Source organism: Orussus abietinus, unplaced genomic scaffold (genome assembly GCF_000612105.2).
Source record: "Orussus abietinus isolate OABI.00-Male unplaced genomic scaffold, Oabi_2.0 scaffold401, whole genome shotgun sequence".
NCBI lineage: Eukaryota > Metazoa > Arthropoda > Insecta > Hymenoptera > Orussidae > Orussus > Orussus abietinus.
This window is the reverse complement of record NW_019394547.1, coordinates 1-72,089: the sequence shown is the minus strand read 5'-3', so window position 1 is coordinate 72,089 and position 72,089 is coordinate 1. Positions and strand designations below refer to the sequence as shown.

At 42.8% G+C, this 72,089-nt stretch overlaps 2 protein-coding genes across 3 annotated transcripts; both read right to left on the bottom strand.

The window, feature by feature from the left end:
- Positions 1-28,185: 28,185 nt before the first annotated feature.
- Positions 28,186-31,625, bottom strand: LOC105697093. The gene is given in 4 exon segments (XM_023432673.1): positions 28,186-28,392; positions 29,347-29,512; positions 29,874-30,208; positions 31,575-31,625. Coding segments are annotated over 4 exon segments (759 nt in total).
- Positions 31,626-32,608: 983 nt separating this feature from the next.
- On the bottom strand, positions 32,609-57,687 carry LOC105697143 (neprilysin-1). Of its 2 annotated transcripts, none has more exons than XR_002762219.1 (13): positions 57,598-57,687; positions 46,640-46,771; positions 46,296-46,394; positions 45,539-45,711; positions 36,455-36,641; positions 35,872-36,048; positions 35,698-35,798; positions 35,501-35,556; positions 34,911-35,197; positions 34,672-34,830; positions 34,515-34,591; positions 33,710-33,871; positions 32,609-33,426 (listed from the first exon to the last, which is right to left on the bottom strand). XR_002762219.1 is itself a non-coding variant. In XM_023432672.1 (13 exons), the coding sequence occupies exons 1-12, from the start codon at positions 57,625-57,627 to the stop codon at positions 33,772-33,774; spliced, it is 1,578 nt and encodes a 525-aa protein (XP_023288440.1). In that variant the 5' UTR covers positions 57,628-57,687; the 3' UTR covers positions 32,609-33,426; positions 33,765-33,771. The 2 variants fall into 2 exon arrangements, 1 of the variants encoding a protein (XP_023288440.1); XM_023432672.1 differs by having other exon boundaries at positions 33,765-33,871.
- Between the last annotated feature and the right edge of the window lie 14,402 nt (positions 57,688-72,089).

The following is a 72,089-nucleotide window of genomic DNA, read 5'->3' as shown; positions in this document are numbered from 1 at the left end:
AACCCTCGTATACCTCATCTAATAGATAACTAGGACTGAGTAAACCGCCTCGGAATTTCAGTGCACTTTGCGGTTTGGCACGCTTTTCCCCAAAGATGGAAACCACGTGGACCGCTAAGAGTTTCCACAGATCCGATAATGTCCACACACGCGGTGTAGATCTATATGCTCGCTTATGAAAGTTCTGGACAGCTTTTGCAGGCAGCTGGAAGAATGCCGTGCCTCCAGGATGTCGGAAAACTGGCTTGAGAGAACTGCGACGGACTGCAGGTCCCTGTAAATCCCGTACTTGGTTTGGCCACGACCTTAAGGTGAAGTGAAACCCCCTTCAAATCAGTCGATTCGAATACAACACTTTTTTTTTAGGGTATTAAACCAAACTGTTTGAAACTTTGATCCTCTAAAAATTGTCCTGACACATTCAACATTTGGATTTTTGGAACAATTTTTTAACTCAACCCAGACCAGAGCGAAAATGGCGTCGAGCTCTCATATTTCGATCAATATACAATTATCGAAGGCTCTGATATGAGAAACTATCGGGTCAGGACAATTGTACGACAATTTAGAACACTCTGGTAATCGATAAACTCGCATTTGAACGGGATAAAGTCAAAAAAAGTGTTGTACGCGCTTCTATGCCAAAACGATGGTAATACGAGGTCTCGGAGTGAAGATTTAATTGACCTGGAAATCACAGATGGCGCAGGGGGTCCCTCTGCAGTCAATTAGGGCCTCAGAAATCATGAATCCAGAGGATTTCTGGAGTTTTACTTCGATTTCTTGATATTTCTTGTACGAAAACGACAGGTGGAGTATGCCATTTGGTACAATATCCAATATAATTCGACCCAGCTGTCAATATAAAAACCAACGTCGCCAACGTAGGCATTTAGAAAAATCTTTTTTATCGACGTCGATCAAGTTCCTCGACGTGTTTCACTTCACCTTAATAAGTCGGAGAGAAATCTTCCCTCTCGTGCCCCCCATTGTCTCTTTGCGTGGCGTCTTCCGCCGGCACCAAGTACGTCCTCCAGGTTTCAGACCCCGTAGAGATGTTTCTTTCTCTCCTCTTCATCCAGAATTTTCTCCGTCTTTTCCCTATTTCTCTCCCCCAGCTACCCCGACGTACCTCGCACGCGATCCGCATGCTCTTCGACATTTATCATGAGAACGTGACTTACTCCGCTCCAGACTCGAAGGAAGATTCCAAGGTTCCGAGTTTCAGGGAACCTTCCTAACGTTATTGGTTGGTTTTGACGTTAACTGACGTAATTCCAGGGCCGACCTTCTGCTCCCCTCTTCTTTCGGGTAGACGTCCACGAGACGTAATTCGGAGAGGATTGTGTTTCCCTCGGAAATCCTTACATGTTACCGCGAACATCTTACCGCGGCGGTACTTACTTCACCCGAAGTACTCGTGTAATTGTCAGCGTAAAACACCGTGTCACGTAATTGGCAGCGTTGTAGCCGCGCGGATTACGCGGGGCCATGTAAAGAAGACCAGTTCTCTCTTCTTCGAGAATTTCGAGACGAAACCAGTACACGAGACGCGTACACTGAAAATGAAATCCATGGAAATTTACATGTACATTTTTACACCCTAACTGAAGTTTTACATTAAAAAAAGAAAAATGTAAAATGGACAAAAATTAGATGTCAGAAAATGTGTAAATGCACGTGACATTGTATATTTATTGCATCGCCGCGTTTTTACTTGAATTAAGTGTTACGTTATATTGTCATTTTTGCCGGGGGGATGTAAGACCTTTACCATGTATGTCAGTCTATGGGTTACTTAGTAAATTTGCATATTGATGCGAATGATTACACGCTGCTGCGTAAATGTAGATATTAGGATGTAAACTTAGCCAAGTAAAGCGTCTAAATTCAACCACGTGATCCCTACATGTCTCTTGTTTGACAACGATGCCAAATGCATGGCATGTAAGAGTTTTACCATGTACGTCAATCTGCGGGGCACCTAGTAAATTTACATATTGATGCGGATGATTGACAATAATGCCAAACGCGTGGCATGTAAGACATTTACCATGCATGTCAATCTACGGGTTACCAAGTAAATTTACATATTGATCTGGATGATTGACAACAATGCCAAACGCGTGGCATGTAGACCTTTAACATGTACGTCATTCTACGGTAACCTAGTAAATTTACATATTGATACTGATGAACATACGTTACTGCGTAAAAGTACATACTAGGATGTAAACTTAGCCAAGCAAAAGTATCTAGGGTGTAAATTTACATGGGGAATTTTTTTCAGTGTATATTTTCGTACAGAGATACAGACCGTGTATATATATATTGTATACATAGGAGTGTAGATATTTAGTAAAACATATACTCTATTAAATGGCGGACTCTGCGAGGCCTACCCGTTGCGTGGATTCCGTTCGCGAGGGACGGCGTCGCGACGTCTCCGTCGTTTTTGCGGTCCTTCCTGGAGGGAAGCGAGAGCTGGTGCATTCCTCGGGTCTGTCCGACTGGCGGGTTCCTTTCCTTTTTAAAGAGCGTAATAAACATACAAAAGCGAACGTCGGAATTGGTCCTCGAGATCCCTCGACTCTCCGCCGCGACCTACCAAGTCGCGGGTCCCTTTGCCATTTTTTTTTCGGGCATTATTCCCGCTATCTATTGTCTAGGTACTGCGAATTAACGCAGATTCCCCTAGGCTCTAGGGAAAGCTCGTTGCTGTCGTATACTTCGCGAGCCGTGGCGTAGGTGCGCATGAAGAGGTTGCTGGAGTATGTCTGTGGCGGCTTCATCGGCTTCTTTGTTCCGTTTTCAATAAGCCAGTGCTAAAAAAAAAAGTATTGTAAAATGACAATCGTTTAACCCTTACAAACATGTGTAAGTGAAGCTCTTTGATATTGTCCATTCAATGCCACGGAAGTCCCTGATAACGCACTGATATTTTCGTTTATGCCATTACGGTAACCAGTAACTGACTAGAAATATCTTAAGATCTGAAAATGATAATGAAAATGTTCCTGGTAGCATGGAATATTTTCTATGTATATATTTTTTTTTTTTTTCTAATCTTCGCTAAATTTCTGATGCGACAGATCTTTTAAGATGTCATGTAGATTGCATTTGAAGATATCAATGACATATTTAGTAATATTAGTTATAATATTAAAAAAAAGATACTTATATTAAAACGAAGGTCCTGAAACTCATGAAATTTCAATTTCAAAAAGAAAATGTTCATAAGTATTTTTAATATTTTGCATAATAAATGAAATTTTAGGAGTGTTGGGACCTTCTGTGTAGACTCTATATCCACATTGCAAAATTTGAATCGATTCGGTACACCCAGTTCAGCGAAAAATTTCATGAACAAACGGCCCCTCAGATGCCACTTTCACACCCCCTTAACCCCTTGACATACAATGACGTCCTTAATTTCATGTGCGATTGTAAACTTTGACGTCTCCGAGACGTCAATAACTGTTTCCGGGCAAATGAAATAATATTTTTCGGACGCATGAAATTCCGTTTTATTTGCATGTCAAGGGGTTAATATAATATAATCTAAGTAGCTTAAACGGAAAGTCCATTAAAACATTCATAACGTTGAATGTGTTAACAGAAGAGTTGCATTGACCTTCTTCCCCACGTAGTCCTAGGGTGGGTCTTAAAACGCAAGAGATTAAAAAATGAAATAGAAAAGTAACTTCGTCCTTTCCACAGGTTGGCTCGGAGTTGCAAGTCTGTCGATTAAAATGGAGGGGAAAAAAAAAGAAGAGAGAAAAAAACGTTTCAAGTGGAAGTCAAAGTTACCGGCGTCCGCGTTACGGATCGACTCACCTGCTTGAAGGGACACGGAGCAATGAACCTGAACCCTCCGTTCTCGGAGTTCATGAAGAAGCCCCTGAGGCTGTAGAGGGTGCCCGGCTGGACGTTCAGACCTCCGATGGGCTCGGTGAGGTTCCGGAAGACGATTCTTTCCCTGAGGAGGTCGCAGACGAACCTGGTGGCCGCCTCTCCCTGCATCCTTGGGTCCACCATCTCCTGGATCCTCTTGCAGTCTTCCTTCCGATCGGCCTCTGCTCGTTATCGGTCAGCTAGATTTCACCTGACCATTCTCTCTCTGTTCCCACGGAGGGTCGCATTGGATCGCATTTCGTATATGGGAAGGAACCCAGGTACTTACTCTTGTGAGAGGGCTTCCTGGAGGCGCTTCTACTGCGATGGGGCTTTTGTCCTTCCTTCTTCTGGAAGTCAAGACAGGCAAACAGGGAAGAAGAGGCGACGGGCTCTCGAGGAAGCGTTCAGCCGACCGGGCGATACGCACGTCTCGAAACTCCGAAAGGAGGCGGGAACTGCTCCGGAATTTCGGCTAACTTTCCCGGACATTTTCCTCCAGGTATTTCTGGGAGACGGACCCGACCTGGAAGAACCCGACACCGTCCCGGCGAGTCTCCGGGACGAATTTCGATGGAGGGAATTCATTTCGGATTCTTCCAGTGCCCTTTGGTGAGCTTGAGATGATATGAAAGGCACTGAGATATTTAATCCACCTCGATAAATTAAAGTACATCTGTACCCTTTTTGGTGGTAATGTCATTTTGAATACTCTAGCGGAAACATTAGCCGTCCCTTCACCGACATTTATATTTATGCTGAAGTCTTTTACCCCCTAAGATGAGAATTGTACGAATTGAAGCGTTCCATGTGTCAATTCGGTAAAGTAATGACGAAGAGATCGACGTAAAACTGTCGAAATATCGGGTATATTAAATAAATTCATTATTCTAACGACTGTTTAGGACCAACGTCGCCATCTGTGACGTTTAGCTGCAACTAAATTTATGCTCTAAAGACCCGCGTTAGCCCCGAGACAAGACCAGCATTCTCTTGCAAGCGTTGGTGAAATTATTTTCCATATTTCCCCATATGACTTTGTTATATTCCATTTCTACTGCATTCTAAATTCTTGGAGTTAGGTCCTGAAACTCTTGATTTTCGATTCTAAGCCTCCAAGAAGCGTAAAACCCCGAAAACGTGCCCGGACCACGCCATGTTGGTTCTTGGTCCATGATAAATAAATACATTTTGAGTGAAAAATGAAATTTCAGGAGTTTCAGGACCTACTTTAGGACCTCCATGTTCCCGTGGGAAAATTTGAAATAAATCGGTACACCCAATTCGGAGAATACTTTCCCTAACGATTTGACTTCTCAGATATATATCAGCTGACTCTTTCATATCACCTTAAGGGGACTCCCGTCCCTCGAATTTTTTAATGCCGAAATTAAAATAAATTAGAGGGCTCCTTCGAAAGTCGATATGTTTCTAGAAGGAGCAAGGATGTTCTCCATCCAACTCCTGTTTCGGAGTTTCGAGTCGCAAACTCTTTCGCTTTTGTCGACTGTCAGTGATAGGCTGATTATGATGTCTGATAGGCCGGTTACCCCAACCGTTATTAATCTGATATTTCTTAAGGTGAAGTAAAACCCATCGAGAAATTTCATCTACGTCGGTAAAAAAGATTGTTCTAAATACTACGTCACTGCGGTTCATATAGATGTATTGAAAGCTGTGTCGAAATATCGGTATTGTATTAAATGGCACACTCCACCTGTCGTTTTCCTACAATAATTGTAAAAAAAAATCGAAATTAAACTCCAGAAATCCCCTGGATTCATGGTTTCTGAGGCCCTAATTGACTGCAGAGTGACGCCCTGCGCCATCTGTGATTTCAGTGTCGAGGAAATTTTCTCTTGGAGACCCCTTATCATCTTCGTTTTACGACTTCAATAGTTCAATACTTCAATACTTCAATAGTTGTATATTGAGCGAAATACGAGCCGCAATTTTAATTCTGGCGAAGGTTAAAAAAATTTCTTCTCTAAAATTCAAATTTTCATAGTGCCAAGATAATTGGTGCTCTCGAGTCATGCGATAAACTTCTCTAAATTTAAATTTAAACTGTCCAACGCTCTTTAAAAAAAAAAGTGCCTTATTCAAATCGACTGATTTGAAGGGGGTTTAACTTCACCTTAACCAATTAGAAAAATTCGCGTTGCACCGAGAAAAATGACGCCAACTGAAGGTTAAACCTCGGCGTCGGATAACCAGCCGGTAATCTGCGGTTAACTGTAACCGCGCGTTAAGTAATCCTTGATTATGGATTTTTAACTCGAGTGTTGGTGCAACCGGCCCTATATAGCTCATACGTGCCGCAGACGAAATAAGAAGGCATATTCTGTCTGCATATGTACGTACATATATTTATTGCGTGACAATCGATCCAATCTTTCACAATTTCTGAACGATTTAAAGGACTCCTAAATAGAGATTAGCCGACGCGAGCCCGAGGCCGTCGAGGCCGTTTCTGGCGAGGGACTTCTTCTTTACGAACGGGGTAGGCAAAACGCTTCTATCCCCGTCTATCTACCTCTCGCATTGTCTGAAAACGGGGAATAAAGAGAAAAATGGGGCCTTTCTCTCGTTCCGCGCTTTCCTCGCCGGTGCACTCGAGATACACACAGACAAAATATCCCTTTTGACCTCGATCCACGGATCCGTACTGCGCTTCTCTTCGAGAGTCAGCTCTCCTCACTTGCGATTCCGAAGGCCTACCTTGCATCTCTTCGGCTCCTGCAGGGAGTCCTGGGACTTCTTCGACTCGTTAATCCCGTACTTCGCCTCTTCCGGGTCCAGCTTTGCGTTTCTGTTCTCTCCGTACGTGTTCACGCAGATCAACTTCGGGCAGCTTCCCTTCCCGTTTATCAAGCACACCTGAAATTCACCAGATTCTTCTTTACTCTCTTATCTTTATTCCTTAGAGCTAGAATTAATATTTTATTGAAAACAATCCCATAGAAACGATTCCACTCTCTTATCTTTATTCCTTATAGCTAGAATTAATATTTTATTGAAAACAATCCCATAGAAACGATTCCACTCTCTTATCTTTATTCCTTATAGCTAGAATTAATATTTTATTGAAAACAATCCCATAGAAACGATTCCACTCTCTTATCTTTATTCCTTATAGCTAGAATTAATATTTTATTGAAAATTATCCCATGGAAAAAGAACTCATCATATCTTCCCTTCCCGTTTATTAAGCACACCTGAAATTGACCAGAGTCTCTTTTACTCTCTTATCTTTATTCCTTAGCGCTAGAATTAATATTTTATTGAAAACAATCCCATGGAAAAGGAACTCATCATGTGGATTATGCAAACTTCCCTTCCCGTTTATCAAACACACCTGAAATTCACCAGAGTCTCCTTTACTCTCTTATCTTTACTCCTTAGAGCTAGAATTAATGTTTTATTGAAAACAATCCCATAGAAACGATTCCACTCTCTTATCTTTATTTCTTGCAAAGCTATGATTAAAATTGTATTGAAAACAATCCCATGAAAAAGGAACTCATCATGTGGATTATGCACGCAAACTTTCGATGTCACTTTTAGGCATCCGAATTTACTGATTCATTGACTCATCAAGTTACATTAACTTGTCTTTCCCGTTTACGGACTTGCATATAGATCGTCGAATAATTAGGAACTTTAACACATGATTATGGAAACCCTAAAGAAGAACGCGATGCTCGTGAAATTTCATTTTTCACGAAAAAAAAAAATGTGATCTTGGTTCTAGTCTAGGCTGAACGAAAAGAAATTTTTGTTTAAAAAATGAAATTTCACGAGCATCACGTTCTTCCTTAGGGTATCCATAATTACATGTTAAAGTTTCAAATGACGGTGCGCCCAATTTGGAGAAAAGTTTAATCAATATTTTTACGTATTGATATATATATAATGACCCTTTCATATCACTATCGGATTGTGCGGATAAATGGCGGTTACGGGTAATGCGAAACGGATTGATGGATTTGCGGTGGATGCGTTAAATAAATTTCATTCTCGAAATTAATATTTATGGGTTATACCTTGGATTCGTCAGGACAACAAGATTCCTGGCCCGGTGCGAGGCTCTTTTTTGCGTAGTTACAGCACAATGCAATGGGGAAGGTCAGGAAGAAAATCAGGTTGAGGAGGAACTCGACTTTTCTGGAAGTTAAGGTGCACAAAGTGGCTTCCTCGGTGACACTTAGAGATCATTAGACGGTCGTGACTTTACCTGCTGCAAATCCTCACGGTTCTTTCACCTGTGTCGGGGTGAACCGGTGAACCTTCCTCGTCGGTTACCAAACAGCGGCACTTCAACTCCGGCTCGAAGTACTCGTCGATTCTGCTACCCTCCAGGAGGTTGTCCAAACCCCATCGACCAACGGCCGGAACAAACATACCGATAACCCACTTTAATATTCCTAAAAATTGTTCAACATTTGTTAACCCTCGAACCGTGATCAAAGGCTCTACAGATGTGATTACAGTGGTTAGAGGAAAATTCCACTAGGTATATAACCCACTTTAATATTCCTTAAAATTGTTCAACATTTGTTAACCCTCGAACCGTTATCAAAGGCTCTTCAGATGTGATTACAGTGGCTCGAGGGAAATTCCAGAAAAATGTTAAACAAATCATTGTCACGAGGGAATGCAAAAATAACGGACCAATTACATGGGATGAAACGTGTAAACGTACGCATCCGGTAATTGCGAAAGTTCTGACGCTCTTTATTTATTCATTTTTGTTAATAAACTTGTAATGATGAAAACTGCGGAGCTTTCGCAGTTATTGTAATGGGGGAAAATGGTATCAATTTTTGGAGAGCCTAATTGTAGATGGGTATAACGATGTAGAATGCTGTTTGACTGTAAAGGGGGATATTTGTGCGCATAATTATGAAAGTGGTCTATCAAAATTTAAAAAAAATGAGTTTATCAGTTATTTCACGCCATATTATTTCAAACGAAATTAATTCAATGTAATTTCGAAACAAAAAATATATGACTAGACCACTTTCATAATTATGGGCACATTTAATTAAAGTATGTATCAGTTCGATGGATTTAAATCTATGGGAGGATGAATTTGAATGTTTGGAAGCACCCATGAAAAGCGCTCTTATTTACATATTTTTGTTGATAAGCTTCTAAAATTGTAGATGGGTATAACGATGTAGAATGCTCTTTAGCTGTAAAGGGGGATATTTAATTAAAGCGTGTATCAGTTCGATGGATTTAAATCTATGGAAGGATGAATTTGAATGACGATTGGAAGCACCCATGAAAAGCGCTCTTATTTATTTATTTTATTAATAAACTTCAAATGATGAAAACTGCGGAACTTTCGCAGTTATCGAACGGGGAAAAACGGTATCAATTTTTTGGGACCCAAATTGTAGATGGGTATAACGATGCAGAATACTCTTTGACTGTGAAGGGGGATATTTAATTAAAGCGTGTATCAGTTTGGTGGATTTAAATCTATGGGAGGATGAATTTGAATGACGATTGGACGCACCCATGAAAAGCAGAAAGAGGACGAGTAGGGCGCTGAAGATCAGGACATCTCTGATAGCGTTCATCAGCATCGACGGTTCGGTGGTGGCCATTGGGGGTCCCTGGAAACCAGCGGCATGATAGTGTTCTGGTGACATCGGCTGACATCCCAATCCACTGACACTTCCTACACACGCGCAGAGACAATGCCACACACAAAAGCACCGATCCATCTTCTGCACCCGAATCCTTCTCATGGCAACCAGCTCTCCACGATGGTTCACCACCTCGACTGAAACCATGTACCGATAGTGAACAATTTAATTCCACCGTTATCATTGCTATCTAATTGCCTCCTCATTAGGTGACAATAATCATACTCGAAGATAACGGAAATTTTATATTTTTTTACATATTGAAAGTACATTACGTTTTCTAGCGGCTCAAATATGCAAACCGGATAATCGATGAGGCTTGACAAATATTTCTTTTTTATTTTTAAGATTTATTTTGTTTTAAATTTAACATACTATATGTGTTTGGCAAGAGCGATTCATTACTGCTGTACGCTCAATTATTACTTTATGGGCATATTTTCATAAAATTTTGTTTGCATATAACATCCGATGCACATATCTGTCAAAAGTAAAGTTCATTGCTTTTGTACGATTAATCGCCACTATATTGATATGACTTTTTGCAAAATATGCTTTCCCAATTGGATGCATTTGGTACAAGTTTTCTTACACCGACGGTGTTTTTGTGGTGAACCGTCTATATCCGTATATTATCCGTGAAATGATAATTGCTAACTTCCTGTCAGTACTCGTGGAGAATCGACGTTGGTTCAAAATGTTTCCTGTTTAAGAAGCTAACACCTCGATCGGCATTGTAGCAATAATTTCCAACCCCATAGAAGAGGAAAGAAGAGAAAAAGTCAATTGTCCCAAGGCACGTTCCCTGATTTGCGGCCACATAAAACTCGGAAAGTTCTTGCTCCTTCGAGCATGTCGGAGACTGCAGGTGCGCGAAGCATAAGAAAATGGCGTTATAAAGTAGCTTTTACAGTCTTCTCTTTAAAGTCGGTTATCGAGTCGATAATCCATTTGCTAATATCTCCGCGAAGACGGCGACATTACCTTGAGAGAGTCCTGGATTCCGCGAATGTATTTGATTTCTCTTTTTTTTTTTATGCACTTTAATGTATTTAATTTATTCCTCATTTCGTGGACAGTTATAAGGAAAAGTAATTCCCATTATTGTCCCGCCAGGCCGCTTAATTGCAGTAAAAAAAAAGAAACCTCCAAGGATGGACACCTGTCCTTGAAAAACGGTGAACATGACATAACGCACACTTTCAACACGTGTAACAATTAATTACATATTATTTTCATAAATTATGAAAAAAATTAATATGTATGGTGTTATGAAACTGACATAGTTTATCAGGCATTTCTCTGAACGGGATGTACCGTATTGTTTATAATTTTATTACGTGAATGCGCAGGCTCTAATGAAGGTTCTGACACCTACGAAATTACATTCTTTTTGATAAATAAAAAAAATACGTGTATATATAAATTAAATTTTTTGAGTGTGAGGATCTTTTTTAGGACCTCCATATTCATGTGGTAAAATATCAAACGATTCGGTATACCCAGTCCCATAAAGACGCCTTCAGACGCCACTTTCATATCACCTTTAGATGATTATACCTACCAATATGATTGTAAGATGATGATACCAACATTTTTCTAAGAACGAAGATGAACTCACCGGAACAATGAAACCCATTGAGAAACAATTGGCCGTAGAGGTCTAATGTTACTCTTTGATCATGCTGAGGTGGGATCACTTGCATCGTTCCCTTAGCCTTGGTCCATGAAACCGGAAGTCCGGTGGGACAATCACTGATCCTTGGTTGATAGGGAGATGAGGCCAACCCCATATTGCTGATAACCATTGTTACCACTGTGTGTTCAACAGCGGTACTGTCTATGTACACCTCTGTCACGCGGCCGGAAGATCTGAAATGCAACCAACAATTAACACATAATACACATTGTTTATAGGGAATTATATATATATATATATATGCTAGATATAATTGTATAATAAATATATGTAGCTTTATAATTCCTACCCCACTCGAACAATTGCATTGTAGTCAGCCCTAACTTCGATGTCAATGGCTGACACGTGGGGTGAGTGGTACTCCAGGCTGAGATATTCTTCAGTCTCACTTCCTGTTATATTATATTTAATCGGATTCGTCGGCACAGTCGCAAAATTACTCAAGAAGTAACAACCTGGCCTGCCAGCCTCCCGAGCTTCCTGTCAAAAAGCGAAACTTCTTCGGTCGTGCGTCTTTTCCCTCCTCGAAAACTTGTCTAATTAAAGTGACGTGAAAGAGTCTCGTTTATGAAATTCATATCTTCATTAATTTCTCTCCGAAGAGACAAATTAATGAACATCCATCAATAATTTCTCTCCGAAGAGACAGATTAATGAACATTCATCAATAATTTCTCTCTGAAGAGACAGATTAATGAACATTCATGAATAATTTCTCTCCGAAGAGACAATTTAATGAACATTCATCATTAATTTCTCTCCGAAGAGACAAATTAACGAACATTCATCAATAATTTCTCTCCGAAGAGACAAATTAATGAACATCCATCAATAATTTCTCTCCGAAGAGACAAATTAACGAACATTCATCAATAATTTCTCTTCGAAGAGTCAAATTAATAAACATTCATCAATAATTTCTCTCCGAAGAGACAAATTAATGAACATTCATGAATAATTTCTCTCCGAACCGTTTGTAATCTCACCACGTGAACATGTAGGCTCTAAACAAGGTCTTGATACTCATGAAATTTATATCTAAATGTTCATAGAGATTTAAATATTTGAAAAAGATAACATTTTATGGGTAGCAGAAACTTCCCTAGAGTCTGTTTACATGGTAAAGTGTCAGACAATTCGGTACACCAAGATCGGGGAAATGTTTCATAAACGATTGATCCCTAACAAGGCACTTTCGTATCAGCTTAATGAGGCCATTTTGTTTATTAAAAATCATGTGGTTGTAAATAAGTAACTGTTGGGGGGAGTTAGTCGAAATCGAGGATTACCATATCGTGTCGCCAATAGGCTAAGGGTTGATTTTTTAAACAAGACCCTTTGATGTGACCACATCTATCCGGCTGCATAGAGAATGCCTTGAAACCCACGCCAGCCTTATCGCACTCGCTTCCATCTTTGCTGATTGCATTATTCTGGACCACCAAATATTCCCCAGTGCCTCCTTAACAATCGGAGAAGAAGCGTTACATTTGTTGAGATATCGTTGTAACATGGATCTTTCAAAATTGATAATTAACCTTTAATTTCTGGATATTTGGAGGCTTTTCGAGGAGCCACTGGGGATGGCACCAAAAGACGTTCCTTTGCAGGGTTCAGGTTATGAACATTCTTCTGAGGCGCAACTTTTGCTCCACTATACGTGAACACTATTGTCGGGGCACTGTCCTTCTGATGCCTGACGAAGGTCCCCAATCTGATGGCATTGTTATCATTCATTAGGGCACTTTAATCCGAAACTATCATGAAATCGGGATTACCGTATTCATTTTACCTGACCATTGATCCTTGCGTGAGATCGTCCCAATGAGTCTTACCATTTGGTAGGGTGTGCTTCTCGAATAGTTGCAAGTAAACGGTGTGCTCCATTATTGGGTTCTCCAGTTCATACACGGAATACCTGAAACAACCTTCCAGTTAATTCGACTGCAGGAGAGATTACAAATGAAATTTCTTCAGGGTGGCGTTAATCTTCTTAAACGCTTCCGCTAATGGGTGATTAAGGGAATTAACCATAAGTCACTGAAGCGTAGACAATGAGCCGATTCGAGGTATTTAGCAGGATCCACCCCAGCAGGATGTCGTCGGTCCATGCAATCCTGTCCTCCCCGAACCTGCGTTCCTCCAGGTCTGATCTGCCTCTTCTTTCTCGCATTTCTCCGCTTTTTCTTGACCTTCGTCTCGAGATCTTCCGAGGGTCCAGCTCGTTCCTTCCTTTTCCGCCCATCCGAAGTGTCCTCGTAGTTCCCAAAGTTGTCTGGACCTCCCATGTTGACGAATCGCTTTAAGCTTCCTTCGACAGGCGCATTCAAGAGTCGCCTCTTAAACGGCCACCACTTCCTCCCAGCGTCCATTTTCTCGTCCTTCCTGCTCTTTTTCTTTTTCTTCTTCCGCCTGCGCCTCTTCTTCTTCCTCCTGCCCTCTCCCTTCTCCCGAGGGGTCCTTTCCAAGGTCCGCATCCCGGATACCAAGGTGTCCATCCCTGACAAATCTCCGTCAAAGAAGTTCCGACCTATGACCTCCCTTTTTCCATTCTTCGGGAGATTCGAGGATGCCTCCTCCACTTCGTCAACGTCATCCACTTCCTGGACCGGCCCCGAGTCCGATGGATCGATCCGTGAAGAGGCATCGACGAAGCTTGAAGTCTCTGCAGCTTTTCCTCCACCTTCCCGGAAGTTCTGGGCTTCCCTCCCCAAGAAGGCCAACCCTTTTGGCGCAGCTTCGGCGGATTCTTGAAGACCTTTTGGATTAGCTCCAGCTCGATACTGATCCGGAGTGTTACCAGGATCGCCGGGGAATGCCAGCGGGATCAAAGGCTCCAGACTCTCGAAATCAATTTTATTCCTAGTCGACTTCTCTTTTAGATTCTCGTCGTCGAGGTCGCGCAAGCGCGCGTCGATCTTCTTCTGGACGGTCTTCAGTAACGCCTTCTCCTTATTGGCGCTCTCCTCCTGCAGCCTCTGGAACTCCTCTAGCTCTTTGTTCAGCTCCAGCTGATTTCCTTGACGCTCTTCCTCCAACCAGGAGATGCCTGAAGAGTTACTCAACGAGTTCTTGACCTTACTCGAGCTGGGGAGACCCTTGCTTCCTGAGTCCTTCGGCTCATCCTGAATCTGGACGCTGTTCTTCGACCCGTCGTCCACCTTGGATGTCTCGTTCCCCACTTTTGACGACTCCGGGTCGTTAATTATTACTCTAAACTCGCCATCTTCTGGCACGGGACTTGTCTTCTCTGTCGCGTTCCCCGACGAAGGCACGTCCGATATATTCCCCGGATTTCTTGGGGACTCCAGCTTCTCGAAGAAGCTATTGTCACGCTTGCTGGGGTCAACCTTGATGTTGTCCTCGGAGAACAGTCCGAAGTTCTCCAGCTTCGGAGTCTGGCTGTCGAATGCCTTCATCTGCAGGAACGTGTCGTCGTACTTGACTATTTGCCCACTGCCGACTTCTAGGTCACCTATCTTGTCCCCATTGTTCTCCCGGGATGATCTTCCTCTGGCGTTTCCAGAGATCCTCGGATCCCTCGCATCTCGCAGCCTCTGCTTCATCTTTGCGGGATATCGTCCTCGTCTATCCAGCATTTCTGCTGGTTTTCGGGATGGCCAGCTCGATGGCTTCTCGTGGTGTCCGTAAAATAGATAGGACTTGTCATTCTCCCTGCCATTGAATTTCTTGACACCTGATCGGGAATTATCCTTATGCGCAGACTTCGAGCGACCTGAATCCAGGACTTGGTCGATGACTTCTTCTCCTGATCTTGGCTTTTCCTTCCGCACTACTTCTTCGTGCTTTACACCCTCGCCTATCAACACCACGGGATCCGTAGTCGCCATTTCATTATCCTCCTGGTCCCTGGTACCAGGTATGGATATATTGTCCGGAAGAATGACGATCCGCTCCAGTTTGATCACGGTTCCACCGCCGTCATTTTCTGGACCTTGCTTTCCACCGGAACCCCCCATGATCACTTCTTCAACCTTTTTCATGAACTCCATGATGGCCAACATGTTCTCCACCTCAGCCTGCTTCTTATGCTCTTCATTCCCTGGGTGATCAGCATCTTGAGGCACGTTGGAAGTGACATTCGTAGACCCTCCACACTTTTCGTTTTGCCATTCGTTGTTCTCCAGATCGTTTGGTTGTGGATGCACGGTTGTGGGGTCTTCAAGGTGGTCTGGCTCCATTGGGTGTGGACATTCTTCAGATATATGCTCATCTTCGGGACGACTTGGCTGGGAGATGTCCAGGTCCGACTGCTTTTGCTTGGTGTTGTCTAACGTGATGGTGGTCGAGAAGATGACATATCTGGTCGTTCCGTGATCCTCACCTGGAGTGATCGTCGTCTCCAGGTCATTGCCAAGTGGAGGCTGCGGCTCTTCGGGGATCCTAGGAATTCCACCTTCATCTGGAGGTCCGCTTCCACCTGGAATGACGTTATCATCGGGAAGAGTCTCATTATTTCCTTCGCAGGTCTTTGGCCCTGGGAAGTGCCAGTCTTCGGACTCTTCAGGTTTCTTGGCTTCGTTCCTCTCGATATCTGAACCCCTACTTTCGTTCATTCTTCCGAGCTCCTTCTGCTCGATCGTTACGTGGATCACTGGAAGAACTTCGGCCTCTTCGGCGGGGTGATCCGCAGGGGACTTCATCTCTTCTCCCAATGGTTTTGGTTCCTCTTCAGCTCCTGTATTGCTCGTGTTTTCTTGACCCATGTTGAACAGTCCGATGACTTTTAGGTTCATGGGTTCTCCATTAGCTGATTGGTTCCGGGGTCTGTGCACATCAGTGGACCCTCCCTCGCAGGATGCGATCGCTTCCTTTCCTCGATTTTCGGAGCTCTCCTTCCCTGATCCAGATCGATGGCGATTGCCGTGATAACAAGAGCTATCATCCCTCGAGGAACCACCTCTCGCAGCTTCATCCTCTTCCGATGGATCATCCACAGGCCTGATCCTATTAGCCCTTACAGTAACCACTGGGTCTTCATCTTCCATCCTCGGGATCTCTGACGATATCAACTTCGTCAGCTTGTGGTCGTCCTTCCTCAACTTAACCCACTCTTCTCCGGTCTCCGATTCCTCGGCGTGTCCGTTTTCATCAGGTACTATCTTCACCGGAATGATCTTCACCAGCTTTACCTCGGACTCTAAAACCCGATCTCCAGAGGATCTTGCAAAGCTCTCAGTCAATTTGTCCCCTCCCTTAATTCGTCCCTTCACAACCTTCTCCAATTCTTGGACTTCTTTATCCATGAAGCCGCGTCTCGAATCCGGGATATTTCTTTGATTGCCCAAATCTTTTTCTTGTCTCGGAAGAGCTGGATTTCGACCAGCATCGCGATCTTCCCAAGGGTCGCTTTGGTGATGCAGCATCCTCCTCTTCAGGGTCCTGCCACCCAAGAGCGCATCATCACTTCTTCTAGGGACCAACTGTTGCCGTTCGATTCTTCTCGTATTCCTGAAGCCGCGTACCAGTCCGTGGAATCTCTTCCGAATCCTCTTCGGGATATCCCTGACCTCCATTCCTGGACCATATTCATCGCCCTTGGAATATTGGTTCTTCACGATCACTCTATATGTGTGGTCTTCAATATTGGGATTGCGAGCGCCATTTCTTGCCTGGACTGCGCCGTTCGTTCCCGGGTCAATATTGAACATGCTGGATAAGTATTTCTCATTCGGCACTCGATTAGCCAGTTTCTTCCTCGTGAACGACTTCGACAATGGATTTCCACCCTCTCTGGGTTTCTCGGCGACTTCGCTCAAGTTCTTTGCAGAACCTGGGTCCGTTCCCAAGACGTTAGGGGCCGTATCTATGTTGATAGATAATGGCTGACCATCCGAGCCACCGTCCAGATGAATCTTCCCGCTCAACAAGATCTCAAAATCCTTTCCCTCCTCTTTCTCCTTCCTTCTGTCTTTTCTACCATCTCCGATATCGCCTCCTTCTAACCCCCTTTGACCGCTTTTCGAATTTCCCGCCGAGCGTTCGTAATCGTGCTCTTCAGCCTGATTGTTCTTCCCCTCTTCTTCAATCTTATTAACCCCCGAGGTCTCTTTGTTCTCCAAGGACACTTCGCGTATCTCATCGAAATCCCTGTAGCTTCCTATAGGTTTTCGGGCGTCCTCAGGTTTGGGTTCTTCAGCTCCGATGTTAAGGTCTGACCCTTCGAAATCGTCTCCTATCGCTTCCTTGTCGTCGGAGACTTCTTGGAGTCTTCTCTCCATATTCTTGAAGGGACCTATTTCTATGGAGCATCTTCCTCCTCCGTGCTGCTTCTCGTTCTTCATCTTCTTCTCGTAGGCATCCGCTGTACCCAGGTTGTGCATGTTGCTGAAGTGCGCTATAGTCCTCGCCATTTGCTTGATATAGTTCTCGGCGTTGTAGAAGTGGAGGCGCTCCATGGTCGTCCTGTTACCCTGAAGTGGCCCATCTTCGAGGAAGGTCGCTTCGAAGCGCTTCCGCTTCTTCGCCAGCTGCGGATTGGTCCGCATCACCTTGTCGACCAATTGGTCCCAATTTTGCTCCAGCTTCTCTCGAGCGTCTTGATTGTACGGGTTGTCCATGTAATCAAGGTTGGAGCTGTTATCGCTATGCCTGCTGCCTTCCTCTTCGGGAGCGTCTTCATCTGATGCCCTATCTCCTGTAAGGTCCTCCAGAGAAAAGAGTTTCCTTTTTTTGTGTCTAGTTTCCATTCCTCCCATTTCCTCCAAGGATGGGATGAAATCCTGCTCCGAGCCTTGAAGATCCATCGGACGATGATCATGATGAGGATCACTCGACTCTGTTGCTTCGTACACTCGATAAATTCGAGGAGATCCTTCTCTCGGGATTTTTGATGATGGTTTTTCCCCACTCGGATGATCCTTTTCCAGCAGCGAGATGATTAAGACGTCATTCTCCAGGTCACTTAAATTATTCGCCGAATGTTCCTTGAGAGATCCTGTGATGGAGGAATCGTGATGGAACCTTTTCTCAGCTCTGCCGAAATTACCTGACGCTTCTTTGGGAGCTGAATTTCTCAAAATGGCGGACTCCTTCATTTTAGACTCCTTTATGCTTTCCGTGGGTAACTTCGACAAGGGGTCATCGTGTCTTAAACTCCCAGGTGGGACTTCCCCCTGATACTTTGTGGAATACTTTTTCTGATCCTTTCGAGTTAACGGAGGGAAAATATATTTCCCCCTAACCTTGTAAATCTGCGGCTTCTCGAGGGAATTGTCTCCTTGTCCTTTATTAACTGGAATCGTGTCATCATCTATCGTCTTCCTGGTAAAATTCAGGAATTCCTTTGAAGAGTCCTTTGATAGACCTTGATCGGCCACATTATCAATTTTCCCCGTTTCCTGAGTAAAAATAGGTAATTCTACTCTGGACAGCTCTAAAGTGAGGTTTTTCCATGGTATCACTCCATGCTTGACATTCAAAACGAACGGACCTAACGCCTTCTTCAGGGTCTCCGGTTGATGGGCGACCCTCTCGTCAGGGCCCTTCTCCCCTGGTTCAACCGGAAGTTCTATGGACCCATTCTTCCGGGATACGTCATGCAAATCCTCGCCTGTACTCTTGAGCTTTAAATTCACCCGATCGTCGGACTCTTCATGGTCTTCCTCCGACTTAACGTGGTCCTTCTCGGAGGCGGAGTGATTGCCATTATCTTTTTCATTTCCAAAAATCGAGGGAGCATTGGGAGCAACAATCCGTCGAGTAAACGTCTCCTTCCTCGACGTCGCATTTCCATGGCAAGAGGAGGATCCCTCTTGGGAGTCTGCGTCTCCTCCGGATTGACAGGGGGGAAATATCCTGCCAGTTGTTTCCAAGTCATAATCTGTTGTCTCTGGGGCCGTTACCTTGGTACATTCAGTAGAAACGGCCCCGGCTTCCGCGATACCGTTCGTGGTAGCATCTTCAGGGTTGTACTTCGGAGTTGCAATCGCAAAGGACGCATTGATCGAAGTCGACGTGTTATGGTGAATCGACAGGTTCATCAGACGAATATCCACCGAGTGGTTGGATTCACTCTTCAAGATGTCGTCGCGCGACATGTCAGGTGCAGAGCCGACGTCCTCGTTATGCGTCGTCGCACGATCGGATGACGATTCCGTAATGGATGATCCGTTCAATCCTGGTATGCTAATTTTCGTGGTGTACTCAGAAACCACGTGCGACTCCGAGGGCGCGGCATCTCTGCTCCAGTTTAGGTACTCCTTCAAGAACTCCGCGTGCTTCTTCAGCTTCAAGAGCTCCATCTTCTGCTTCCATCTCTCCTCTTCGGTGCTGTTCTCGGGTGAGCTGGGTAGAGACTCATGGTCCTCGATTTCGGAAGCTGCCTCCTGGTCGTCCGACCTCTTCGAGTACGCATTCGACTTCGAGGTCCGCTTCATCCATCTCCTCCCCCATTGATCGCCATCACGTTTCACCATTTTCTGCGTCCGGTTCCCTCGCAGGATCTTCGTGACTATGTTCAGGGCTTCCTGTCCTAGGTTCAAGGACTCCTTGCCGTTGGACACGTCCGATGGCTGCGGCGTAATCTTCGACTCGTTTCTTGAAACGGTCACGTTTACCTTTTCCCTAACCTCCGCGGACTTCTTCACGTCCTGCGAGGCACTTGCCGTCACCTCGTTGTCGTTCTCGTCGGTCTCTCTTCGTCCCCTCCTCCGAGCCGCTTCCTCCTTTGAATCCGCCTCTTCGGCGAGGTCGTCCCCTGGGAAAGCCATCGGTACCTTGGTCTCACCTACCAGATTCGATATCCCGTCGTCCGTCGTTGACGTCGCCTCCGCCAGTCTTTTCTCAAGGTCTCTTTCTTCAGGGTCTGCAATTTGACCCGGCTCATTTATCACCGGCCCCGCGAAACCGTCTTCTCTAATTGACCTCTTCTCGAGCTCGATCCACCTGGTGCTATCTATCAAATTAGATATGCCGTCATCGGTCGTTGACGTGATCCTTTCGTACCGCCGTTCCAGGATCTTCTCGCGATTCTGTTCCTCTGACCCTTCGTACCCTGGTTCCACGTCTTCAAGGCCTTCTATCTCCTCGACATGGACGTCCCTGATCTCCCTGGGTCTGGACCACTCGGTCCTGCCCAGCAAATTCGAGGTCCCATCATCGGTTGTCATCGTGGTCTCCGCCATCCTCCTCTCCACGTCCCTCCACCTCCTGAACTTCTCGCCGCGTCTTCGGTCCTCGTCGAAACCTTCCGAATAGTCGTAAAAAACCAGTCTTTCGTTTCCACTCTTCCATTCGGAGGAATCTCTTCTCGGCTTCTCCCTTCTCTGGAAGCCCTCCCTAATCGCCTCCTCGTTCGAGTCGTCCACGAGATTGTCCGGCTGGGTGGAGTGGTACATCCAATTGGCATAAGTGTTACCGAACACCAATCTTGGGGTCGTCAAGTCCATCGAGTGGTTTCTTTCTTTCCCATTCCTCTGTGCCGATCTTCTCTTGCCGTCGAATCTTGCGTACTTCGTCTCCTTAGAGGTCGGCAGCACTTCGAGGTACCGCTTGGCCCTCTCTTCGTCATCCTGGCTCTCCTCTTCGTCTTCGAGTATGCTCTGATGAGTTGGCCGCAGCAACAGCTGCTTCCTTATCAGCATGGTGTGACTTTTCGGGAATATCGGCACTTCGTCTATCTCGTTCGAGGCGTTTGGCAGGAACAACGGCGGCCCCATCATCGCCATCACCACGACGTTGCTGTCCACCTTTGTGACTGCGGTACTCGACGCGTTGCGGAATTCCGCAGCTCTTTCTTCATTCACAGGCAAGACGTACCCGTTCGCCAATTTGAAGCTCTCGAAAAAGCCGATAGGCGCCTCCTCCTTATCTTCGCTTCGACATGCCTCGCCGTTTGATTTCGACACATCGGTTTCCTCCTGAATTGAGTCGTGCCGAGAACTCCAACGATTGTTGTGCAGTCTTTCTCTGTCAGATTGGACGTTCATCGAGGGCTCGTAATTTGTTACTCCACGAAGACGTGCCTTGGTCCTTCCGAGTGGTGAACGTTTCGGAAGTTCCGCCTTTCCTTGTTCCCTCTTTTTTCGGTTCTCCTGATCGAGCTCGTCTTCGTTTCTGGTCATCGTAAGACCTAGGCGTCTCTTCAGCTTTTGATCGTCCCTCAAATCCGACTCTTCTTCGTGGTCGTACTCCTCGTCGACGGATAATTGGCTACCCTCGTTCCCAGGATGCCCCTCACCCATGTTAAAATTAACCCTGTTATTGCTTGGGAAATTGGCCTGCTTGGTCCTATTCGCAGAGCCCCTTTTGATGTCCTTAGGCTGGATCTCGGAATCATCGGCATCCTCTTCCTGGTTCACGGTTAGCTTGTGAAGCTTCCCGGGGGGGTCGAAGAAGTCAGCCAGAGTTTCGCTGTTCTTCAGCCTCTGCATCAGGGCTTCCTTCATCGCCCCGGAAAATCTATAGCTCTTCAGGAACATGTCTGGGTCGTAGGGACTCGGACGTCCACTTTCATTGGTCCTCAGGAACGTTCCGTTTTCGGATCGCACCGCGCCGAGGTGATTAACTGGCTCGCCTTCATCTTTTGGTCCAGAGTTTATCAGCGCATCGGACTGCCGATTACCGACGTCATCCTTTATCATAGAGCCAGGCGAGACCGGGGAAGCTTTTGATGGCGCCGTTTTGGGGCCCGTTGCACACGTAGTTGCATTCCCTCCTGCAACTGTACTTGCAGTAGTGGTACTGGTCTTGCAAGTAGAAGTGGCGTTCGTCATCTTCGCAGCCTTCGCGGCTGCTGGGGCCGCGGTAACGTTTACCTCGGTTTTTTCTCCCCATCCCGAGGGACCCGTCCAAGCTCGCTCTTCGTCTTCGTCCTCGTCAACATGAGCAGTTGCATGTGCAGCCTTGCAAGGAGCCTTGGTCACGCAGGCGCAGCATCCCGCAGCCATCGAATTGTTGCTCGAGACCACGTCTCTCAGTTTTCCGTGATCCTTCGGGTCGGCTTCGCTCACCTTTCCAGGATCATTAAGCATATCCACGGCTTCGTCATCTTCACCCTCCTCGCTCTCATTGAAGGACTCTTCGTCGCTCCTCGCATATGCCGACCTCCCCATCACCGCGTGATCATCCCCCGACTCATTCTCGTAGATTAACTGATCCTGGAGTTTCTGGGGTCCATCTCGCGCTCCGGGGCTTCCATCTCGGGAGTGGTCTTCATCTCCGAGGGACCTTGTTTGTCGGTGTTTTCTCCAGAGGGTGTTTTTCCTCTCCTCCTTGGCATTGTTCTGCGCAGGAGATTCCGAGAAGGAGACCGTCTCCGTAGGTCCATCCCCATCAAAGGAATTGGAAGGTGCCGTGGGGTTCTCTCCTGCTTTTCGATCGCCTGTTCCCAATTCCGTTGTCATCGGCGTCGTTTCTTCGGCCAGGGTACTTCCGACTTCTGTTTTCACCCTCTCCTGTCCCGGGAGTCCTGTATATCCTGGCACTGCATCGTGACGTGGGGGCGTTGGTCCTTCCGTCCCCTCCGTCCCGGTCGACGACCTCGAATTTGTAGTCTCTTCAGGTGGCAAGGGAGGAACGTCCGTTATTTGATTCTCCACAGGCTCGGCTGGTGTCAAATCGTTACCCGGACAATTCTTATGGACCTTTTCAACCGTCATCGTATTTGCAGTCATTTGCTCCGACGAGGTCCCACTTATGGTCGTCTCTTCCAAACTTTGTGACACTGTCGTCGTCATCTTCGACTCCACCGTCGTCTCTTCAGAAGATGACTGGGTTTCAACCTGGAGCTCAGGGGTACACTGATGATGTCCTACTTGATCCTGCGGTCGATTCTTCTCTTGCTTTTCCATGCTGAACCCGTGAACAATTATTTTCCAGGGTTGCGAAGGTCCTTCGTGGGGAATTTTCGGCTTTGCTGGATACTCGGGGGGTGGCCCCTTTCGATGATTCCCATTTGGACCTAAATTTGTCCCTTGAGGCCCTTCTGGATGTTGCAAGGTATTCTCCAAGATCCTGGGATGATGACTGCAATGACTCTTCGTGGTTTGCTCCTCCACGTTGACCTCGGTTGACGAGATCATTACGACTACCTTCGATTTCTTTCTTTCCTTGTTCAACCCTTCCTCATGGTGGGTCGTTTCATACTCTTCTGGGTGGGTAGTCAAAGTTTCCCCAAAATGTTTGGTGGAACCTTCATTCTGCTGGGCTGGGTAATCGGTAGGACACCTTGTCTCCGATAAGGAGGGCGTTGAATGTCTTTCCGTCTGCATCTTGACCTCTTCAGGGACGGAGGACCAAGAATGATTCCTATTTCCGGTACCCTTTAACTCTTCGTTGATCTCTCCTGAAAACTTATCATTGTTGGTCAGGGTCGTCAGGGATTCGTCACGAGGTGGTTGTCTGCCCACCACCTCCGGGATGTCCAAGGTGAGCTGGACCCTTATGGAAGCTGCCGGCTTGTCAGGACCATCCACAGGACTTTTCTGCTCCCTCCGAGGAACATCTGACGGCTTCTCCGATCTCGGAAAAACGTCATCACATAATTCCTTCAAATGACTCAGCGCCGTCTCAGTCCTCGCGCCTTTGTGCTCAACCCCTTCACTGACTGTATTCTGCCTCCTCGAACAATGTTCCAGGATTTTACCCTTCAGGTTCAACTCTTTAGCATGGACCACTCCATAAAGCGGCACTTGCTTCGGCCTGAGTCTTTTCCTTTTTCCCTTGGAGTCGCCTCCTGAAGAATGGAAGACGTTCACCTTCGGGATTCTGTTCAACATCATCGCAAAATTGTGCATCATTGTGTTCTGACTAGGTCGCTTGTTCCCACCTTCGCGGTGATCCACCTTCTTCTCGTCGTTCGCTTCCTTAAGCACGTCCGTAATCTTCGCGAATTTCTCTTCTATCTGCTTGTCGATCTTCTTCTCGGCGCCGTTTTCCTTCGCGAAGTCCTCGCCGTAAGCCTCGGAGTGAAAAGTCCCATCGTGAGGCTTCGGAGATGATTTTCGATGATTTTGGATTGATGGACCGGACCTTTTGTCGCGGGAATACTTCCCGTTCTCCAAAATGGCGGACTCCTTGTTGCTAGAGTCTTTGGCCCTTTCCCCATGTTTCCCGTAATCGATCTCCAGAAACACGTAATCTTGATCGGTCGCGGAGATCTCCTGGTCCTCTGATCTTCTCTCGGCTATCACCGTCGCTGATTGGTCGTGATAACGAATGTTACCTCTAACCAAGTCGACGGAACCTGCCAACACTGTCACGGGCTCGTTTCCTTCACCCTTTTCCGGCAGATCTTCCTTGTCATCTATGACGTTCTCCATTTTCGAATTAACAGCTGATCTTCTTTTATGCCTTTTTGAAGCGCCGTAGGATATCTCCGCGTTATCAGAGACCTCTCTATCTATTCTTGAGGACCTTCCCTGATTAGGGGAACGTAGGGATCCCATCTTACTCCGATATTTCGGAATCCCTTCGTCGAGCTCTCCCTCGCGTCGGTCTCTTATCCAGGATTCATTCTCCTTATCAGATCGGAATTTCGTTTCTCTCCGATTATTTGAATCCCAGGATCTACTTCTTCGAGTCCTGCCAAAGGATTTCAATGTTCCTTCGGATTTTCTATTGCGACTCGTAGACCCCCCGGGTCTCTTTCCCGTTTTGAAAGAGCGCCTTCCCTGGGCTTTTTCAACTTCTTCATTTTGGATCACTTTTGAACGAGCTATGTCGCTCATCTCTTCAGGATCCGTGGAATGGATTATCCTGCGAAGTTTCGGCTTCTCCCTGGACCTTTCTGGGCGGAAGAAATTCCAGGCTTCGAGGTCCTCTTCAAGGTTTGAGTCTCCTCTCTTCGCTGACATCCCCGAAGATGTCCCCAGAACTTCTCTTCCTCTATTCCGAATAACTTGTTTTCCGGGATTTTCATAGAGAAAGGTCCTTTTATGATCCTCTTCCTTCCCATTTAACTGGTCTCCATTTGCAGAAGATTCGGACTTGTCAATCTTCGACTCCTGTGTCGTGACGAATAATGGGATCTCGGCTTGATCATTTACCAACTTCTCATGATCGTAATCCAGAGATCTTAAAATGGTTCGCCTAGTTCCCCTAACATTCCCTAGCCCTACATTAATTTTCTTAGGCTCTTCCGAAAACCCAGCCAGACCTCTGGTAGACACTTCAACATGCAAACCAGAACTAGAGTCTTTATCTCGAGATTGGATTTTTGGTCCTTGTCCGACGCGATGCATGGATCCATTAGATCCTTCGATCTCGTTTCCGGATCGCACGACTTTCGCCAAGAGCTCGATCACATCCTCTTCTGTTTCCCTTTCCTCCGGATCTCCTGGTCTAGCTAAAATGATCCTTGTGAAGTTCATACGTTTCGTTGTCAACCTCGTACCATTTTTCAGATCTGGGTGGACTCGATCGTTTACAAGCTCCTGCCTTAGAATCACAGGTGATCCTTGATGAGCAGTGGTTCCCTTAAAAGGGTCCTCCATTTTGGAGAACAAATTGTCGCAAGAGTCGTTCTTCGTCGTCTGGTTCACATCTTGAAGGATGGTACTGGTCCCTATCGAAAAGCCGATACCAACCGACACTACAGTGATAGCATTGGATGACATGTTTCTTCCTGGAGAAGATCCCGTCGTACCTGAAGAGCACTCCTCGTCATCGGTCTTTCCACTTTCCCTAGCTTCATGACTTCGACCATCCTCTAAACTCGGTTTCAGAGTTCTCGTTGAAGCTTCCGTCGATGACTTCAGTTCGGAGGTAACCTTTTCCCCGGGCACCTCCGCCAGGACGAGGAAATTTCCCCTCGTGCTATCATGTCCTGGAGAAGATCCCGTCCTACCTGAAGAGCACTCCTCGTCATCGATCTTTCCACTTTCCCTAGCTTCATGACTTCGACCATCCTCTAAACTCGGTTTCAGAGTTCTCGTTGACGCTTCCGTCGATGACTTCAGTTCGGAGGTAACCTTTTCCCCGGGCACCTTCGCCAGGACGAGGAAATTCCCCCTCGTGCTATCAGGCCTTACCCTGATGAAGTACTCGCCCGGATGCTGGGTAAAACCCGTAGCCATTTCCGAATGTTCTCCCGGGATTTTGCTGAAATCTTTCCGTAACTCTTCCTTCTCCTTCCTCGAATTGAAGTACCTCTGGTACTTCCTCCCCTTTTCTCCCGGTCTGTTCACCAGGTTTCCTGGGATTCTCCACCTTTTCCGCTTATCTTTCCTGTCCCTCATCTTCTTGAAAGCCTCGTACTCCTGCTCCAGCTTCAGCAATTCCGCCGTCAGGTTGGCGTCCTTCAAACCTATCAATGATCTACCTAGATGCTCATCTTCGAGGTTCACTCTCCCCTGAACACTTCTTCTACCCCCGGATGTTCCGCGTCCTTGGAACCTTCTCGGATGATTGTACCTCTCCATCAGCGCCTCGTTACGAATCGCTTCGATATAAGGCTCGATCTTTCCTTTCGTTTGGGAATTCCCGAACAGGGCGTTCTTCAGGACCGGAGATAGGGACTCTTCAAGGAACTCTACCCCTGACTTCCGCTCGTTCGACCTTCCCTTTTCCGGGTTCCTTGCGGAAATCGACCGCAATCTCTTGGACTCCACGGAAACGTCCTTATCACTCCTCTTCATTTCGCTCTTGATACCAGACAACTTCATTATTTCCATATCCAAATGATCTTCCGACTTCGCCGGGTTTTCCCTTTCCTCGTGTTTCACTTTTTCGTTTCCTGTAAGCTGTGATTTCTCGTCCCTCCTGTCGAATTCTTCGACCTCGTCTTCAGCTTCGCCCTCGATGGATGATAAGTCTGCCTTCGAGCTCTTATCAAATTTATCCCCCTCGTCCACTAATTTACCACTTACAGTTTCTTCAGCTGATACAGGAAGATCGTCTACAGGGTTTCCGTTGCTGAAGAAACTGCCGTAGGAATTTCCGGGGTGGACATTGTTGCAAGGCTTAACTACCTTTGGTCTAATTGTCGCTTTCATTTCCATACTCTGATTAATATGTTTCGGACTTTGACGATCGGCGTTTACTTCTGGGTCGCAGGAACAACAAAATCCCTAAATTAATATCCAAGTTAAATAAACAGCTGATCTAATGGTAAATTAACAAGGAATATATGTGCGTGTCACACTTTTCAAGAAAATTCCTCCATCTTGGTTAGACAATTATAATAAAAAATAATTATCAATCTAGGTTTTTTATCATTGGCATAAACATCTTACTTGACTGAAAGGCACCGGCTCTTCATGATACAACATTTGCCCACAAGTTGGATTTTCTAATCCATTGTTACATCCGGTGTAGTTGGCCCTTTTCTTGTTAATTACTTCTTCGTGTGCTTCCCCGTTAACAATCTTGAGAAAAACATTAGTCGGTTTATATTCTTAATGGCAGATGAATAATCAACTCGATTATTAAACGTTTTGTCCCATGGTTTAGGAATGAGAAGAACTTAGGTATTACCGATAAGAACTGCTCACCTTATCAACGGAAATTTATTATATAGAGTTGTTCTTAGGAAGGTGTGAAACTTTTTGAATAATTGTTATTTACCACCTCGGAAGCTAACTAAAATCACATTTTCAAAGTCCTACAATAGGTATTTTATCAACCGCATTGCAAAACACTTTTTTGGTCATTAATTATATAAATAAAGTAAAACTGCACGAGTTTGAAGTATTTAAATTAATATAAACCGCTAATAAATTCTAAACATTTGAACTCCTTTTTATTTATTAAGAACGTTCTCTTTCCTTTTACCGACTATCGGCAATGATGTAAAAAATTGTATGACAGAATTGAAGACATTCTTTGATTTGTTTATATATATATACGTTTAAGCAATTCATATGAATGCGTAAAGTACTCAGGTTAGTATATTATTTATTAAAGTGTTCACTCTGTTTTATTATCTAATAGTCAGTTTATCAGTTGAGGGCATCCTCCGTCGGTAATAATCTATTCACTGGAGTTGACGCACTGATTGTTGGTATATTTGTTAAAAGTGAACAATTGGATACTTACATTTTGAAACTTGAGACCGTACAATTGTAAAACTGGCTCTTGTCGAACTTTAACCACAAAAGGGTTAAGAAGTCGGGCTTTATGCATCGTGACAGGATCTAAAACGTGATCCACCACGACGAATTCTTCCTGAGTCTTCGTCTACATCATAGCAACAAATTCATCAATAAAGAATTTACACATTAATCCCAAATTATAATTAACTTAAGATATGGGACATACTGGTGGAGTATGTCATTTAGTACAATACCCAATATAATTCGACATAGCTGTCAATATAAAAACGAACGTCGCCATCGTATTGAAAAAAAACTTTTTTACCGACGTCGATCAAGTTCCTCGACTGTTTTGATGTAAAAGTGGCATCGAAGAGGTATTGTTTATGACATTTATCTCCGAACTGGGTTTATCGAATCATATTAAACTTTAAACCGTGAATATGGAGGCTATAAAGAAAGGTCCTCATGCAATGTCAATTTTTAAAAAATTTGTTTAGAGGTACTTAAAAAATGTTGTATGAAAAAATGAAATTTCATGACTGTCAGGACCTTCTTTACAGACTCTATATTCACGATGTAAAGTTTGAAACGATTCGTAGCACAATTCGTAGAAAAGTTTCATGAGCGATTGACTCTTCAGATGACACTTTCACATCTCCTTAAGGTGATATGAAAGGATCATTCTATATATATAAAATATTAAATTTATACAACTTTTCCCTAAACTGGGTGCACCGAGTAATTTGAAACTTTTACATGTTACTATGAAGGCTCTAACGAAGAACGCGATGCCCGTGAAATTTCATTTTTCAGAAGAAAATGTGATTTTGGTTATAGTCTAGGCTAAATAAAAGAAACATTTTTTTCTTGACAAACTAAAATTACAAGAGCATTACGTTCTTCCTTAGGGCCTCCATAATCAGGTGTTAAAACTTGAAATAATTCGGGCACCCAGTTTGAATAAAAGTTTTATCAATATTTTGACGTTTTTATACATACCATGACCCTTTCATATCACCTTAAGTTCCCTAATCTTTGAAGCCTCCCTAAAAACCGAGCTGTAAAATGTACTCCTCGTGAAGTATTCGATTCCTACCTTTCCAATATTATTAAATTTCATCGTGACGATCAGCTTCCTTCGACAACTGCGCACTTCAGAGTGATGAGCTGGTTCATCCCGATCGAAGCCATGAAATTCCAATATATCCTGGCTACGACCAGCACTGATATTGTAGCCATTTCCATGTACTGGAATCACGGGTCTAAGGGAAGGAATTCAATCAGATGCACCGGTACTATTACGACCTCGTTAACCCCTTAACTAGTACGCTCGAGTTAATAATAATAATAATTTATATATTTAATTTAATTTTAGATAATAATAATTTAATTTAAGTTAATAAGAAACAGGCCAAACTGTGCACACTCGAGATAATTCAAGCGGCGTTGTACTATATGCTACTATAATTTTTCACCCTCGAATATAATCGAGAATTTTATTTTCTTGCCAAGACAATGTTCTAGTGTTTTTTTACATGAAAAAAAATTTTTTTTTTAAATCTGTGCGTTAAGGGGTTAATAAAAAACGGTATAGTACTCGTAACACGTTGCGTTACATCCTGCTCGGCAAGAGACTGCAATTAATTCGGGATGAGAAGATGAAATGATAAGGGGATGAAAATTACGTACGTCTCTTCGTGGGATTTTGGACAGCGTACAAGAACCGCTCTGATCTCGATGGACGGTTCTTGGCCGATCGGAAGACCCTCTTCCGGCGAACGGCGGTGGCTCCGGGACCCTGAAGAAGGGCCCTGAAGATTCTGATTGCGGGTGACCCGTGTAGGACAATCGGGGTTCCTCGAGGGGTGGAAACGCGGCGTGTACTCGAATTCCGATACGTAGGGGATGAAGTGTGCCATGGCCATGGCAGGATAATAGCCGATCAACGAGAACAGCAGCTGGCATAACCCACGTACCAATGTTAATCGATACCATATTGGTTCACACAACAACTATAGACTGCGAATATTGCTCCGATATTGAAACATAAAAAGGTTCGTTTACCGGTAGAATCCTCTTATACAATATGTAGTTAATTTTGCAGACGTACCATAACAACATACCGCATGCCTAACCACATTTATCTTATATCGTACCAATATATTGAATGTAATGTTTACATGCTAGTTTAGCAAGTCCTCTTGTAATAAATTTAGAGATCGGGTAAATGCAACTGCTTTAATGAGAGACACGAACGTTGCTATTACTATACAACATCGAGCCTTGTAATGTATTTAAAATGACACCGCTGTGTATATGCAAGGTATTGTTATATATCTCAAATTACAATATCGCGCGTTATATAAACGGGGAAAAAGGGAAGTGCTAAAGTTCTCCGTGTTCCATAAAAATACAGGACATCTCCGATGTTGTAAGTGCAATGGCGGACATGAATGCCTCCCCTGCAGATACGGCATCGCCTGTGCAGGATGGGAGGGCATTGATGTCTCCCAGTGTACATTGGCGGGCATGAATGCCTCCCCTGCAGATACGGCATCGCCTGTGCAGGATGGGAGGGCATTGATGTCTCCCAGTGTATAGTACACTCCGGTATAACGCGGTTAATACGTTACACGCTTCATGAATTCCCGTTATAGAAAATCCGGAATTTTTCTCGTATAACGCGCATAATGTGTTTTTTTTTTTATTTGGTGTGTTGTACGAAAATCGCGTTATACGAAAACAGTGGTCCCTATATCTTTGAATTTTTCTCGTATAACGCGCATAATATGTTTTGTTATTCGGCGCGTTGTAGAAAAAATCGCGTTATACGAAAACAATGGTCACAATATCCTTTGCGCGTTATACGGGAATTTTTCTTGTATAACGCGTGTAATATGTTTTGTTATTCAGCGCGTTGTAGGAAAAATCGCGTTATGTGAAAACAATGATCGTTTTCTTGTATAACGCGTGTAATATGTTTTGTTATTCGGCGCGTTGTAGGAAAAATCGCGTTATGTGAAAACAATGATCGTAAAATCTTTGGTGCGTTATACGGGAATTTTTCTTGTATAACGCGTGTAATATGTTTTGTTATTCGGCGCGTTGTAGGAAAAATCGCGTTATACGAAAACAATGGTCGCAATATCTTTGGCGCGTTATACGGGAATTTTTCTTGTATAACCCGCGTAATATGTTTTGTTATTCGGCGCGTTGTAGGAAAAATCGTGTTATACGAAAACAGTGGTCGCGATTTCTTTGGCGTGTCATAGGAATTCGCGTCATACTGGAATCTACTGTAATTGCGTTTCCGTAGTGGAGTACCTGCAAAGTTATCCAAAGGACGTAAAAGATGCAGCGGTCACCCGGTGACATGTTAGGCCATCTGACAGGACATCGTAGCCAGCCGTCCGACTCATTTCAGATGCAGATCGATTTCCAGCCTCGCGGGACTACAATATCCGTGCAGGAGTACAAGATCGGGCATATGGGGACCGGCGAAAGGGTTGAAGACGGGAGGGCGAGTCGAAGGAGACCGAAGAAATTGAAGAAGTCTTCTTCCGGGTCGTCCTCGCGACGACCGCCTCTGGATCCGATCGAGATCAGCTGCTAGGACCGACTTCCGCAAGGACGGGAGATATCACTTATCGGTTCTGGATCCCAAGAACAATCTCGTGGTCCTTATTATTCAAAATCTCGAGACTCGAGATGGACTCCGACAGCAAAAAAGAGTTCCGCTCACATGACAACAAGATGCCTATCCGATGCTCTCATGTTCTCTCCTTCTCGAGGTGGTCCATTGATTGATCGATTTGCGTCGATTGATCGATGGAACGGATATTATAATTTAATTATAATTTCTACCATCTAATTGAAATTTTTCTAAGAGATACCGGGAATAAGAGCAATTGTTCATTAGCAACAACTCCTTCTCTGCTGCGTTAAACGTCGCGGTAAATACTTTCGGAGGTTTCCATTGTATAAGAAATTATTTAAACATCATCCAAGTATTAAAACGATTATCACTAATCGTATCCCTGCCTCAATTTTCTGTTAAAAATTAACTTTTGGCATGTTATCAAGTTAAGATATATTAAACTAAAACCCGTTGCGCATTATTGTTAACGGTAATACATGTCCTTCACGCTAAAGGGAAAAATGGATAAAGGAATAGATGTGCAATTAGCGTCTCCATTTGCTACTTTTGCTATTTCTTTGTCTGAAGGGAATTACGTTAATGAGTATCTCTTAACGTGATCGAAAGTAGGGAAAAGACGCGAGGGACAAATGTATAAAAAGGATGCGACGTCACTAATGCCGTGCCTTTATATATAAACCATATTTATTTGCCATGCGACTTATCAGCAATAATATCTTCATAGACTTAGATTAACAACGGTGTTTTGTAATTCACGAGTTTATGCTTTCGTTTCGAAGGGACCGGCGTGTCTTTGAGCGAGACCATTTGATCGTGCCCGACGTTCCTTCAGGATGATCAGAATCGGAAGGAGTCTTGGTACTCGTGCTCGCGACAAAAGGCAAAAGAGGTAGAGGAACAAACGGGAAGGAGACGGGAGACGACCGGGGAGGAAGAGGGAAAGAGAGCCCCTTCGAACGCGTAATGCTTAAGGATATCACAGTTCGCGATGTCTTGCTTGAGTGAACGAAGAAAATGTAAAGAAACTTTAACGGTGTTACCCCCTAGTGGTCGGCATCGACAATTACCTCGGAGGGTAACAATTCGATTCGTCCTTCCCTACCTCGAGCTCGATCTCCCAGTCCTGAGCTCGCAGTCGAGACACTCGACGAACATGTACTACGAGTCTGCAAACCGAACGGTCAAAGCGAATAGGTCAACTACGTGTACTTATTGCTCTCCCTATGTTACTCTAGAACCTCCTAAAACTTCATAATAAATTTAACATTAATACCGCTCGGACGTCGCGCTCTGCCGGCGACAGCCCCTCTCTCTCTCTGCCATTAGACTTTGAAAAACGCTATAACAAGCTTGTCGGATTTAAACTTCGCGACCTAATCCACGCAAAGGTGCCAGACCCTTCCATCGGTGTCCGCAGGACGAGGGAAACTCTATCTCGATAAACGACCTCCGAAAAACTCTCCAAAACGAGCCCCTTCAGAGGACTCGTCGGCTGTCCGCTCCTCCTCGGCTCGATAACTAAAACATCAGAATCGTCGTATTAGAATCCCAAAGAGACCTCTAGTTTGAAATTCACTCGCCTCCGCGCGCATTTCAATTGCGAATAATTTATTTATTCTCGGCGGGACTGGTAGGTTAGCACCTCCTCTCTAGGTGGCGCTTCTCTACCTTTTAAACGCCATGTCGATAGGAAGGTTTTAGTTACCCGTATTTCTGCACTTCGACGGTGAATCGCTTTGATAACATTCATTTTATATACTATTACTCTCCAATGCTACTCATTGGAGGTGCTTCGGCGAACCTCTGTCGAGCCTTCGATGAACAAAATCCATTTTAAGACGTGATTCGGTCCTCACTTCGCTATCACCAGGTACTGCACTTCTTCGTAGGGTTCATCCTGGCGCCGGCAGGACAACGAAACGCTTCGGCGAAGGCTGGGGAGTTCATCATGATACCGTTCACCCTGAACAATGAAATAACCGTCAGGATGTGACAATGTTAACTGCATGTTAGAGGCACGTTAAGGTGATATATACATAACAAAAAGCCGAAATATTTATCAAAATCGGTGCACCGAATCATTTGAAACTTCACCGCGAAATTATGGAGATCCTAAGGATGAACGTGATGCTGAGGAAATTTCATTTTTCGAGAGAAATGTTTGTATTCATCTCGGACAAGATCTAAAAACACATTTCTTTTTTGCGAAAAATATAATTTTACGAACATCGCGTTCTTCCTTAGGGCTTTCATAATCACGTGTTAAAGTTTCAGATAATTCGGTGCACCCAGATTAATTAAGATTAATTAATTAAGAAAACAATTAATCCTTCGGATGCCACTTTCACGTCCTCTTAACACTAAAATCCGTTGACGAGTTTCGGATTTCATATATATGTAATTATAAATATGAAGTAATAATAATTATATATCTGATTTGATATTATGTAACCATATAATATCGCATTATTATGTATAAGTTTATAGGGTATAATTAAATGGTTTCTAAATTAAATAGAGTTTTTTTAAGAAAATGTCGATTCGCCCGTCAATTTGACGGGTGTCCGTAGAAATAGGTATATAAGAAATGTTGTGTTAATTAATACCTCTCAGGAAATGGAGAGTGATAGTCTAGCTCGACGGAAAGAATGTAGGCCTCGGCAGTCATGTTAGAGCAGTATGTCTGTGGGCAAGGATGTAAAACGTTAATAACCCAGATAGACAAAGTGATGCAAATTTTGCATCACTTTTTTTTCTTATCACCTGGGCAGCGCTTATGAAGAATAGCTGGCTTGGACGAAGTCCTTCCAGCCCTGGCAGGCTCCGATCCTTTCCATTGGTCAATGTGTGCCAGGTTTGGTAAGAAATCTGCAAGGCTCCGATGTCAGCCACGTTTTCATTCCTCGTTATGTTCCAGTCAAACTGTAAAAGTCAAAGATCCAGGATATAGAACTCTCTTAAGAACCGACGGAAGCAATCGGAACTCAAGTGGAAACTCGTACTTGAACGTCAACGCTGTTCCCAAAAAGCTTCACTTTTCTCCAAAAACTTCTAGCATAAAGCTTAGCGACGCATTCTATCCTTGATTCTAGCCTCTTCCAAGTTTCTGGCGTTAACCATAACCAGGGATCTTTGTCGAAATCCGGATCCGATGGTTGTCCACGATGATGAAGATCGAAGGCATGCAAAATCTCGTGGCCGATCACCGATCCCAATGTTGCATGTGCGGCATATGCAGGACCTCCATCCCAGGACCAAGACCATGCAGTCATCAGGGTTAGAGGAATCACTAGGAATAAAAAATGATATAAGAATTACGGCACTAGGAATTAAGTATAATATAAGAATAGCGACATATGCAGGACCTCCATCCCAGGACCAAGACCATGCAGTCATCAGGGTTAGAGGAATCACTATCCAACCTGAGACTATTGTATGTTGTTCTTCATAATCAAATGATTATTAACTGCATTGTTTTCAAATCGATAATGATTACATCTATTCGGAATCAACTAAATATTAGTAGATGGTAGAGAAGAGATCTAACCACCTTTCAAAGTTACCGTCACATACGAATACAGTTCTAACTTACCGATGGAGTTCGTGGAGGATTCATAGTAAGCATTCACTGCGTATGGATGGCGCCACCTGAAACGAATACCAACTTCATTCGAAAGAAAACCCTCAGGAGATATTCCAGATATTACTCAGGTTGATATTCCAAAAACAAACAGAATTTTTTTTTATGCTTGGGTAAAACCCAACAAATGTCTCTCTTCCCTGGTTTACCTTTCTCTGATACTCCCTCGTAACGCGTTCCCGTTTATGCTCCGGATTTGTCGAAATCTCCGTAGAACACTTGCAAAAAAATCCTCGTGATCGATGGCGACCTTAAAAGGGATAAACCTTAAGGTAGAAAATAAAGATACCTAACTACCAGATTACTTGAAAATCCGAGTTTACCTCCATCATTTCGCTGTTCAGTAAACTGTCGTTGTAGTAACTCGGCCACACATGAAACGTACCTCTCAGAGCTTTCAATTTCAATAAAGCTTGAGTCCTCGTCCCGTCATCGAGCCAGGACATTACGAGGAGCCTCTCCGCGAGAGTTTCCTTAACTCGTTCAAAAAGTCCCGCCACCTTTAACGGGGACAAAAAACACTTATTAACATTGAAAACGTATCCAACGTTCCGTTTCGTAACGAGTAAAAAGCTATTCTCTCCTCGAAGTTAAACGAGCTTCTCTTCGTATTTAATAGATAAAAGGTAATACAAACTTTATCCGAGGGCCTTCGTATTCTCGTTTAATTTCCGAATCTATTATAGGTTTAGCCATTGCGTGGAAGTAAACGAGGGCTTGCGGATATCTACCGGCAATTTGCCGGGGGAATGCACAGGAGGAACGCGATCGTCAAAGCTTCCGCGGCCATTTTCTTCGATATCGTTAAATTAAGTCTCACACCTGTTGCCGGGTACTACCCAGAAATTCCAACGAATCGATATCGATTGGCTATTAGACCTCGATAGCGCGTAGTTGCGTTCTCACCCGATTGGCTATCGTTTCCAGAAACTCCGAGGTATACTGCCGCACGTAAAGAGCCCCGACGGCGGAGCTGAAGACGTTCCTTGTGAGCTTGCTGCAGGATGCATTCCAATTCTTGCTTGCACTCACGTTCACTACATCGTGCAGCGTGTCTGCTGCATACAGCACCAGAAGTCCGTTGTGAATGACCCTTGAACAGTGACAACAAATTATTGGATTTCACGTAACCTCAAAACTACTTAATTATTTGATAAGTTGCAACAATTACATCAATATTACTCATAAAACATGGTTACGTAGAGATGATATAAGTAATGTAACGTATACGTTGCATGCGTTACCATTTTACAGTTATATAACTTTTTTCTGAAACGAATAACCTGCACATGACATGTCACGTAACCTCAGACCTACTCCATTATATGATGAATTGCAACAATTATATCAATAGTACCCATGAAACATAGTTACGTAGAAAGGATGTAAGTAATGTAACGTATACATTGCATGTACGTATAATTTATACTACTATTTTTTACGCAGTTATATAACATTTTTCTGTCGGTAACATGTTATGTGTTATTTTAATACCGTACAATTGGCACATTTGTAACAATGCTGCGGAAGGGAAATAATTTGGTTTTATATAATGTATCTTTTCAATAACTTTCATTATATATCATGTTATTTCGGTTTAACGTAATTATAATATAGAGTCCTCGGTGGGTATTAGCTACCAAAATCGGGTATAATAATAATATATAATTTGTAATAAACATAAAATGGTGGAATACATGTCTTATACGCGTAAATGTAGCGAAAATATACAGTAGCCGTAAAAAAAAAACATTAATCAGGCATGATTAATTTCTTTCAATTAACGTAATGTTTTCACGTTAATTAAAAGTATAACTAACGATTATTGACGACTTTTTATATTCCAACTGTAGCATTTGTAAGACGATTGCGATTTATTCCATGTATTTTATAAACGCATTAAATACATGTCTACAAATGTTTAAATGACGTTCATGCTACAGGATTGGAAAGGTAGTTTATATATGTAAAATGGACGAAATATCGTCGTTCAATTACACTTGGAAAGACGTTAAAACATGCAGAACATTTTACCCTGCTTCTAAACCTGTATTTCACTATTTCATGTTTATTTCTTATTCGGTTGGATCTAAAGGTATTGTTAGGAACAGTTTTCGAAGTGAAAGACAAATTGATTTGTTTCCGAGGCTCGAGAAAAATCGCCTCTCCGTTCACCCTGACATTTTATTCCAGCGTTCCTATTCATTGTTACCCTCGGTCATTAACACCCTGGACGCCACATTAAGGGTGTCCATTAAGCATAAGTCGTATAAATTCGTGATTCAAGCAATAACGATATTTCACCGCACATGGAACCATAATGGCGACCCCTTCACCGAAACGCGAATTCGCCCTCCGAGGCGATTTATCATCAGTTTTCCTCGGCTGTCCAGAGCCCGTTCAGATGAGAACGAAAATATCAGTCGGAGCCTCTTCCAATGGTACAATACCCCATGAGATGTGTAATTGATAAATGGCCGGATTGAAAGAAGAACCTAATCCCAAGACCGAGAAAAGACAAGCGAACGGGGTATCCCCCGGACATCTCCCTCTCATTGTCAAGAATTTCAAAGTACCGCCAAATCGGTCACGTGACATAAACTCAGTTGCTCTCAGCAACTAGTACGGATTTCTATTATCAAGTAATAATGAAGAGATCGACGTAAAACCGTCGAAATCCCGTGAATTCGTCATTCTAACGACTCTTTAGGACCAACGTCGCCATCTGTGACGTTTAGCTGCAACTAAATGAATGCTCTAAAGACCCGCCTTAGCCCCGAGACAAGACCAGCATTCTCTTGCGATCGTTGGTGAAAGTATTTTCCATATTTTCCCATCTGACCCTATAATATTCCAATTCGAAGGTATTCTAAATTGTTCGAGCCAGGTCCTGAAACTCTTCATTTTCAATCTTAACCCTCCAAGAAGCGTAAAACATCGAATACGTGCCCGGGCCACGCCATGTTGGTTCTAGTCCATAATAAATAAATAAATTTTCTATGAAAAATTAAATTTCATCAGATTCAGGACGGGCCTCTATATTCACGTGGTAAAATTTGAAACGAGGGCATCCAATTCGAAGATTACTTTCCCCAACGATTTAACTTATATATATATATGCATGAGGTATGATATGAGGGCACCAAAAAACGATTGAAAATTACTTCACAAATCCATTCAGTATAGAATTCTGGACCACATGAAAAATGTTATAATTCAACATATACAGTTATTCCCAATATATATCGCGATTTTCGAAAAAGTGGCTTATATGAGGAGTATATTTATATATGTGCCCATAATTATGAAAGAGGTCTAAGTCAAAATAAAAAAAGAAATGAGTTTATTAGTTATTTCACGCCATATTATTTCAAACGAAATTAATTCAATGTAATTTCGAAACAAAAAATATATGACACTTTCATAATTATGGGCACATATATCAGGCTGACTCTTTCGTATCATCTTAAGAAGTGCAGGGCAAGAGAGGGTGAAAAGGCGCGACGTCACCCCTTCGGTCCCTAGATTCCTCCAATTTCCAATAACGTCCCTCTAGCGTGGAAGACGCATCGGGGTGTCCCGCGGTGTCGGAGCATCCTGCTCGCCAGCCCTGACCGAGATTCCCCTGGGCCCGCGTAGCTATTCGGAGTAATTAGTAGGTTACATTCGGCGCCGTGCAGAGGGCGACAGGGGCGACGGGCGCGAGAGGAGCAGGGCCGGAAGAGCAGATCTGGTGGCAGCAGTCAACGGGTATGGTAATGCCGACCTCGTAGGCGACGCGCTGTGCCAAAAGTGGCATTTGGCTGGCGTATTGTGGGTCACGTTCTATCAACGCCATTCCGTCCCTTTGATATCGAGCGCGGCGAGCCCGGTTGCGACCTGCAGCTTCCCGAGGCTGATCCAGGATTTCCCGAGGACATTCCGTTCTCCGAATGCTTCCGGAAGTTGCGCCGCCCAAGGCCTCTGCACGCGTGCCAAGGCGGGTCCGATCTAATGGACCCGATCGGATACTTCTTTTCACCACTCCCAGGGGATCTACTCATCTGGGAGAATTTTCTAATTGTCGCTTTAGAGTTGTTACGATTATCCTACTGTATGTATTGTTGAGGAGCCGGATATACGGAGGGCTATGTCGCGCGCACACATTCTTCAGATGTCATGTAAATGTTCTTTAGATGTCATGTAAATGTTCTTTAGATGCCATGTAAATGTTGTTTAGATGCCATGTAAATTTTCTTTAAATGTCATGTAAATGTACGTCAGATGTCATGGGGAAATGTTTTAATTATCGCTTTAGAGCTGCAATTATTATCCTACTGTATGTATTATTGGGGAGCACGGATGCACGGAGTAGCATATCGCGCGCTCACATTCTTCAGGTGTCATGTAAATGTTCTTTAAATGTCATGTAAATGTACGTCAGATGTCATGGGGAAATGTTTTAATTATCGCTTTAGAGCCGCAACTATTATCCTACTGTATGTATTATTGGGGAGCACGGATGCACGGAGTACCATATCGCGCGCTCACATTCTTCAGGTGTCATGTAAATGTTCTTTAGATGTCATGTAAATGTTCTTTAAATGTCATGTAAATGTTCTTCAGATGTCATGGGAGAATGTTTTAATTATCGCCTTAGAGCTGCAACGATTATCCTACTGTATGTATAATTGGGAAGCGTCATTTTACATCATAAGGAAGTATGAATAATAGGGTCCTTATCACCAAATTTCAGGCATAATGATAGTGACCAGTAAAATTCAGCGTATATATACGCGAATAATGCAAATGGGTTAATATTGACCAATCGCCAAGCAGGATTATTCGTCAGTGTTCATACAAACATCCATTACCCGTGTTATCTTGAAGGGAGGCTCAAATATCAATATCAAATTAATTTCATCCTTATTTTAAGCCGATATGAAAGAGTCAGCGTATATACAGGATATAACCAAACTAGTAGTCACGGTTTACACCGCGCTATCCTTATCAAAAAGTAATGAAATAAGATGTACATCATTCCCAGTTATATCAAAGAAAGGAGTAATTATCTAATTTTAACTTTTCTCGCTCCTGGTTCCGTGTAACATGAAATCCTTATCACGCGTTTCGCGTCCCACGGGGGCCTATAAATAAATAAATGTGAAATGTTGCATGAGCAATAATATGGGTACATGTAAATGGGAGCGTCTATCATGCATGTACCTTTATACGCGTAATATCGCGCGATGTACCCCGAGGGCTTCAAGATAGTACTTTCTGATTCCATTTCCGTTGGAGCCTTAAGAGAAGCATTATATGACGGTACATGTAAAGCTACAAAGTCGAGATGACATTTCCCGGTGGCGCGTCAAAGTGAGAATTTCGAACGTCAAAAGACAAGAGGGATTTTTCAAACGACAAAAAGGGGGAAAGAGGAAATCAGATCCATGTAGAGACCCGGGTATTCACAACAGTACCTCCTAAAATGTACCGTAGCAGCACAGAATATTTTATAAACATGTTTTTCCGTAATACCTCCAAATACCTCCAGCGATAGATTTTTTAAGACGTCCTGTAGATTTCACTTTAGGATGTCCAAAATATTCCTTGATAATCTCAATGACATATTCAGATTAAATAATTCAGAAACACGTATCGAAGTGACATTATTAAATTAATAAACATCTAACAAAAATTCATTCTTCACATCAGGATTATTATCGAACACTTCATTTGGTATCGAAGTACACGACCGATTTTTCCAGTATCTCCATTATTTCATTGTGGTAGTAATAAGCGTAATTTTGAATATTTTCAAAACGTCTATTATATACTCGGCAGATAATATTAAGAAAAAAAAAGAAAACCGCAATTAAAATCAACCGAAATCTTTTGTATATCTGTAGGAAAAATATTACGATAACATAGAACATTTTTGTTAACGTTAAATATATAGGAAACATGAGACAAATATTTTGCGTTATTAGGGTAGCCATTAATCCATTGTATTGGTGTAATATTACATCCCCAATATACGTGATATACCACCGCTATATGTTACAATTTCGGTGCATTTTCTGTATACCATATATGTGGGGAATTATTATTCAAAATTGCAGTGCATTCCTGTATGCGCTGTTCGCCGCGATTAATGCATAGATATTAATCATGGCCTACGGCATTGAAATTTCAAACATGGAGAGTGATCGATTGACTTAATTCGCGAGGATCCACCGAGAAAATCTACGCCGAAAACTGTCATCCCCAGGAACAGGACGAATTTAAAAGGGCATCGATTCGCTCCGCTGGAATTAATTAGCATTAACGAGTTGCGCTAAATTACCGGGGAATGTTTGCCCAGGCAAATAACAGAAACAAACGGATGAACGATCGATCGAAATCCGCGCGGCGAATAGCCAAAATTGTTTCGTTCACGGAATCTTCTCGTGAGCCATTCCAAGCGAGTCCAAATGCGGATTCCGATATGCACTTCGATATGCAAACCGCTGCAGTTATTTCGAGGTTAACTTCCCAGTAATGCTCCCCAGTGGATGCGGAAACTTTCCTCTCTACTGCGTATCGAGTATTAATACGGACGATTGTGTCTTAACACATTCGCGGCCGGCAAATCTTTTCCGTTTCAAATACTGACAAGGAAAGTACCTACCCCCTCCGATTTTGTTTCATTTTTAAATATGTTATAGAGGACTAAAATCTAAGGGACCCGTGTTTTTTTTTTATTAGCGGATAAACACTTTAGGGGGTGAAATCAGGCTTCAAGATTGGCCGTACAAGGGGTGAGTTGGCTGTTTCATATAGAAGCACTTGATCGATTTTCATGAAACAACCGTCAAAATGTAGGGAATGAAGAATTATGAAACATGCACTTGGAATTTTTCGAAAAAATTCATTTTTAAGGGGTGACCCACCCCTTTGAATACTTCTTTTACCCCTTACGTGAGCAGTAATTGTTCTATCCAAATGAAACTTGGTTAGTTTATAGACCAGGACAATACAAAATAACTAACTAAGAGGCTACTAAAGGCGTCTTAAATATGTTATAGAGGACTAAAATGTAAGGGACCCGTGTTTTTTTTTTTATCCGCGGATAAACACTTTAGGGGGTGAAATCAGGCTTCGAGGTTAGCCGTGCAAGGGGTGAGTTGGCTGTTTCATATAGAAACACTCGACCGATTTTCATGAAACAACCGTCAAAATGTAGGGAATGAAGAATTATGAAACATGCACTTGGAATTTTTCGAAAAAAATCATTTTTTAGGGGTGAGCCACCCCTTTGAATACTTCTTTTACCCCTTACGCGAGCAGTAATTGCTCTATCCAAATGAAACTTGGTTAATTTATGGACCATAACAATACAAAAAAAACTAAGAGGCTACTAAAGGCGTCCGACGTTTGGTCCAATATTGCCTGCACGGTCAAACGAATTTCGCCCATATATCGAAATGGCTCCGTGTTCAAAGGGTTAATCGATCCCTAGCTTACGGGCAACACCGCGATTCGATATTCAGACGTCCCAGGGACTGTCGGACAATTCGAACAAGAGGCGTTTTATCGACAGCAACGAGATGAACTGGGCCTGGAAAATTGTGACGTCCGCAAAATCGCATTAACCCCCGAAAAAACATTCACTCGGATAGCCCTCCGAGCAGTCGAGCGGCGGCGCGACGAGAAAAACTTCAATACCGAGTTTTTTATAATTAATATCGAACGGTCCCGATGGCGAGGGTGGGCGAGAAAAAGTGGGAGCAGCCATGTCGAATGTTTGCCGGAGAGACCGAGAGAGAGGATGACGCTTCACAGGGAGAAACGTTGGGGATTGGGGGAAACTACCTCGCTCCACGTTGAAATATGCACTGCCAATTAGAGCGAAACAATGGGCGAAAAATTTGTATTGATTGTGCCAGGGCGCTTCCTTGGCCGGGTTTTGCGATGTTTCCTGCCTTTTCTTGTGCAAGGAAGTCCACGTACGTCACGCGATACTCTCCGAATGGTGCTCGAATACCTTCTAATTGGGACTTTTTAACGGCCTTAAGATGACATGAAAGGCGCCTAGAAATTTCATTCGTCGATAAATTAAAATTCATGTATACCTTTTTTCTGGTAACATCATTTTGAATACTCAAGGGAGAACATAAGCTGGCGCGTCCCTTCACCGACATTTATATTTATGTTGAAGTCTTTTACAGTTTATGTTGAGAATTAATCGAACTGAAGGGTCCTATATGTCATTTCGGTAAAATAATCATAAGAAGATTGATGTAAAACTGCCGAAATCCCATGAATTCATTATTCTAACGACTCTTTAGGACCCACGTCGCCATCTGTGACGTTTAGCTGGAACTAAATTTTTGCTCCAAAGACACGCGTTAGCCACGTGACCAACCAGCATCCAAAATCCAATTTTGAAAGTGTCAGGGTAATTCCTAGGTACGAGTGAGTCATGTGTCAAAGTTTTAGACGGTTCGATCCAATACCCTTAAAATAAAAGCGTCTTATTAGAGTCGACTGACTTGAAGGGGGTTCCACTTCGCCTTAATCACTACCATTTACGTACCGAATCAACCCTAACCTAACTCATCGAACGTTGTCGAGGAGAATTCGATGCACTAAGTTAAAGCGTACCTACGTTTGGAAAGTTCGCTTCTCCTAATGAGTCTTTAGTGATAGTGCCGTACCAGTAAACTCGGTCGAAGGAGTAACTTCCGAACATAACCTATCGGTATTCGGAAAAAGATGTATAAAGTCAGCCCTATTCCCGGCCCGAAGTTTAGAGGCTCCCGAGACGCGGCGATCATTCCTCGGAATTTATGCCCCTCGTAATTACATTGTAGATTTATCTGTCTGGTTTTATATCACGCTTACGAAGTTTCATCGACGGCGTTTAAAGGGCACTTAAAATAAGTGCCAGCGGATTAAGCGTTTAACACCCAACGGGTCTCTGCGATCATATCGACCCCGCCAACTCGATGTCACAACTTGAAGAGAAGTACAGAATTTCACGATGAAATTTATTTATCAACATTTAATCCGGCAATACATCGGAGTTTCCTTCGGCCTTTTGTGTGCCAGAGATATGAACTCGGGTGTTCAGGAGGAATTAAGATGATGTGAAAGGCGCTGAGAAACTGAACCGACGTCGATAAATTATAATTCATATACCCTTTTTGGTGGGAACGTCATTTTGAACTATCTAACTCTGTAATATTCCAATTGTTCGAGCTAGGTCCTGGAACTCTTCATTTTCGATTCTAATCCTCCAAGAAGTGTACAACATTGAAAACGTGTTCTGACCACGCCATGTTGGTTTTAGGCCATGATAAGTAAATAAATTTTTGATGAAAAATAAAATTTCATGAGTTTCAGGACTTTCTTTAGATCCTACATATTCTCGCGGTAAATAAATAAATAAATAAATATGCTTATATATATATATATATAAGCTCTTTCATATCACCTTAAGGGCGCACTCTATTTCCAAGCCCTGAACACAGAGGCACCTATCGGAATGACACAGGATTATTTTGAGTGGATAACTCGGCCTTGGGTGTCTTCCAAAATCCCTAATTGCTGCGCAACTCTGCAGCTAGGGAAAAATCCCCAGTACTGGCTCTGGAAGTACAAGGCTAATCTACGAACTTTGTGCACCCTTAGCATAACTAGATTTCGGGACTCCGGCCAAACAGGAGAGTTTACGGGTCGCAGACCGTGTTCTGCATCTCTGAAGATGAACAGCCCTAGCTCTGTTAGTACCCTAAATATGTACAAAGATATTACTAACAATATCCTTAAGGTGAAGCAAAACCCCCGAGAGAAGAATCGACTCGAATGCGTACTTTTTAAGGGCATTTCACGTTAAGGTGATGTGAAACCCTTCGAGAGATTTCATGGATGAAATCCGAGACTGAGAATTTCAAGGCATAGATGAAATCCAAGACTGAGAATTTCAAGGCATGGATGAAATCCAAGTCGCTGGTTTAGAGGACTTACCGGCGTGAAAAACGGTTCAGCAGTTTTCCAAGGCCCTGGAAATATTGCGGAACGGTGACGTAGACGTACAGCTGGTCGTCGACGTCGATTTCTCGGTCGTGGTCGTGGTCGCGACCATGGAGCTGCATACTAACTGGACCCAGCGTAGTGTTCAGAAGCGTCCACCACCTTATCTAACCGATGAACAGAAATTGTAATGATTTTGATCTGAATCATTGACAGAAATTCATGAAAGTTTCGTATAAGAATTTACCACGGGCTTAAGGTGACATGAAAGGGCCATTCTATATACATAAAGCGTGAAAATATTTATAAGACTTTTCTTCAAACTAAGTGCACCCAATCATTTGAAACTTCAGCACGTGGATTAGGAAGGCCCTAAGGAAGAACGCGATGATCGTGAAATGTCACTTTACAAAAAGGACTTTTTCTACTCAGCCTAGACTAGAACCAAGATCACATTTTTTTTTTGTGGAAAAGGAAATTTCATGGGCATCGCGTTCTTCCTTAGGGCCTCCATAATCGCGTGGTAATGTTTGAAATTACATAATGCACCCAGTTTGAGGAAAAGTTTTATAAATATTTTCACGCTTTATGTACATAGAATGATTCCTTTATTTCACCTGAACATATGGACGAGGTTGGATCATGAAGAACTGTTACAATTAATTGTAGATATAAAAACGTAGAAATTGTTACTATCGACCTCGGTCTTCCTTACATGTAAATTATGACTTACATGTAAATGATGACTTACATAACCGAAACTCTCCTGGAGGTGCGTCAGATTGTAAGGAACGAAGGCTCGCTGATCGACGTCCACCCAATTGTAGAGGTCCTTGTGCCTCGGAAGGATCTGCGAGAATAAAAGAATGAGTGCTAGGGACCCTATCTGCTCCGGTTTCGCTGCATCCAGTGGATGGGAAAAGTTCCTAGCTGTGTACAGCTTCCGGGTCCGCTTCGGGAACTTCAACTTCAGAGGGAAGTTTCAATTGTACCGCGGCGATGCTACGGCTCGGGTTGTCCAAGTAAACGAGCGGCCCCGTTCAAACTAGACGTCCCCGAAATGGGGAGATCGATCTAGCGATCGATCGTTCTCACCTTGCCGAGGGCCGAGCAGAATTGCAAGATCTGATCGGTCTCCGCTGATCGTTCCCTGGGGTCCATCATTCTTGGCAGGAGTCCGCGGATGATTTTTTCAATCATCTGAGACCGCTTCTCTACCATGGAACTCTGAAACAAGGACAAGACGCGTTGATGAGTCTGTAAATGTTATCACTCCACCTATCGCATAAAGTGATAATCCTGACTAGACCCAGATATACAAAGTGATGGGAAATTTTCATCGAATTGCCTCATAAAAGATCATTAGTCATGAGGATGTTGCTTACGAGTCCTCGTATAGAACTCATATCTGCGGGACACAGTGATGAACCAGAAGTACTTGAATATGATACAAAGTTAAGGTGATATGAAAGGGTCACTCTATATATGTGCCCATAATTATGAAAGTGGTCTAAGTCAAAATTGAAAAAAAAAATGAGTTCATCAGTTGATTTCACGCCACATTATTTCAAACTGAATTAATTCAATGTAATTTCGAAACAAAAAATATATGACTTAGACCACTTTCATAATTATGGGCACATATATGAAACGTAAAAATATTTATAAAATTTTCACACCTATCGCATAAGATGGTAATCCTGAATAAGCTCAGATAAACAAAGTGATGCAAAATTTGCAGTGCAAATAAGATCATTAAATGAGTCATGAGGGTGTTCCTTATGAGTCCTCATTTAGAACTCATATCGCGGCACACAATGACGAACCAGAAGTACTTTAACATGAAACAAAGTTATATTCTTTTAGGCAGAAAAGTCGACGCCGGATTTGCCGGTACGTATGCAAATGGCCGTACTCGCACTCGGTGATCTGTTTACAGATCGGAAGAGTAAATTGTTATTCCGGCTTGATTGACAGCCTCGAAAAGTAGGTTTTCAATCTTCCGCGAAAGCACTTCTTCGAAGTGCTCTACGCGTCTCCATTTGTCTTCTGGCAAAGGATTTGTTATCTACTCCGAGGTAAGCTTTTCAGTCGAAACTCCGGAGCTCCGTCAGCGAATCGCAATCTGCCGGACAACCAACGCGAATGGCCCTATACTTTGTTTTTTGTTTCCCTTGTTGGGCTCGACCAGGTTATAGAGACACCGGGACAAGCGGAACTTTTCGATCCCGAAACTTTCCTCGCCAAGCTGCCAAATGCAGTCAGTTAAAGGACTTTCGCAACCCGGGAAGGTATTTCATCGAATTCCCGCCGTATCGCCTCGTGACAGTTATTAATTATAAATTAATAAGCGTAATTATTCAATTTAATAAGTTCCGCAAAACCGATGGGTTTATTTTAAGCTCCTTAAGCGGGTTAAAGTTTGAAAGAGATTTAATAAGTATAAGAAATATTTGATATCAGGCCTGACTTTATTTCATGCTTTGAGGAGAATTTAAGGTGAAAACAGTTTTGAGATGTTTAACAATGGCAGACTTGTAGAAGTTGGACATTTCTGATTTTCTTCATGATTTTCTTCAATGATAATGGTATGACGTCTCGGAGGGAAAATTTAGTTGGCACGGAAATCACAGATGGCGCGGGGGCACTTTGCAGTCAGTTAGGGCCTCAGAAATGAATTCAAAGGATTTCTGGTATTTAAGAAAACCTTTTTTACCAACGTCGATCAAGTTCCTCGATGCGTTTCACTTCATCTAAGTGTCTGTCAAAGCACAAACGCTAAAGCTCACAATTTTTAGGTGATACGAGAATTCTGAAGAAAGGAATTCGAGCTTCGAATTTTCCACCTCTTGTTACACCACGCCTCTGGATACTAACCCTTTATTTTCTTCTCCCAGCATTTTTCTCGCTGTCTCCATTACTTCGAAAGAGCAACTCGATACTTATGTCTCACTTTCTCGAGCTCCGAGATAGAAACTCCCTTCGGAAGTTTCGCCGATCCCGCGTAATGCAGAAAAAAGTATTTCAATGAAAGAAGGGGTAAAGAGAAAAAGGAAGCGAACGGAAATAAAAATCGATTACTAAATTATCGATGACTCGTGAGACTCGAAGTTTAAAATGGAAAAGTAATAACTTGATGGAACTCGACGTAATGGGAAATACTCGAGAAATATGGGTGATAACTTTTTCAATAAAACTTCACGTTAAATAAGACTCTGTATGTAGATCGTTGAAAAATGTTCTGCCATGAAGACTTTCGTTGGATTAAAACCCGTGGCACGTTTCAATTAAGTCAGATTCATTTGATAGGGAGCTCCTTGGAGAAATATAAATGCTCATTACCATAGGTACCACCCCTAAGTGGTACCACCTCTAAGTGGTACCTTGAATACCCTCTACGGAATCTTCCTCGCTCTTCTGCGGCACTTTAACGGGGATTAAAAAATGGTCATGCGGAATTCAATACTGGATTAATGTTATGTCGTATGTTGTATGTTGACATTTCAGCTCTCTATGCAAACGCAGAGATTGATGTCTCACTTTGCAAAATGCAGTCCGCTTCTATGTGAGTACTGTACCGGTTCGCTTAGATCTCAGTATATTATATTATTGAAATGTACAATTTCCTTGCAACATCAGCTCGCCGTTCCAACCCAGAAATTGACGTCTAGCTTTGCATATTTTCGCGAAATCCCGCCTACTCAGCTTTGCAAACCGCGGAATCGTCGGAAGGCCGCGACAATATATTCGGTCGGGAGCTTTTGAACGGAACTTAAGTGCTCATTATGACAGGAAGCAGCGGGGGTGCCTCGAATATTTCCCGCGGAAGCTTTGTCGCTTCCCTGGCAGCAGTTATCGGGACTTGAAAATGGATGTATGTCGTTTTGGAGCAGTGGTTATGACGTTGGCCCAGCCGTCAGCGGTGCGCTTCGCGGCTGTTCGTTTTCCGCGGAAAAACAACTCGACCCAATTCGATCGCGGCTTGCGGATGGCTAGAGGGTTCGGCCACATTCAGAGCCGGCAATAATGAGAACGAATCTCCCAAGTTTTCCCCATCGATATTCGGTTAGTTCGGCACTTCGTCCGCCCTCGAGGTCCCATCTCTATTCCGCCACCCCTGGGCCCTGCCACTCGGGTTTCACGTCTTTCCTTTTTTCCCTATCACCTTTCCGTCCCGTCTCGATGTCCTCCTTCTCTGCCCTTCCTCCTTTCGTTCTTGCTTCGACTTCCAGCCTTATCACCCGCGAAGTTTCCGTCCCCTCGGCTATCGATCGATTGTTCAAACGGAATTCATGAAACGAGTCTAAATTAATATCACGTTTGAAATAGGAATTTTTTTATTGTTTACTTAACATTTCAAGAGCCGATTGCCCTAACTGATTAGTGGGATTTTTTTTAACTTTGATTAGTTAATCTTAAATCGGGGCAATTTCTGAATCTTTTTGTTTCGACTTCGAGCCTTATCACCCATGAAGTTTCCGTCTCCTCGGCTATCGATCGATTGTTCAAACGGAATTCATGAAACGAGTCTAAATTAATATCACGTTTGAAATAGGAATTTTTTTATTGTTTACTTAACATTTCAAGAGCCGATTGCCCTAACTGATTAGTGGGATTTTTTTTAACTTTGATTAGTTAATCTTAAATCGGGGCAATTTCTGAATCTTTTTGTTTCGACTTCGAGCCTTATCACCCATGAAGTTTCCGTCCCCTCGGCTATCGATCGATTGTTCAAACGGAATTCATGAAACGAGTCTAAATTAATATCACGTTTGGAATAGGAATTTTTTTATTGTTTACTTAACATTTCAAGAGCCGATTGCCCTAACTGATTAGTGGGAATTTTCTTAACTTTGATTAGTTAATCGTGAATCGGGGCAATTTCTGTTGACAAAGATTAACCTAACCGAAGATTAAGAGACATTAACCGGTAACCATCTAGAATCGCATTAATCACGGGTTAAGTAATTGATTAAGGATTTTAACTCGGATGTTGGGGCAACTGGCCCTTAATTGGTACACGTATACCAACATCATATAAATCGCATTATCACAGGTTAGGTAATCACTAATTAAGTTAAGTATTCACGGGTTAAGTAAGACGCGCACCTATTGCGAGGAATTTTCATAAACGTAATTTTCACAGGGGTTGGAATAAATTCATTTCGGTTTAGCCTAATTACTTTCCCGTCGAAATTAGGGCATCCGAAACCACTAACTGAATCCACCTTTTGGCTGGTCGTTGTTCAAGAGACATGCAAATTTCTGCCCTGTAGGTGCCCGGGATCGTTACCAAATCGGATCGGTTTGGTAATTGTGGTAACGCACCAGACCCGCTAACGAGCACTTAATTACATACAACACGAGGTGTTTCACTCGCAGTTCATAAACGTAATCTCGCCCAGCCGTACTGCCGCGAATTATTGCGTAATTCCTGTATCGCACCTCGTTATATGAAAGTTAATTACCTTGCGAGGCTCAACTTTTGCAGGAAAAAGGTTCAATGAAAAGTACACGATCTCGTTCATTGAAAGTAACGACTCTTAATAGCAAAAGAATAAGGAATTTTTTACCTCATTCTGTTAATCATCGTTCCTATGTAGTAGTATAAAAATGAATAAACGCAGAACCTTTTGCCGTAATTCTGTTATGGTTTAATTACTTTGTTTAGATTCTAATTTCCGTGTTCATCAGGAAGAAATCGGAAAATCAGAAAGTATTGCTTTATTATCTCAGAAGGCAAAAATAAGGTATGCCGAGTTAATTGATCTTTCGTATTGGGAATTTTGCACGGATTTTATTTCATTTAATTTTTAAAAGGACAAGTCTTGGGACGATCAGCTGTTTTCATTCAAATATAAGCTAAGAATAAAAACGCGATTTACTGGAAAAGGCTAAAGGGACGGGAAATAAATCGAGCGATACAGCGAAGAGAAAGAATAATTTCCGCGACATCTTCAAGGTAATCGTCCGTGGAAATTTGAAATCTCGATACGAGAACGCTCCAGTTCGTTTTACGATTTCGCCCCGTCGAAACAGAACGGAAAGGAAAATAATGTCTGCTGTGTAAATCGCTAGCCATACGACGTTAATTAGGATTTTAGTAATGCTTAAGTATTCTGTAAAATAGTCACGATAAAATGGAGACTATCCTGTGATAACATTCCATTTTATTCGTGTCCTTTCTCAAGCCGTATTACTTTCCTAGCACGAAGCTCTACTTTTCTTGCTACTATATTAATTAAGTATTCCCTGCACACATTCTATTAACAAGTTGGGACAACTAATTCTAAGTTGGTCGTAACTGTTCAGTACGTGCAGTCGTCCTTAAGGGATTTCCTTTTCTAAAGCGTAATGAGATCCTTTATGCATCTTCCCAAACATCTTTAACAGCATCCAGATGATGCCAAGGATTTTTTTAATTAAAATTTTCATTTCACCTTTTACTACATTTTGCCACTTCTTACAAGCCGGTAAAACTTTCTGAATAAAAGTGAAATTGTTCCTCCCGAATAACCCTTTCCTTTTCATTGTACATTATCTTACTTCACCTTATTGTAAGATTACAATTTTTTCTGGCAATCTTCTCATTTCAAATCTTCTTATAAATGATGAACTGTTTTCGCGCCCTGAATTTTTCTTTCCTTCTGATTTTTCCTTTCCATCGTACTTGTTCAGTATTGCCCATTTTCAATTCCATCCGACTTCAAAGTTCATTCTTATTGATCCTTTAAGCCTCGTACCAATACGTCAAAGTGCTCGCGTTTTCGTCGCCCTAATCCCGAGTTCCATCAACAAATTGCAATTCCCGATAAGCAAATTTCCTCGGGAGCATTTCCTTTCAATCGAATTCGACGTTCCCCTGTATCGATAACATTTGCATGCATTATTCCTAAATTCATGCGCATGAATATTCGCTTTAGGATTGTCCATTTCGAGACAGCTTTTTAAATCGCCGCTCGAAATCCATTAGACATGTTTCTATATGTCATAGCCAGACAGTAAAATCCGACATTTTGTAAAACGCGTAATCATTTTACAAAACGCGTCCAGATGGTCTAATTTTCATTCAATTAGCTTTGTTTAACAATTCGGCTACTCATTATATAAAGCAATTAGGCGTTTTATAAAACGACTAATGAATCACCGCTGCATTGTTAAATTTATTAAATTACTGCCTGTCTAATATCCTAGTTAAATCATTTCAATCAGTATATACATAACGTTTAAAATTTGAATAAAAAAATTGTGAAATGTTTTTGTTGGTCGATTGACCCTTTGGCTACTAAGAGCGCCTAAAGGCGCCCGACGTTTGGTCCAATATTGTCTGCACGGTCAGACGAATTTCGCCCATACGTCGAAATGGCTCCGTGTTCAAAGGGTTAATAAAACGCTTAGTTGCTTTATAAAATAGCTAGCCCAATCGTAAAATAAAGCTAAGGGAACGAAAATTTAACTATCGACTAGGCGTTTTACAAAACGCCGGATTTTACTATCTGGCTACGACATACATATGCAAAACAGGTAACTAACTTCGAAGCCATATTTTGGCCGATTGTTATTGGCTGTAATTATTAAGTCCATTTACTTTCTGACTTTTCCACTCATCTCGCGGATAAACTTTGCGAACAAACCGGGTGCTTTTCCCTCGTCTTTTCATACACTTGTACCACTTTTTATTACGCGAGTTCTCGAGTACCACGCAAACAGCTGACCAAGCTTTTTCAGTCATTCATGAATCTCGCGAACGAGGTGGTCATTAGTATGTCCGAGCGGCCATATTAATTTCACAAGGAGCTTAAAGCATCTCCTGCATTCGTCATGCTCGTCGAATTTAAAGAATCCCGTTTTCACGATTTCTGCCCGTACGAAGAACTGGAATTATGATTAATTATAACTACCAGAAAAATGTACATAACCCACAGAAGATTAGACAGAGAGTTAAGAAATTCCTTTTCTTTTATTACGGGGAATTTATTCATATCGAAGTATGTCTCTTTCGTAACAATATGCTGCAATATATTTTACCATTGTATGATATGAATTTCGGGAAAAGTTTGGAGACGGAAGATGCCTCTATATCTATCCAGCGTTGGACGCCTCCACCCTTCCCCTCTCGTCAAAATCCACAAACTTATTCCCTCTAAAATTGTATTTCATCTTTTGACGTTGGATTTTATTTTTGTAATATCTCGGAATACCGTAGGGGCATAGTTAACATGAAAATAAAAACAAGGGCGGTAAGATAAGGACTATTTCAATAATTGATATGGAGGATTGGGGAGATCGGTTTACGAAGCCTCTTGGACGCCATCTTGATTTTCCAGAATCCACAAACTTATTCCCTCTAAAATTGTATTTCATCTTTTGACGTTGGATTTTATTTTTGTAATATTTCGGAATATCGTAGGGGCATAGTTAACGTGAAAATAAAAACAAGGGCTGTAAGATAAGGACTATTTCAATAATTAATACGGAGGATTGGGGAGATCGGATTACGAAGCCTCTTGGACGCCATCTTGGTTTTCCAGAAGGCGAAGCTCTTCGCGCGAGTATACTATTCCGTTGGAAGATTGCCACTGAAAGCGCAAAATCTCGTCACGCCGCCTTCCTCCTGGAAATTTATTCCAGGGAATCTCCTCGAAGAGCCGCTTCGAAAGAACGGCAATCCGAGTGATAATGAATTCCCGTTTAACATAAGGCGGCGGCGCTAAGGGTGTAAATCAAAGCTGGGGCTCGGTATATCAGAAAGATATATTGTTATACCGGGTATAAATCGGCATTCGCCCAACTGATATCTAGGATATATGGGACGTCTACTAAACATACTTGTCTTTGCCGTAAATACCTCTAACGAACAATGGGATGCCTGGAAATGAGATGCAAAAGATGCATAAACCCGTGACATCGAATGCGCAGTTCAAGAAACATTTATTTTTCGCTTATTTTCAGAGATCCGAATTTTACGCGATCAAGGGAGATGCGATTAAAAGAATATTTGGGAATGCCATGGAATGTCATAATGTTTGCGCAAGAATAAAAAAAACATTTACTGACCGTTGGCCGCGGGGCACCTTTTCGATGTTACTCTCTTTTGTTTTTATACCACTGTATCTTTTCCTGTACTATTTTTATTCTAAGTAATGTATGAAAAACTGCTCATTTCTGTTTTTAGGTGCTTCTTCCTGTATGTTGCAACAATTGCATGATAATAGAAAATATTTTCAAGCCTTCCGCTGAGAGGTACCTTTCCGATATCACTTTTTTGTTCTTATGGAACCGATACTTTTCCTGCAGCATTTCTACTCTAACAATGAGTAATATACAAGAAATTGCCAGTTTCCGTTTTCAGACGCCTTTCCTTTTTCCTGTATTACAATGATCGGCGAGGTCCCATCATTCTTCCGGGAAATTCGCCTCGCGCCATTTTGCAAGCGTCGCGTTTCGCGCCGAGAGGACGCGTCCATCTTTCCGCGACGTCGTCTGGTACGTGGCAGCTTTTCAAAATTCACGCGCCTCCTTTTTCACGTTTTCAACTTTGTAGAGGAAGCAAAGTCGCTACTCAAACTCGAGACAATGGCGCATAACGTAGGCAAACGAAAAAAGGATTTTACGAACTCGTAAATCCCAGTTTCGCATTCTCATTTTCTGCATGCGTTGCATTTTGCGTCAAGCGAACGCGGCCAACTTTCCGCGAAATAGTCTGAGTGGAACGTGCTTTCCAAAATTCAAAATTCAGCTTTTCAAAATTCAAAATTCAGCTTTTCAAAATTCACGCGCCTCCTTTTTCACGTTTTCAACTTTGTAGAGGAAGCAATGTCGCTACTCAAATTCAAAACAATGGCGCATAACGTAGGCAAACAAAAAAAGGAATTTACAAACTCGCAAATCCCAGTTTCGCATTCTCATTTCTGCATGCGTTGCATTTTCCGTCAAGTGGACGCGGCCAACTTTTCGCGAAATAATCTCAATGGAACGTGCTTCCAAAATTCAAAATTCGCGCGATTCCTACTTTACACCCCCTTTTGTACATTCTTCAAAATCGTTCTCTAAACTGGAAATCCCCTCTAAAATTCCCGCACCTCTCTTTCGCATTAATGGATGTATCATTTAATTCGTTGCAGAAGAAACATCACGTGAAAAATCCCAGCCAATGGGCCAAAACATACGCGTGGAAGGAATGAATTTTGCAAAATCGTTTTCCAAATTCAAAATCCCCTCTAAAATTCCCGTACCTCTCTCTCGCTTTAATGAATGCATAATTTAATTCGTTGCAGAAGAAACATCACGTGAAAAATCCCAGCTAGTGGGCCAAAACATGCACATGAAGAAATGAATTTTGCAAAATCGTTTTCCAAATTCAAAATCTTTCGCATTAGTGTATGCATCATTTAATTCGTTGCAGAGGAAACATCACGTAAAAAATCCTAGCCAATGGGCCAAAACATACACGAGGAAGGAATGAATTTTGCAAAATCGTTTTCCAAATTCAAACTCCCCTCTAAAATTCCCGCACCTCTCTCTCGCTGTAGTGGATGCATAATTTAATTCGTTGTAGAGGAAACATCACGTGAAAAATCCTAGCCAATGGGCCAAAACATACACATGGAAGGAATGAATTTAGCAAAATCGTTTTCCAAATTCAAAATCCCTTCTGAAATTCCCGCACCTCTCTCTCGCTTTAATGTATGCATCATTTAATTCGTGCAGAGGAAACATCATATAAAAAATCTTAGCCAATGGGCCAAAACATACACGTGGAACTAATAAATTTAGCAAAATCGTAAGCAGCGGTTTCGAATTTCCATCCCGCTGGCTTGGAGTTCCATTCTCGCAACTTTTTCCGCCCCTCTGGCCTAGCCTTGAAACTTTCAATGCCACGCATCGAACAATAATTTGGCTGGCTCGTGTCCTCTGAAAGGGCCGGAGCCCGGCATGTGCATTATCGCCGGGGCGTTATCGAGATGCGCCGAAAATCCGGAGTACTGCTCTAGGCGACCTTGCCGATCCACCCGCGATATTATCCTACATGCAAACCCGCCGAATATGCGCCGCTTCCAATTTCGATCGAACGACTCCGACAAGTGGGTCAAGAACGCGCGACGCCGCGATTTCGGGCGCCCCCGCCGAGACGAGAATTCTGGGGGGAATTTATGCCCCCGTAGTGGCACGCCTGACCAGACCCCCCCTCGTTTTCGATATCTCGATCCTGAGCTCGCAGATATCGACCTTGCCTAAAATTGGCCCACCAGCTCGTGGCGCACAATTTCCCAATTTCAGAATCCCCAATATCGCGGAATAATTTCTAAATATTTTTTCTCCCCATCATCTGTAAATATCTCAATTGACAAATTTTTCAAGACGTCTTGTAGATTTTTCCACGATATTTTTTGTAATTCTTAGACATATTCAGATTTAATCATTTATAGGCATGTATGAAAATTATGTTTTAATTTACAAAATATAATGAAATTGTTTACTTTACTATTGTTATCGGACACTTCATTTGGCATCGAAAAACACTAAAAATGATATTACCACTTAAACTCATGTCTATGAAAATCTACAGTTTTCTATTTTCACCTAACCAAATAAAACTTATAACTAAATCAGATCTAATAAAAGAAACTAAACTCAATTTGAAAACATTTTATTTGGCGAGCACTGAAATACTGACCAATGAGTACACTTCGAGTGCTAGCGAAATAAAATGTTATCAAATTGAGTTAAAAATTCATTTTATATTTATCAGATTTAGTTTGAAGTTTTATTTCGTTAGATGAAAATAAAATACTGTAGATTTTCATAGACACGTGATTTTATGTGATAATATCATTTTTAGAATAGATGTACTTGTATTATGTGGAAGACAATGTGCAATTTGGGAATAATATCTGATTTGAGTATTTATTATAATGAATTTACTAACATATTTGGCAAATTAGTTGCCTTTTTTATTAGTTCTTGGGGTATACGAAGAACTATAAATAGTCCCGACAATGCGATTATTGATTATTAGAGAGGGAGGGGATACAGAAGAGAGGGTTACTCACTTTTATGAAGGTGTAAGCTCTGCTTTCCATGGCGCTGGACCTCTTCCTCCGAGGCGTCACCAGAAGGCCGCGCCGCCATCTTGGTCCGTCTTCCTGCAACACGTAAGGCGTCGTATCTCTTATCCGCGTCCCTTGAAATTGCCTCGGGGAATCGAGCCGTAAGTGGTGAACATTTCATCGTGCGTCATCGCGCACGTACCTTGTAGAATGCCGGCGAGGGTGGATTGGCTCTTTTGGGAATTTCCGAGGATGAGCAAAACGTCGGAGCACGGGAAATGCATCCGGCCATTTTGTAATTCCGCGGGGGAGCCAAAGTGACAAGGAAACCGTGTCAAGATATAAATAGAGCGCGTTCGTCAGCGTATATATGTGTGCGTTATATCGTGTATATACGTATAAACGCTATAACGCATACATAACGATATAATGCGGACATATACACGCTATAAATATGGCCGAAGTCGGTTACAGACGGAAGGCACGTGAGAAATTCTTCTCCGCGTGTTTCCCGTAACCAATTTGCGGCGGACCTAAAACATTTACAATATTCCTGGGAAGTTTATAAGTTTTGCGAGACGCTAGATCTCCTATCGGGGCTTCTTGAGATTGCCTCGGGGAATTCAGCAGGAAGTGTTGAACATTTCACGGTGCAGGTAGGTTATAAAATGCCGGCTCGGGCAATTGGTCCTTTTGGAAATTTCACAGCTTCGTGCAGTGATGGACAGAGAACACTTGGGCCTATTTCCTAGCTCCGACAAAACAACGAATTCAGAGGGGGAAATGGAGTCGAAAATTGGACCACGTGGCAGGTACGGTATGAAATTCAAGCTGGAGCAGTTGGTGCTCTTTTGCATATTTTCCAGCTCCATGCAATCTAGGAAATCAGGGAATGGGGAGGTCTGTCAAGAAATTCCTAATAGAGACATATGAGGACCAAACTGAATGTAGATATTGTTGCTGTAATAAATGTCCACATCTGATGAGGAAGTAAAAAATCAAATTATTTCCTTTAAACCTTGTTACCGTGAGATTAATGAAATCGGACTTTACCTCAAGAGGTGAACGGAAACGCTCGATTCTTTTTTCGAGTTATTTCGTCCACGTTACAATTTGCATTATTTTCTCCACGTGGACTCCGGATACAAAAGAGAGGAAAAGCCTGCAGGAAGCGACATCCGTTTCCGGGATTGTGGGAAACAACCGCGTCTGCCAGTTTCCGGACGTGCGGCGAAATGTCAAGCAGTGCCGGGGTTAACCACAACGTGCCAAAATGGCGACTCACCACGATCGTTGAAAAAGCCGAGACAAATACCCCACCGCAGGAAGCATTTTTCATCTCCCCGCAATAGCATTGATGGAAACACCGAAACTGCGGATATTTTCCGTTTAGTGCCACGTAACCCATCACTGGTCACTAATGCATTTCATTCATCTCTGCTCTCTTCAAAAACTTTTTCAAAAATGCCAGATTTAGTACACCTGTCGGCATGGTCATCAATTTTTCATATACTGAAATAATATTTTTAAACAAATGTGCCTAGCAAGGTGCATTGGCGTTTATTGGCCTCAAATGCATTCCATTCGTTCCTGCTCTCTTCAAAAATTGTTTAAAAAATGCCGGATTTAGTACACCTGTCGACGTGGTCATCAATTTTTCATATGCTGAAATAATATTTTTAAACAAATGTGCCTAGCAAGGTACATTGGCGTTTATTGGCCTCAAATGCATTTCATTTGTCTCTGCTCTCTTCAAAAATTTAAAAAAAAATGCCGGATTTAGTACACCTGTCGGCATGGTCATTAATTTTTCATACGCTGAAATAATATTTTAAACCAAATTTGCCCAGCAAGGTACATTGGTGTTTATTGGCCTCAAATACATTCCATTCCACTCTGCTCTCTTCAACAATTTTTATTAAAAAATCACAGATTTAATACACCTGTCGGCATGGTCATTAATTTTTCATACGCTGAACCAATATTTGAAACCAAATTTGCCCAGCAAGGTATATTGGCGTTTTATGCACTTCATCACTTAAATAAAATTAGTATTACTCTTTTTCTGGTAAATATACATAAATAGTGTTTTATGAAAATATTAAATGAAGCGACTGTTTGCTCTTTGATGCAATGCGCGTCTGCCAGAAAGGCTGGCTCGATGATAAGCGGTTGAGCTCGAGTTGTTCAAACAGTTTTGTTGCATACAAGCCAGGTAATAATGGATTACCGCTATTCTTCGAGAACCGATCGAGGTTTCTGCGGAAGCTGCAGCCAATTGTATAAGTTGACCGGAGGCTTGCCACGGCTTGGTAAACATCGTGGTACCGTGCCAAGTATTGAATCGCTTTATATGCACATAAGTTGCACAACGCAGCTTACACGTCGTGTGTACACCCTAGGTTGTACGTAGCTATGCAAACTCTTAGCCGTGTGTCTACACAGTAACAACCGAGCGCGGATTTCGCATTGCAGAGTCACGCAAGTTGCGCCAGAGCTTGCGCCGCCATCTTGAATCCGTAAAAAGAATTCACGTCGCAATCCGCAAAAAAAATCCGCGCCCTGGTAGTACGATGCAGTTAATAACTGTTAATTACATGAGAAGAATGTCGGAAAATAAAGCATGGAACGTCTTTTGATTAAATTCATAGTACGCGCGTGCCGCTAAATGCGAAAAATTGAGATAACCCAACCTCTTCGGCGTCACCGTGGACCATAATCCAGATCCACCAAATGCACAAAGAATGAATGTTGATTTTAGTCGTCTTTAGCTTATTTCTTGACTTTACTCGTCTTAGTATATCTCCTGATGAGGTTAAGCGTGTACACATCGGGTGGGATTATAAGTATATTGCATGGGACCAAATAGAGGATTAGGTTCTCTGACTGCATTTATCACAATTTGTAAGTCAGGTCAGATGGCTCAAAGTTCCGTTTACATGTAAAGTAAACGCCTGAAATTAATACCCGAGGGAATTCCGGCGAAACTTCTCTCGAACCCAATTTGCAAATCTTACGAGCGCGTGGCTAACTTCTCGCGACTTGGAGAAATGAATTTCTACGGCTTCTTTATGTGCAATTTGGAAAGATGCCCGTGGCAAAACCTTGGTACCATCGTCACCGACCGCGTTCTCGCTTCCTACGGAGAAACTCCGATCCTCTCGTCGTAAATCATCGCCTCGAATCTCCGAAGTGGAGATTCCGGGCGCGAGGCGACACGGCGCCATCTTGAAACGGCGCGATACACTAACTAATGACGCCATCGGTCATCGCGGCCGGTTGCGCAATTAAAATTCAAGGTCCCCGGCGAGACCATTAAGCAAGGCGAGCATGCATTTTACATTTATTACCCAACATCCATAATTACATTCACGCGATATAATTCCAACCTGCTACCCTCTGGTCGGATTTCACCTCCTGCTCGAGTAAAACCTCTGAAACGGTAACTCGACACGTCGCCATCTTTAAGGTGATATGAAAGGGTCATTCTATATACATAAAACGTCAAAATATTAATAAAAATTTCATCCAAACTGGGTGCGCCGAATAATTTGACACTTTAACACGTGGTTATAGAGGCCCTAAGGAAGAACGCGATGTCCGTGAAATTTCATTTATCACAAAAAAAATATGATTTTCGCTCTAGTCTAGGCTAAATAACAATTTTTTTTTTTAAATGAAATTTGACGACCATCACGTTCTTCCTTAGGGCCTCCATAATCACTGGTTAGTTTCAAATTATTCGGTGCACCCAGTTTGGAGAAAAGTTTTATAAATATTTTGACGCTTTGATATGTAGAATGACTCTTTCATATCCCCTTAAGTCATCATGAAAGACGCGGTAGATAAAAAATAAGGTACATAAAAAAAATAAAAGACCAGGTACATAAAATTCAAGGTTTCGACCGAGACCATTAAGTCAGTAAGCTTGCAGCTTATTGTAAAAAGTAGCCGAGATTACATATGTATCCATTTAGACAAAAATTGGAATACCGAACTAAAGAAATCTCATATAATTCATTTTTAAATATACGATTGACAACAGTAATTTCCTCCGTTTCTCATGTTCATATCCCACTATTTCGTTATAATTGTAGATCAATAAATTAATTTTGACAAAAATTGTATTACCGATCTATAGGTTATAAACTCGCGTTCCGCATGGATACATTCCGCGCCCACGTGGACAGATATACCGGTGAAGCGGCGCCGTTTCCGCGTTTCCGCATCCGTCCGAAGCCGCCATAATGGTGCCATCGGTCAGCGGCCAGGGATTTAAAATTCAAGGTTCCCGCCGAGACCATTAAAAGCCGGCGAGCGTGCGTCCCACATTCATCCTCCGTCCACCAAAGGAGGATAATTTCACCCCCCCCGAGTTTCCAGCCACTTTTCATCCCCTACCAGCCGCCGAAAGCGCATTCCGCCCAAGGTCTCTGCCATTTCGGAAGGCGAACCCCGAGGTCGGCCATTCCGGGGCGGCAGACTCGCACGAGCATTCGCGGCCTCAAGGTCCCTTTTCCTACGGAGGTCGGGAAGAGAGGACGCGGGAAATTAGAAAGATTCTCACCCGTCGCCCGGAGATTCTGGCCGCGGTCCAGCTGGACCCCGAAGAGCAGCATCCATACCCGAAGACTACTTCTTGGCTCCACCCTCTACCACCCTCCGCGTTCCTTATTTCTCCCGGACTCGTTCCGCGACCATATACCCGCCAGAGAATGCCGTAAACTGAAATTCCGACCCAATCCCGACAGAATCGATTCTAAGGGCCGCCATATCCGGGGCGAAGCTGCGCCTATAAAAAGTACCCTGCGTTGGGGAAAAAAGAGGAAAAAAACAAGAAAATCCGCCCGGACACACGACAGTAGTACTTCAGCAATTCTGTGAAATTCCGGGGAAAAATTATAAATTTAATATTCGAAAGTCATTTAGTAGCGCATTGTTTGTAATTTTTTTAGATGAGCTTTTAATTTTGCGATCGTTTATCGACCGTCTGTAGAGAGATCGTCTAAAATCAAGTACCGATCGACACAAATTTATCACGTATATTATACATTTATTACACGTATGTACTAAATTTCTAATATATGTTACACATTTTATTTTAAAATATTTTATAAAATTGTCATCTCTTTTAGCATCTCTAGTAGCGCATTGTTTGCAAATCTTTTAGTTAAGATTCAAAATCAAGTACCGATCGACACAAATTTATCACATATATTATAAATTTATTACACATATGTCCTAAATTTCTAGTATATGTCACGCATTTTATTTGAAAATATTTTATAAAATTGTCATATCTCTTTTAACAGTGCGTACTAACTCGAGCGAGTCTCCTTCCCTAGCCGGGCGAATGCGTACATACATTGCTGAGTACTGACTAGTACTTTGCGTCGATTTTCACCTTACACATTGGTGACTATATCAGTCTGTATATATGTACAAGTACGAGACAAGCTTGCGAAGCTGGACCTTTCGATTAGGTAATATAAGCTTCGTCTTTACACAATGCAAATGAATTGCCGAAGTATCATATCGGTCATGTGTCCCTCGACGTCGCACTTTGTTTTTTCTTCTTTTCTCTGTGTACCTATAACCGATGTTGCCGTTGTACCCGATCTTCCCCCATGTCGCATCGTGCTCTGGGATTACGCACTCCCTCATGCCTCGACTTCGCATTCATTTATCCCTTTATACCGGGACAGCCGTTGGCGCCATTCAGCCGTTTCCGGCGCAATGGTTATGCATCCACGTCGTAAAAGTGCAACCACGTTGTTTCGCCCACCTTTCATAACGAATTCCCGATCGTTACCGAGCCCAGTTAAAGCTCTTCCTCGCACCCCTGCACACGAGAAACGAGCCGTGAAATAAGTTGGCACACTTCGGCCTGTTATTACCATGTAGGGAAAGGGTGCACTTGTCGAGACGGAGGGTGCATAAATTTCATTCCACATTTTCTGGCTAAGAAACATAAATTGTCCCCCACTTTAGCTTCGGGGTTGATAGTTCGCTAGCTTTCCCTGGGAACGGATTTACTTTTCATCCGGAATACGTAGGGGTAGGTGCACCTGGAAATGCACCTGTTGAAGGTATCAAAGAGGTACGGAATGGCTCTTACGAGATTTCTTATAGCTTAGCACAGAATTGCGGAAATTGTTGCTAAACACCTTAGGTTTGTCTCTTCTCCGCACATCTCGCAGTCCTATACACTTGTATTAATTAAACTCGAACATTGTCTCTCAGTGAACTTCTCTTACCTCCCATTCGATAAATCGCTTGATGCGGAACGTAATTCAAATAAGACACTTTTTTGTTAAAAGTGCACCTGGAAATGCACCTGTTGAAGGTATCAAAGAGGTACGGAATGGCTCTTACGAGATTTCTTATAGCTTAGCACAGAATTGCGGAAATTGTTGCTAAACACCTTAGGTTTGTCTCTTCTCCGTACATCTTGAAGTCCTATAGACTTGTATTAATTAAACTCGAACATTGTCTCTCGGTGAACTTCTCTTACCTCCCATTCGATAAATCGTTTGATGCGGAACATAATTCAAATAAGACACTTTTCTTCTTAAAAGTATTCCAACTAACTTTCTCAAATTTTACCGCGTTACTTGTGAACATCTAAGGAAAGTTTCACTTTCAAAATTTCGATTTATGAAGAATGTTCAATTAGCTTATATCGGAATCAAAGTGACATCGTGCGCTATTTCGATCAAGAAAATCGATCGATCAATCGAGAAAATTTAGTTGGCAATGACTGCACCGGATGACCCTGCATTCGATTAAATTATAAATAAAAATCACTAATCCAGGGTATTTCTTGAATTTTACCTCTTTGTGATCGTTCTTATGAAGCAATATATATAGAGTACAATTCCTAAATTTCTTCGCATGATTCTGAATTCCTTTTTTACGCGGACACCGATGAAGTTTCTCGACGGGATTCGAGCATCACCTTAAGGATCATTTCCTGGAGAGACGTGAAGGCGATTACAAATCTTACACCCACGGTATTGAACCTCAAAGAGATACGCGATAGAGCTTAACCCTTTCCGTATCCTATCCGGGACTTTTATTCCTCTGTGACTTTTTTCTCAACGTCGGTGGGGCTGCTGTAATGGCCGAAGTGGCGAGTAAAAGCGTCTCTTTGTAGAGCTTAACTATTTAAAAGCCCCCTCCCTGTTTCTGTCTTCCTTCCTCGGCCTTAAGGCTCGCCTCCGTGTCCCGAGGAGGCATGGAAACAAAGAGCTTAAAATGTCAAGAAGAGGTTATGTACACGAAGCTTCCGTGTGCACGCACGTCGGTGAGCACGCGCGCGACATCTCTGGGGACGCCTAGAGCTAAGGCTGCACGCAAGTGCCCGTGAGACACGACCGTGAGGTCGCAACGGGCACTCGATTTCGTTTCACGTCCGACTGATTTTTAAGGGCGGCAATACGCGGTCAGAAATAAAATCCAGCATTCTTTGGCTCAATCATGGAACATGATTAGTACATGACAACTATATGTCGCGGGCAGAAATTAAATCCAGGAAACGCCGACTTAGTGTACACTGAGAGTTACGAACAATCTTTAAACTGTACCCGCAATACTCGATTTTGTACAGAGAAGCATATATGGTTGCATCGATAACGTTTCTTTGGTTTAATCATGGAACATGATTAGTACATGGAAAACTATATGTCGCGGTCAGAAATTAAATCCAGGAAACAATTACGAACAAACTTTAAACTGTACCCGCAATACTCGATTCTGTACACAGAAGCATATATGGTTGTATTGACAACATTTCTTTGGCTCAATCATGGAACATGATTAGTACATAACAACTATATGTCGCGGTCAGAAACTAAATCCAGGAAACGCCGACTTAATGGACACTGAGAGTTACGTACAATCTTTGAACTGTACCCGCAATACTCGATTCTGTACACAGAAGCATACACAATTTTAAGGCCGAACATCACTTATTACCGAATTACATTGTTGTGTATCATATGAAATCAATGACAATCGTTCAAGGAGGGAAATCATTGTCACTGATTTCCGAGTGAATAGACAGTATTTCGTATATCAGGGAACATTCACTCATGAAATTGAATTCTAACGCTCGAAATCCCATGGGAATCATTAGAAGTCACCGAAAGACTGCCTCGACTTCAAGACTGAACGTCACTTATTACCGAATCGCATTGCCGTTTATCATATAAAACCAAAGGCAATCGGTTCTCAGAGAGGGAAATCATTTTTACTGATTTCCGAATGAATTCGCCCCTTCGGACGTCCCTTTCGCACCACCCTCGAAGATCCCTTCGCTGCCAAAATCGCATGTAAACGATAAAAAGTCTTCACGACGTACCTCGAGGAACTTCTTAGGGCCGTCAAAGCAAGTGGAGTCAACACGTGTCTACAAGAGGAGGCTTGCGAATTCTCGCGAAAAGCTCCGCAAGTACCACGGGGAGGAAAGTCAAAGGACCTCGCGGACGACTCGGTAAGGCGGAGGCAAAGCTCAGTGCGATCAAGATGAATACATAAAAAGCCACCCGAGCCCCGAGGTTGTAGGTCGAGGTTTTTTCCGCTAAGCAAGAACTTCGGGAACAAGCTTCCGTTGCGAGCTTTCGCAGTTACGGCCGCAATGACCCTCACGAAAGCTCGCTATCGATGGGACCGATACGGCGAGAAACTTCGAAGGTCGCTGATAACGTCCACGCGCGTTGCACGAGCTTTGAAGAAAAAGAGTCGAGACGTGCGAACCGAGTCCCACGTTTCCTCCATTTTCCGAGGCTTTCGATGAAATTCTTCCGGCCGTAGTCTTAGGCCGAATTATGTACTGAAACTTTGCACGTGCTTGCAAAGCAGAGCGGCTCGGTTCGCCGAAAGAGTCGTTTAAGGTGATATGAAAGTGTCATATATACGTACCAAAAAGTCAATATATTTATAAAACCTTCCTCGAAATTGGGGGCACCGAATCATTTGAAACTTCATCATGGGATTATGGACGCCCTAAGGAAGAACGCGATGTTCATGAAATTTCATTTTTCGAAATAACATTTCTATTCATCTCGGACAAGAACCAAAAAAGGGGATGTGAAAGTAGCATCCGAGAGGTCAATTGTTCATAAAACTTTTTTATGAACTGGGGATACTGAATCGTTTCAAACTTGACAACGCGAATGTAGAGGCCCTAAGGTACGAAACTTCATTTTTTGTAAAATATTTTTAAAACATCTATAATGAAACTTTTAAAAAATTGAAATTTTATGGGCGTCAGAACCTTCTTCATAGCTTCCATATTTACATTGTCAAGTTTGAAACGATTCGGTACACTCAGTTCGGAGGAAAGTTTCATAAACGAGGCCTCTTCGCGGTGCTTTCACATTACATTAAGATAAAGAAATTAGAATTAAAAAAAAAAATTAGAATTATTTTAAAAAATCACCTTAAGATAGAAAAATAAGAATTTTTGAAAAAAATTAGAATTATTTTAGAAATTGCAATTTTTTAGATATATCCGATAATTCCGCCGATGCTCGCCGCGCTTTCCCGGAAGTTCTTTCCGCGAGTATCGCCCCTCTTTCATATCACCTTAAGATAGAGAAATAAGAATTTTTGAAAAAAAATTAGAATTATTTTAAAGAATTGCAATTTTTTTAGATATATCAGACCGTGCTCGCCGCGCTTTCCCGGAAGTTCTTTCCGCGAGTACCGCTCCGTTCGTATAATTTCCTATCGCGTACCTTCGCAAGCGCGAGCTTTTACGAGCGAGCATTCGCGTAGGCGTTCGCGTTTCCGCGACCCGGGGCCGCGATGATCGTAAACTCCGACACACACGTGAACGATGACGACTGTGTCGTGGATATATACCAGGGGCTGTTCAACAGACGCGAGGAAATTCTAATTGTCTTCCCGGATGTTTCCACTCTTGGTTATTTTCTGCCTTTAAGGGGGATGGCTCTCCCGGGAAGAGTGTCGGAGGGAAAGAAATTCCCCACAAGTGGCGAATAATTGCGACCCCTACCGGCCGCCATTGAAGCCCCCGACGAGGGAACAAAGAAATGAAACACTCCGTAAGTCATTAACCGTCTGCGCGAGGACACGGTAACGATGTCCTCCCTCCCCTTGGAAATAGAATCGAGAATCGTTAAGGTATCACAAAAGGGTCATTCTATGTATATGAAACGTCTAAGTATTTATGAAAAATTTCCCCAAACTGGGGGCACTGATTAATTCGAAACCTGAACACGTGATTATGGCGGCCATAAGAAAGGACGCGGTGCTCGTGAAATTTCATTTTTGGCAAAAAAATGTGATTTTGGCTCTAGTCTATATAAAAGAAATTTCTTTTGAAAAAAGAAATCTCACGACCATCACTTAGGGCCTCCATAGTTACGTGTGCTCCGTTTGGAGACTAGTTTTTTAATATGTTGTCTTTGTGATAGGTATATATCACACTTTCATATCACCTTAAGCTCTACAAGACATCCGAGTGAATGCTATTTCTATTAAACCAGCAGAGGGTCAGTTGGGCGTAACAGGGGATCCGCAATGAAGCTCTGGTAATGATACCTAACGCAATTACAGAAGGTACTGCTGGGACCGTCGGAGTTACGCTTCAAACCCGCGAGCCCTCGTGGTTCTCCGAGGGTCTTCGTTTTGCAGAAACAGACTCGCAGTTTCTGCGTCTACTTAGGTTAATCACGCTGCTTTAGAATCCTCCCATCGTGAATCAGGCAATAGGTAAGACAGCGAAGGCGCGGGAAATCGGTGGAACATCCGTCTATTCAACCCACCGCCGAAAGCATAGAGAAGGACGCTCTGTCCTTCTCGCACCCGATTCTATACGCACACGTGAGACGAGGATAGAAAGCAAAGAGCGCTCCAACGCCCGCTTACTATTAGAGGTATGTTACGTGTGTTTAATTAGTACGCGTGAATTAATTCAACGATTCGGTACAGAAGTTTCATCCTCTCATTTTTTATATTGCTGTATTATGAGATTATGTCGGATATGAAATTAAATGTCGAAAGCATAGAGAAGGACGCTCTGTCCTTCTCCCACCCGATTCTATACGTACTTGTAAGACGAGGATAGAAAGCAAAGAGCGCTCCAACGCCCGCTTACTAATAGAGGAGGTATGTTACGTGTGTTTAATTGGTACGCGTGAATTATTTCAACGATTCGGTACAGAAGTTTCATCCTCTCATTTTTTATATTGTGTGGTAGGATTGTATCCACGAATTACATTTTGGTGTCAGAAGACCGATCACGACGTAAATGTGCAACAATGAAAAGTTACAATCCTCAATCCCGAAAGTGGCGGCTAACAGTCAATGCTCAAACTTCGCTCAAGTTAAGTTTATCGGCACTTGACAACTCCCAGAAGCGACGGTTTCTCATCCTTCCAAGTGATGCCGGAATGTACCAACTGTCTCGGTACTTGGCAAAATGGCGGCGCACTGTTGCGCGTTAATGTACCACCACCAGGTGCATGAATTCCCTGCGAGTCGAAAACAATCCGCGTAAAGTGGATACGAGGTAGATGGGAGTCACGGGGTTGTTATCGCATTAAAAGTTGGGTTAACGCGACCGGATAAGCGCGCTGTTGGTTTTTATGCCAAACCGTCGGGACGAGACGAGAGATGGGGAACGAGAATAGGAGAATTTTCCTCGCGTTGAAGAAATAGATAGCTTCCCTCGTCCCCTTCGCAGGTTCAATTCTCCCCGCTTTGGATCCGCACTCGATCTCATCTCCACTCGAGGGAAAACATGTGACGACAATGGCCATCTGTAATTCGCATCTGGAATATCATGGGGGGTCTGATCTGCGATCATCCCCTTTCAGGGCTGACAAGAGACCATTTCACGGAGATATCTGGGGAATCTCGTCTTGGGTCTCGCCTTTATATCGCTCCTTTCGTCTCGACCAGCTAGAACATTTCCACCTAAAATTGAACGGCTGGAAAATCCGATTTAATGATCATACGTTGACGAAGGTGAAATGGAACCCCCCCTAAATCACTGGAATCGAACGAGACATTTTTTTTAAGGGTAATACAAATTATCTGAAACTTTTCCACATGACTCGTGAGCACCTAAGGAATTTCCTGACCCTCTCAGAATTTCGATGTTCGAACAAACATTTCTTTACTTAACGTAAACCAGATAAAAAATGGCGTCTAGCTCTCACATTTCGACTTATATATAATTATTGAAGGTTCCGACACGAGAAACGAAAGTGTCAGGACCGTCGCACAACAATTTAGAATACTCAAGTCATCTAAAAACAAACATTTGAAGACGATAAGCGCAAAAAATGGTCTTATAACCTTCCACGCCAACTCGAGATCTCGGAAAGACAATTTAGTTGGCCCTGGATGCTACAGATGGCGCAGGGTGGCATTTTGCAGTCAGAGTATCAAAAACCGCGGTTCCAGGGGATTTCTTAAGTTTTACTTCGATTTCATTATAAACATTGTACGGAAACGATGTGCCATTCCGTACTAGCGAATTGACTGCCTTGAGGGGGGTTTCCCTCCACCTTAGTGCTGTCGCTTTTTTGGGTTATTTACCGCGCAGGTGGAGGTTTGAAAATTTCTATACTTTCCGAGGCGGCCTTATGCAAATCTCGCGTGCACCGCAGGTGGAGTTATCGAGCAGAAAGCGTTGAGTGTGCACTTTCAAGTAGGGCAGAAACGCAATCATCGTTAAGAGCATTGGAGTAGTAATGAATTGTTTCGAGGAGGTGATAGTTGTAAACCGGCGGAAGTGAATTATCGTGGGAACGAGTTCACGCTCATCGGACTGACATTTTAAAGGCAAATTCATCGAGTTTGACGGCACTATTTGGGATGTTTCTGGATTTACGAAGAGGTCAATGCAGAGTGCATTGTCAGCGATTCGGTTTTAGAGCTGAGATAACAGCTGTACACTGAACATGAACATCTTTTTTACGGATATTATCCCGCTAATACATGGATGGGAAAGTATTCATGTCCACTTGTGTAGATGAAAGGCTGATAAAATCATATTTCAACAATCGCACTGTTCGATGATAAGTGCACACGTTGCAATTTGTAAATTGCACACTTAAATCGAGCTCTACAGCGTTCCCACCTTATTTGATATTCATAAACTCGATACATGTTTGATAGATAAAGTTGTCGAAAAATGATAAATTTGACTTTTTAAATTTGAACCGGGAGACGCGGTGTACGTTAAGGTGATATGAAAGGGTCTGTATACATAGGTAAAATGTCAAAATATTGATGAAACTTTTCTCCAAACCGGATGAACCTAGTCATTTGACACTTCAGCACGTGATTATGGAGGCCCTAAGGAAGAACGTGGTGCTCATGAAATTTCATGTTCGATAAGAGTTGCTTTTCATTTATCCTAGACTTGAACCAAGATCACATTTTCTTCGTTAATAATGAAATCTCACTTGCTAAAGTTTCAAACGATTCGGTGCCTCCCAGTTTGGAGAAAAGTTTCATAAACGATATTTATCCCAAACTACAACCAAGATCACATTTTTTTGTGTGAAAAATGAAATCCCACGAGCACCGCGTTCATCGTTAGGGCCTTCATAATCACTCATTAAAGTTTCAAACGATTCGGTGCCCCTCAGTTTGGAGAAAAGTTTCATAAACGATATCCATCCCAGGCTAGAACCAAGACCACATTTTTTTTGTGTGAAAAATGAAATCCCACGCGCCCAGCGTTCATCCTTGATGCCTTCATAATCACTCACTAAAGTTTCAAACGATTCGGTGCCCCTCAGTTTGGAGAAAAGTTTCATAAACGATATATATCCCAGACAAGAACCAAGACCACATTTTTGTTCTGTGAAAAATGAAATCCCACGAGCACCGCGTTCATCGTTAGGGCCTTCATAATCACTTACTAAAGTTTCAAACGATTCGGTGCCTCCCAGTTTGAAGAAAAGTTTCATAAACGAGACCTCTTTGACGCCACTTTCGGATCGCCTTAAGTAAAACGTCGGTTGATCAGCTGCTCGTAGTTTCACTTCTGCATGAATACCTCCGTCAGCTTCAATTATCTTTTTTTCAGGAATACCTATCCATCCCTTGATCTCTTTCCTACGATTTATCGGGGCTGCACTGGTTCCAAACGACCCAGACATCGCGGCATGCCAAAGGATCCGACATGAACGACGAACGACATTCTACTTCCGGCTGTTCCGTTTCTATCTAGAATCTCGAATCTGTGTCCAAAACCCTCCCCTTTCCAGCAAGGGTTTCCGTCTCTTCCTTGATCGCTCTCCATATATCCTACGATCCCCTAATCTTCCGGCCTTATCGGTGATCATGGACTGCATAGGTTACTTGACATAATGTATGCATTTCCCTCGCTTTACTTCTCGACAGAAAGCGTATGTTCCTAAGAATAATTCAATGGCTTACATACTTTGTCGAGAAGCCGTAATGAAGATCCTCACAACTTAAGGTGATATGAAAGGGTCATTATATAT

What these genes read in the sequence shown, in the direction of transcription:
- LOC105697143 (XM_023432672.1), bottom strand. Translation starts at nt 57,627, where the DNA reads ATGGAAAGCAGAGCTTACACCTTCATAAAA. An exon ending in TGGAAACGATAGCCAATCGG is followed by an intron (nt 36,049 to 36,454) that starts GTGAGAACGCAA and finishes TCCCCGTTAAAG; the next exon opens with GTGGCGGGACTTTTTGAACG. An exon ending in GGAACAGCGTTGACGTTCAA is followed by an intron (nt 34,831 to 34,910) that starts GTACGAGTTTCC and finishes TGACTTTTACAG; the next exon opens with TTTGACTGGAACATAACGAG.